Source organism: Dipteris shenzhenensis, chromosome 8 (assembly GCF_047967505.1).
Source record: "Dipteris shenzhenensis isolate YYH24624 ecotype China chromosome 8, Dip_SZ_1.0, whole genome shotgun sequence".
Taxonomy (NCBI): Eukaryota; Viridiplantae; Streptophyta; class Polypodiopsida; order Gleicheniales; family Dipteridaceae; genus Dipteris; species Dipteris shenzhenensis.
This window is the reverse complement of record NC_141603.1, coordinates 44,991,914-45,064,002: the sequence shown is the minus strand read 5'-3', so window position 1 is coordinate 45,064,002 and position 72,089 is coordinate 44,991,914. Positions and strand designations below refer to the sequence as shown.

General features: G+C 42.8%; 1 pseudogene; it reads right to left on the bottom strand.

Annotated features, from left to right (window-relative positions):
* Positions 1 to 22,443: 22,443 nt before the first annotated feature.
* LOC147899563 (wall-associated receptor kinase-like 14 pseudogene) lies at positions 22,444 to 24,688 on the bottom strand (annotated as a pseudogene).
* Positions 24,689 to 72,089: the final 47,401 nt, after the last annotated feature.

Here is a 72,089-nt window from a genome sequence, read left to right as displayed (position 1 = left end):
TTGTAACACAAAGTTGTGTCACAAAGTCGTAACACATTCTCTCTCTTCATGTAGAAGTTGTAACATAAACTTGTAACACAAAGTTGTTACATAAAGTCGTAACATAAAGTTGTGTCTAGAAGTTGTAACACAAAGTTGTAACACAAAGTTGTATCACAAAGTTGTATCACCTTCTCTTTCTTCATAAGTTCATGTTGGCACAGAGTCAACATACTCCCGGATCCATTTTATTACCCGTCCTCGGGTTATGGATTATTTTGATTTCAGAGTTGAGATGCCATGTGCGTAATCCAGTGGCTATTTAGCTTGTGGTATGCGAGTCGTTCCTGCTGTAATTCTTTTGCACCACACAATGTGTAGTTAATAGTCAAGAAACTTATCTTCTCTTAAGGAGGGGTAGATGACTATGAATGTCAGAGGGGATCTCGTTGCTGAGGTTGCGGACGCTGCCATCGAATCTTCTTGGGAAGAGGTTTAGCGGGGGTCTCGTTGTGGAGGATTGGTATAAAAGGATGTTGGTCAAGAAGCTTATCTTCACTTCAGGAGGGTTAGATGTCAGAGGGGATCTCGTTGCTGAGGTTGCGGACACTGCCATCGAATCTTCTTGGGAAGAGGTTTGGCGGGGGTCTCGTTGATGAGGCTGTCATTTCTTGCTATCTTGCATACAGGTTGGATGCGATTGCACCCGTAGCATTGAGCTTGTAGATAATTAGTATGCAAGTTTGATATTTTTGCATATAGGAGACGGCTGTGATGTTTGGCGGGGGTCTCGTTGCGGAGGCTGCAGACTCTGTTGCCAACTCATCTTGAGTTTTGGCATAGCTTTGTGTACTGCGTGTGAGTTCATTGCATGCTTTGAGAGTATGGAATGAAAGTGTGTGATACTATTTTTTATGCAATCTATTATGTGCCTATGCAAAATCATGTGAGTGCATGTGATGTGTCTAACTATATGCTTATTTGTGGGATTTGATAGGGAAACTAAGACTCAAACATCCCGAATGTGCAAAAAATGTGCGTATGCAGTGAGTGTGCGTGTAACAATCTAGTGCAAACTATATGTGCAAAAACGTGCATATGCGAGTGAGTGCTTGTGATACAATCTAATCCTAACTAAGGAAGACTTGGTTTCCCAAATCTTCGTTTTTGTCGGGGATGGCTCGCGTGTTGATGTAGTAGCGCTTCAGTCGGCTCCCGTTTATTGTTGTGTTGAATTGCACTCCATCTAGTGTTTCAAGGAGCACAGCTCCAATGGGATTCATCTTGCGTACTCGGTAGGGTCCTTGACCTAGATATTTCAGTTTTCCCTTGTGTACTTTGGCATTGTATAACAGGACTAAGTCGCCTTCCTTGATGTCTTTAGCTTTTAGATTCCTGTCAAACCATGCCTTTCTTCGACGTTTTTCTGTTGTCATGGCATGATAAGCGACTAGTCTTGTCTCTGTATGCTTTTCCAACTGACAGAGCCTTTCTTTCAAGGACTCATGATCACCCATGCGTTCTTGTATTGCGATGCGCAGACTTGGTATTATAAATTCAAGTGGGACCACGGCTTCAAGGCCGTACACCAATTGAAAAGGTGTGTTCCCTGTGCTGACCTTGAATGTGGTTCTGTATGCCCATAAGGCTGCGTTCAGTTTCTCTGCCCAATCAGAACGCTGCGGTTCTACTACCTTGGTGAGGATATTGCATATGATTTTGTTTGTGGATTCTGCTAATCCATTCCCTTGGGGGTAGTAGGGTGTGCTTTTTCTATGAATGACCATGAAGCCAGACAAGAGTTCTTGGATTACCTCATTGACAAAATGTGTGCCTCTATCCGACACAATTTCTATGGGGCATCCGAATCGGGTGATCACATGTTCGTACAAGAATCTTGCTGTGCTTTTGGCATCTGCCTTTCTGACTGCCTTAGCTTCAGCCCATTTTGTAAAGTAATCAGTGGCCACAATGATGTAGCGTGCCTGTGTTCCTTTTGCTGCTGGATGTATGGGACCCACATAATCAATCCCCCATTTTTCAAATGGCTGTTGTGCAACAATTGTTGTTAGGGGATTGAAGTCTTTGTGTTGTGGTTTAATAGTTCGTTGGCATACATCACAGCCTTTTACATATTCATAGGCATCTGCCCACAGTGTTGGCCACCAGTAGCCTGCGAGGAGAACTTTTCTTGCTGTGGCTTCCCCTTGGAAGTGTCCTCCTGCAATGCCTTCATGAACTTCACTCAGGATTGGCAGGATCTCATGAGGCATTACACATCTTCTTAATATCTGGTCCTTGCCCATCTTGTATAGTTGTCCTGCAATGAGTTGATATGGTGCAGCCTTTAGAATCAATTTTCTTGCATCTACTGCTTTCATGTCAGGGGGTGGTCTTCCTGCCATCAAGTACCCAATGATATCTCCACACCATTCTGGAACAGCATCTATTTGAAATAGTGTGGCATCTGGTAAGTCATCTTCTACGCCAGTGGCTTCTTCTCCTGTCTTGACTCGAGACATGTGATCGGCAATGTAGTGTTGGGCACCTTTGCGGACCACAATTTTGAAGTTGAATTCTTGCAGCAAGAGGAGCCATCTGGTTATTCTTCCGGTGGTACACGGACGGTTCACAAGATATAGCAATGCTTGATGGTCGGTGTAGAAGACAAAATCATTTGCGAGAAGATAGTGCCGAAATTTCTTTACACTATACACCATTGCTAGGGCTTCTCTTTCTGTGGTTGTATAGTTGATCTCTGCATCATTGAGTTGTCGGCTGGCGAAGTATACGGGGTAGTCTTTCTTATGTTCACCCGGTTGACAAAGCACACTCCCAATTGCATACTTGGATCCATCAGTATGAACATGAAAATCAATATCCCAATTGGGAGATAGAAGGATGGGTGCTGTGATTAGGCGCCACTTTAAAAGCTCAAAGGCTTGGTCGCACTCTTCGGTCCATAAGAACTCCACTAATAATTTGTAAAGTGGTCTAGCTATCATGGCATACCGCAATATAAATCTTCTATAATAGCCGGCATGTCCCATAAAGACCTGTACACCTTTGGAATTTGTAGGAGGAGGCAATTCCATGATGATTTTGATTTTGTCCATGTCAGTTGCAATCCCATGTTGAGAGACGATGTGTCCCAAAACAACTCCGTGGGTGACCATGAACTGGCATTTTGTTGGATTTAGGGAGATGCCATACTCCCTGCATTTGATTAATACTTCTTCCAGACATTTGAAGTGGTCCTGTTTGGTTGAATGGATGCACAAATCATCCAAGAACACCTGTAGAAACTTATTCAAAAATGACTTGAAAGCTGTGAACATGACTCGCTGGAATGTGGCCGGGGCATTACAAAGGCCGAATGGCATGACTCTATATGCAAAAATACCCCATTCTGTAGCAAATGCTGTTTTTGATTGGTCTTGAGGAGCAATTTGTACTTGGTTATAGCCACTGAAGCCATCCAAGAAGCTATAAATTTCGGATCCTGCCACCTTTTCCAACACTGTTTCTGTTAAGAGTAGGGGGTAGTGATCCCTAATTGTGGCGGCATTCACATTTTTCAAGTTTACGCATATTCTGAGCTTCTTGTTGCGTTTAGGCACAATGACAATGGGTGAAACCCAATCAGTGTGCTCTATCTCGTAGATGAATCCGGCATCTAGGAGTTTTTCCAGCTCGTCATAAACCATGGTGCCATATTTAGGATTTGTGCGATAAGGTCCACATACCTTAGGGCGAGCACCTTCCCTTATAGGGATCGTGTGAACTGCCACTTCTGGTGAAATTCCTTTCATCTCTTTGTATGACCATGCGAGGCAGTCACGGTATTCCATTAGGAGGTCTTTGAGTTTGATTTCATCTTCTTGACGGAGCTGTTTCCCAATGAAAACCAACTTTTCTTCCTCCCCTTCAAGGGCGAGGTTTATTGTGCGTGTTTTTGCCGGTCCCTCATAGATTGGAGTTTCTCCAATGCTATCGGTTTCTTGAACTTCAGATTCCCTGATTGGTCTTGGCATTGCTATTGGTGCACTTCCACTTGTATAATTCTTAAAGTATTCCGGCACTTCTCGAAGATCGGCCTCTGATGGGGTTGAACTAGCCTGAGATGTGTCATGAGTACTGGATGGCATAGTTGCATTTAGTAATTTGTTAGGCTCTTCTTTCCTTTCTTTTTCTGAAGTCTCTGGATCAAGCTTCATCCGCACATGTGGCTTATATTTCCGAAACTTCTTACGTTGGGAACTGTGGGGTAACTTTTCCACTGGCAAGGTGTTTCCAAGTAAGGGTTCATGTGCTGCACATACTCCTTCCAGTCCTTCAGGGGACCATTCAAGAGGTGGTGGTTTTGACTTTGAGGGGACTGCCTTTGCAAGATACAATTCCACAATCCGTGTTTGGACTCGTTCGAATTCATTGAAGTGCTCGGCCTTGGCTTTTCTGCGATTTCCTCCGGCAGCTTTCTTGCGGGATCTTCTGCTGTTATGCAACTGAGGAGGTTCAACTTTGGGGAGCTCAACTGCCATTAGGGCATGCAGAATGGCTAGGTCATTATCAAAGATTTGATCTTCAATTTCAGCATTCGCAGCCTCTGTTTCAAGGTCCCAAGGAAAATCTGAGTCATCATTGGTATGGGTACCTTCTTCAGGTTCATTATCCCAGTCGAGGTCAGCCATAAAGAAAGGCATCTCTAGATCGATTGGTTCTTCATGTGTCGGTGGAGGATCAACCTGTAGTGTGTTAACATCTATCTGTGAGAAGATGGGGTCTAATGAATGGCAGTTGTCAATGGTTGCCAATGTTTGTATCCAGTTATTGACATTGCTTTGTGAGTCACCTGCTATGGCATGCTGTTGCAAGGGATCTGATTTGCTCGAAATTGTCGTGGAAGATGTGTCATCCAATGCTCTAGGAACAATGGGTTTAATAGCTCCTGTCCCCACATTCACCCTGACTGCAGTGTCTCGATTCTGGATTGTCAATCTATCCGTTCCCCAGTCATGGAGGACTGATGCTTCCCGTAACCAAGGACGTCCCAGTAAGATTTGATAGGATTTTTTGGGGAGATCCAAGATTGTGAATTGAAGGGAAAAGCGGACTCCTGCGATCTTTGTGGACACACCATTCACTATTCCCAAGGGTTTAGCCCGTGAATCATCGGCAAGGCGTATGTTGAAATTAGCCTTTTGCATTGGTGGGAGACCCCATTCTTCGTAAAGCTCCTTTGATAGGACATTGACACCTGCGCCACCATCCACTATGGCTTGGATTTCATTATATGCCTTGTGGATCAAAGGCACAGTGATGTTGCGTATGTCATCTTTCTCACCCATCCGCACAGGGATATCATCAATGTCGTTCATAGGTGGAGAGGGATTTGCGAGTTCAATCCATCCTTTGAAACTCTCCCAGAGATTGGGACAATTTCGTAAGAGGATTCCGATGGGAATGGACACAGGGCAACTCAGGATGCTAGAGAGTGCAGCTCCTTCAAGTTGACGGGGTGGTACATTCTGTTGTGGAGTCTGTTGTTGGAACAAAGGCTCGAGTACAGTATCAATACTTTGTGGGGCCAAGTCATGGAGTGGGTCTTGAGCTTGTTTCTCAGCCTCAAATTGAGCTTGTTCATTTTGGACCCATTGCTGAAGTGCCTGAAAACGAGCCTTCTCCACCTCTGCATTCGGGAATGGAGCTTCTTTTATTCGAGGCTCGGGAGTTGATGTAGATGAACTCGGCTGCTCATTGCTTGGCGGAGGTGGAGGAACTTGTGCTTTCTTTCGCAGAAGTCGCTTCGGTTGGATCGGAATGATAGGGTCCTTCGTAGCCGCTTTCTGTTGGCGTGTAATTACATTGATAGGTTGTGATCTTAGACTTGCCGGTCCCAGACTTTGATGGTCCACCCCAATGATGCCGATGGGGACGTCAGGCTTAACCTCTGTTTGTTCTGGGACCTTATTTTTCATGGGACAATCCATACAGGCATGTCCTATGCCACAATCTCTGCAAAGTGGTTGGAAAGTAGCTGGGCTACCGCGATGAGGGCACTCTGCGATTCTATGATTTTCTCCACAACCGTAACACTTGATTGGTGCTCGAAATGTGTTGGGTCGCACTTGATTTGCATAGACTGGTATTAGACCCTCTGCACCTTCTACATAGTACACTGGGTACTCTGCTTCATACTCAAATAGCGAGTCTACTTCCTCGGCTTGTAATTGATGTATGGGAATTGCCGGAGGAGCTGGATTTGGTGCTCTTGGATACGGTCGTGGATTCGGATTCCTGAGTAGTTGGGGGACTTGTGTCCGAACGGGAACAGGATTTAGTCTCGGAGCTGGGGGCGCTTGTGCAAGTGCCGGTTGCCTGTATACTGGCATGGGTGCCGCTTGGTATTGTGGTGGTCGAGGCGGATTGTTGCGCATGTTGAAGATGCAACTGGTCTCATCATGGCCACCGACGACACAGATATGGCACCACAACCGTGGCGGTGGATTTGCTTGTGCATTGATTCTTGCTCTTAGGACTGGGCATTCATTTGCTGTATGATTTGCCAAGCAGTGTGGGCACCAGACATTTTCTCGCCGTGGGTATGTTTGAGTTGGCGGCTGAGACAAGTGAAGTTTTTGATCCATGGCCTGCATCATATCTTCTTTCAGCTTCAAGGTCATGGCCTCGAGGCGATCTTCATTGGATGTTTCAGCAATGTCCTTTGATTTACCTTTTTTCGAGCGCTTATCTCGTGTATTGGACCTGGCATCATCACTGCTAGTGTCTGAATCTGTCATGCCATCTTCGATGTCAATGGCTGCCGCATGAGCAGCACTGAATGTTTCATAGCTACTTATCTTTTTCATCTCCTTGCGGATTTTCTTTCGTAGACCTGCTATGAACCATGCCGTGAGGTGCTTTGCATCTGGGCGTGGGTCACATTTGGCGATCAATCTCTTCATCTTTCCCAGGTATGTGCCGTACATCTTCCCTCCGGCCTTGTTCGATCTTGCTGAGTTGGAGAGCGGGATCATCTTGTAGCCTTTCCGTTTGAAAGCGACGTTTGAATTCGGTTTGAAGTAGGTCCCATGTGGCACGTTCTTCCACAAGAAGGTCGAGGTACCATTCTGACGCCTCATCAGTTAAGGCCATTGGAAACCAAGCCACCTTAGTTTCATGGGATTGATCACCACCTGCTCGACATGCGGCATCAAAATGTTGGAGGAAGCGAGCAGGGTCTCCCCGACCATTATATTTGGGAAGTTCCAGTTTTCCCAAGGGGCGTCGGCCGTGAATGTTGTGATTTCGTCGATTGAAGAAGTTGTCAGCCTCGGCATCGAGCTCGATGTCCCCATCATGCTCAGGACGACGTCCAGCCATGTTGGGGCGAGGAGGAGTTAAAGAAGTTGTTGAATCTCAGGGGGATTCGGGGTAGATGGATTGGCGGGGGCGGTTGTTGCAGTGGAGTTAGTTGCGGATGGGGCGAGCGTTGGAGTCGAAGTCGTTGCCCGGAACGTAACTGCATGCAGATGGTGCGTGATTTGCCAAGGGGGATCGCTACCCCAGGGGCGGGCGTGGAGGTGGTGTCGTTAGGAGAGTTAGAGTGATGTTAACATGTGTAGGGACCGTCGTGTTAATAATGTGCCTAGATTGTCCTACGTGTGTAGGAAATGTGATGGTGCAGACGGATCGTTAATCGGAGGTCGCGGCGTGAAAATACGAGTGAATTAATGCAAAATGAGGCCACACGGGGGCGCGAACGAACGTGTGCTAGGGATGCCGAAATGGTGTGCAATGGGTTGGAAAAATACCCCGTAACGTGGTGTTTCCGTGTGTGAAATCGGGGTCAAACGGGGTTCAATTTGGGTCCCAACGGATGAGTTTCGAGGGGTTAAAGGAGGGGTAAATTTGGCGTTTGGGGGTCCTAATGGTGGTGTGAATGACTTTAAGTCCAACGGAGGGGTTGAAACCAAGTGACTCTAGTTAGAGTAACTAACCTAGATTCTCCCAGTTACTGTAACTGGGAGGTTAACTAACTGTAGTTAGATACTAACTGTAGTTAGTCTAACCTAACTGAGGGCTTAACTAAACTAACCTAACCTCAAGTACTACTAACCTAACCTAGTAGCTAATCTAAACTGAGGTTAACTATCTAACCTAGGGTTAACTAACCTAACCTAACTGTAGTTAGTACTAACCTAACTGTGGTTAAACTAACCCTAGAGTTAATGTGAGGTTAGGGTAGTTTGGTTAGGTTTAGTTAATTTTTTTTTTTTTTTTTTTGTGGGGGGGGGCTGCCCTCGGCGGCGCCCGCAGAGGGGGGGGGGGGGGGGTTTGACGCGGCGGGGGGAACGGGGGGAGGGCGAGGGGGGTGCGAGGGGGGTTGCGAAGGGGAGGGCGAGGGGGGCGGAGGGGGGTGCAAGGGGGTTTGCGCGGGCGGGGGAGGGCGAGGGGGGGGGGGGGGGGGTTGACGCGGCGGGGGGAACGGGGGAGGGCGAGGGGGGGCGAGGGGGGACGAGGGGGTTTGCGCGGGCGGGGGGCACGGGGGTGGCGGACGGGGGAGCGCAGAGCGGGGGCGGGTTGGGGGCGCGCGGGGCGGCGGCGCTGCGTGCGCCGCCGCGGGGCGGGGGGGAGCGGGGTCGCGTGGGGGTGGCGCCGCGCCGCGGGCCGGTGGGCGGCGCGGGCGGGGCGGTGGGCGGCGCGGGAGGAGGGGCGCGGGACGGGGCGGGGTATTTTGCGGGCGGGGGCGCGGGGCTGCGCCGCCGCAGGGCGGCGAGCGGGGAGAGGGGTTAAGGACGGGCGGGTGAGGGGGCGCCGCCGCTGGCGGGGCGGGCGGGGCGGGTAGCCGGGGGGCGGCGCTGTGTGCGCCGCCGCGGCGGCGGGCGAGGCGGGGCGGGGGAGGCGGCGGCGACTCTGCGGAGCGCCACCGCGGGAACGAGGGGGTGGTGGGATGGGTGGGTGGGGTGGGTGGTAAGGGGGAGGGAGAGAGAGGGGGATGGGGGCGAGGGGGAAAGGGGGAGAGAGAGAGAAGGGGTGGGGGGATGGGGGAACGAGAGGAAGAGGGGGGTGAGGGGGATGGGGGAACGAGAGGAGGAGGGGGGTGAGGGGGGTAAGGGGGAACGAGAGGGGGAGGGGGGTGAGGGGGATGGGGGAACGAGAGGAGGAGGGGGGTGAGGGGGGTAAGGGGAACGAGAGGGGGAGGGGGGTGAGGGGGATGGGGGAACGAGAGGGAGAGGGGGGTTGAGGGGGATGGGGGGTGGGAACGAGAGGAGGAGGAGGGGGAGGGGGGTGAGGGGGATGGGGGAACGAGAGGAGGAGGGGGGTGAGGGGGATGGGGGAACGAGAGGAGGAGGGGGGTGAGGGGGGTAAGGGGGAACGAGAGGGGGAGGGGGGTGAGGGGGATGGGGGAACGAGAGGAGGAGGGGGGTGAGGGGGGTAAGGGGGAACGAGAGGGGGAGGGGGGTGAGGGGGATGGGGGAACGAGAGGGAGAGGGGGGTTGAGGGGGATGGGGGGTGGGGGGAACGAGAGGAAGAGGGGGGTGAGAGAGAGAGAAGGAGGGGGATGGGGGAACGAGAGGAGGAGGGGGGTGAGGGGGGTAAGGGGGAACGAGAGGGGGAGGGGGTGAGGGGGATGGGGGAACGAGAGGGAGAGGGGGGTTGAGGGGGATGGGGGGACGAGGGGGGTAAGGGGGAGAGAGAGAGATTAATGGGTGGGGCGGAATGAGGGGGAGAGTGAGAGAGAGAGGGGGTGGGAGAGAGCAAGGTGAGAGAGGGGGATGGGGGAGGGGGAGGGGAAAGGTGAAGAGGGGAGGCGGAGAGGGGGAGGGGGAAGATGAAGGGGGAGGGGAAGATGGTGGGGGAGGTGAGGGTGGAGGGGGAGGTGGTGGTGGAGAGGGGAGGGGGGAGGTGGTGGGGGAGAGGGGGAGGGGGAGATGGTGGGGGAGAGGGGGAGGCGGAGAGGGGGAGGGGGAAGATGAAGGGGGAGGGGGAGAGGGGAGGTGGTGGTGGGGGAGAGGGGAGGTGGTAGTGGAGGGGGAGTGGGAGAGGGGGAGGGGGGAGGTGGTGGGGGAGATGGAGAGGGGAGGTGGAGAGGGGGAGGTGGAGGGGAGGTGGAGAGGGGGGGTGATGGTGGAGGGGGAGAGGATGATGGAGGGGGAGGGGGAGAGGGGGAGGTGGTGGAGAGGGCGGGATAAAAGAGCAACAACAAAAAACTGAAAGACGGAAATTGAAAAGCAAGGCGAAGTGGTTACCTGACGCTCTCCAAGTCTTTCTCGATAGAACGGGATTGTCGCGGAACAATGGATGGTGGGTGGAAGGCTAGGTCATCGCTGCGAGAAGGGCTCGATGTCACTTACATGGCGAGGATAGGAGTAAGGGGGCGGTCGATGGAGAGGGAGGAGTGTCTTGCGTGGGGCTCGGAAGGAGGAAGAGAATGGAGGCAAAAGTGAAAGATGAAGAATGAGGGGGGGTGGAGTAGGTTTTTATAGGTTTGGATTTTAGGTTTAGGGTTTAGGTTTAGGGTTTAACCCTAAACTCTTCCCGAGCCATAACTTTTTATGGAGAGCTCGGTTTGCCTTTCTGTAAAAAGGTAAAATGATCGTAATTGAAAGCTCTACGCAACCGTATCCACTACCTAGCCTAATTGTACATCATGCGGCTTTTATTTAAGAAATTAAGAAAATCTCTTAAGGTAGTAACCCAAAGTGGATGTTTGGGGTTGATATGTTTGGCTAGATTTGGAAAAATTTTTACTCTCCTTGCCCTTGAGTGGTATGTGCGTGAAAGTTTGAAGTAGTGACTTGTTTTACACCTACCTACGCATGTTTACTCGCTACTTGAGACGCTAGTCTCCCCGGCAGCGGCGCCAAATGTTGGGTCTTTCCTACCGCTTTCGTAGGAAGAGCTGGGTTTCTATGTTGCAGGGTTCCGAGGCTTTTTGTCACCTACAGATATATTGGGATTGTCGTTGTAGTATATGTGTAGCTTAGGACCTCGAGTCGTGTTCCGGTGAGAGACGTAGGCTTAAGTGTGGTGAGTAAACATAATGCAAGCATGTGTAAAAGGCACGTAAACCATTGTTGTTGGGGTAATGAAGGCTTTCGCCTTCATTGGGGGTTGTAGGGTTTAGGAGGAGTTTAAGGGTTCAGAAGGAGGTTCCAGGGTTTAGAAAGAGTTCAGGGTTAGAAAGAGTTCCAGGGTTCAGAAGGAGGTTCCCAGGTTTAGAAGGAGTTCAGGGTTAGGAGGAGGATCCAAGGTTCAGAGTAAAATACATGGTGGAGAACTCGTCTCCCTCGTAGATCATTGAGTTTAAGGGTTTAGGAAAGCATAGGAGTGGGAGAGGAAGAAGGTGCAAGAGCATGGGTGAAGTAAGAGAGAGAGGAGGAAGGAGGAGGAGGGAAGAGGAGGAGGGAGAGGGAGGAGAGAGGAGGAGGAGGAGGAGGAGGAGGAGGAGGAGGGAGGAGGGAGGAGGAGGAGGAGGAGGAGGGGGAGAAGGGAGGAGGAGAGGGAGAGGATGGGTTGCAAGGTTGGAGGAGAGGGGAGAAGGGTTGCAAGGTTAGGACATGCTTTTGGACGTGCAGTGCAAGGAAGCATGGACACTTGAGACGAATGCTTGGAATACCAATGTAGACTCAACACAATGCCCCAAGAGTGTGGGCTTCATTCCATTATGGGGTATTTATACAAGTTGGAGAGCTTCCCTCTCTGCATGTAACACAAAGTCGTATCACAAAGTTGTAACACAAAGTTGTATCACAAAGTTGTAACACAAAGTTGTGTCACAAAGTCGTAACACAAAGTTGTGTCACTTTCTCTCTCTACATGTAGAAGTTGTAACACAAAGTTGTTACACAAAGTTGTAACACAAAGTTGTGTCACAAAGTCGTAACACATTCTCTCTCTTCATGTAGAAGTTGTAACATAAACTTGTAACACAAAGTTGTTACATAAAGTCGTAACATAAAGTTGTGTCTAGAAGTTGTAACACAAAGTTGTAACACAAAGTTGTATCACAAAGTTGTATCACCTTCTCTTTCTTCATAAGTTCATGTTGGCACAGAGTCAACAAAGAGCGGAAGGATTTGCCTTTACCATCAACAAGATTAGAGTTAATGTGCTTGTTTTGAACTAGTAAGAGATAGTGACTTCCAGGATCTATAGGAAGGCTGGTGCCTCTGTTTGGTGCTTTGGGTGAGCAAAAGGAAGATATTGTAGGGAGTACAAAGGCATAATTTAGCTCTACCATTTTTTGCAGTCATGTTTTGGTGCCTCCACGGAGGTAGTTCACTTCAGTTTACAAGATTGGAGGAGCAGATGTTTTGAGACGTGTTGCAAGCAATGGGGAGAAATCCACACATGAGAGTGATACAGTGTGAGTGGAGTGGAGAATGTGGTCACAAGAAGGACAGATGCATTGAAGTCTAGCTACGTGTGATCCGACTTCGAGCCAGAGTGCAGAGAGCTCTAAAAGTGCTTGCCCGTAGGAAAAAGAATGCTCTTCGGATGCAGAGTGAGCTTCTTCAGTAGTTTGTTTGTTTTGTTGCCTTCCAGTTTTGTTGTGGTTGAGGAAGCCAGGGTGTGATAGTTGAAAGATTGTGAGGATGGCACAGGATTTTCCAGAGTTCTGGGGGATGCCGTATGAGAATGCAATAAGATTCCTGGAAAAGATGGAATTTACAACACTTATGAAAGATAGGGCAACCCCTGAGATTTTGTTTCAGATTCTGAATTATTACTTACAAGGAGATGCAAAAGCATGGTTGCAGAATGAAGTTGTTACCTTCAGGGCTGCTCATCCTCAGCAACAAAATCCAGAGTCCACAGTGGTGAGAGCAGCTTTCCTTGTACGGTTTGCACAAGCCAGGAGCCCTACTGAAGTCTGGAAAGAGCTATGCTCAGTGAGACAGGAGGAAGAACAAGATGTGAATCAGTACATAATCCAGTTTGGGAGATTATGGAGTTTGTGGTGCGAAGCTCTTATTCTAGAAGTACCACCTCAAATGATCAAGCGTGATTGTTTCATAGCTAGCCTAAAGCCTATACTCAGATTGAAAGTGGAGCTGAAGAATCTGGATAGTTTTGAAGATGCTGTCAGAGTGGCCAGGGAGAAAGAATGGAAAGTCCAGAGACTAAGGTAGCTTGGCATGCAAGAGGAGCCTAAAACCTTGGTCAGCAGGCTAGAAATGATCACGGCATATGTAGAGAGAGAGCCAGTGTCTGTTCCTGTACAGGATGACTCCCTGAAGAAGGACTTGCATGATGTTGTAGAGCTTATGAAGTCACTCAGTCTAAATTGGATGGAGACTGCAGGAAGAGGAAGAGGTCGAGGTGTGCAAACAACAGGAGAGATGTACAGGCTGGGAGTGAAGGAAATATAGCTGGAACAGGTAGAGGACGGGGATACATGAGCAATGTGAAGTGCTGGAATTGTGGAGAGTGGGGACATATCAGCCCTCACTGTGATAAGCCAGCAAGAGTAGGTGGAGAAGTTTATCCTGTGATGCAGAAGATAAATGATAGGTCAGGAGACTTCAATGTGGAAGTGAAGGATTTGAATCAGCCCTCTACTAGTGGAGTCAAATGGGATGATAAAGGAAAGGGGAAGGCAATCAGCCTGATTAGGGTGGAGACTATTCCGGAGATCATGCCAATAGCAAAGAGAACAAGGAGTGCAATAGGAGAGAATGGACCTTCTGCAAAAAAAGGGAAGCATGTGAGTTTCAGCCCTCAGTCTCCTAAAAAGAAGAGTCGGAGGCCCAGGAAACATTACAAGACTTCAGATTTGCATATGGGTCAAGGACAAGAGGAATACACACTGATGAATGATTTGAAGGGGAGAACAGCTAATATAACTTTTGCACAGTTACTTGGTTTGTGTCCGAAGCTCAAAAGAGAATGGAAGAAGTTGGCTAATCCCAGGAAAAGTAATGAGCAGGAGCCTACGAGAGGAGAGATGGAGATGATGTCTGTAGAAGATCTTCCAGATTTATGCCCTGTAGTGGATGCATGGTGTGGAGGTATGAGTGTTGGAGAGGCATATGTTGATGGCGGTGCACAGATAAGTGTCATGACTCAGGCATGTATGGAGAGGTTGGGGCTAAAATTGAATGCACATTCAAATTTTAGGCTCCGATTGGCAAACCATGCGAAGGTGAAATGTTTGGGTATATGCACGGGAGTAGTAGTGGATGCTTTTGGAGTATCCTGTTGCATTAATTGCCACATTATGCCTGCTGGTTTGGGAGCATACCCATTGATTTTGGGTAGACCTTGGCTCAGACAGGTAGGAGCAATACAAAACTGGAAGATGGGTACAATTACAGTGCATAATAAGAAGGGAAAGGCCAAGAAATTTGATATGAGCAACAGACAGGAAATAGAAGAAGAACCAGAAGAAACAAGCATGGAGGAGGAGTCAGACAGTGAGATTGAAGAAGAAGGTACTACATCTGAGGAGGAGGGGCAAGTATCATTTCTGTTGAAGGAGTCTGATGCATATGAGTTGCAGGCAGCAGAGGTACAAGAAGCTAAGGACGAGAGTAAGCTTGAAGATATGGATAATTTGATGCAACCCCCACCTTCCCAGACAGAAAGAGAAGAGATATTACTATCCATGCTGAATTTCAGTCTAGAAGAAGTGGAAAAGGAGGAGTATATGAGAGTCATTCATTAGTATCCAAAGCTGTTTATAACCTCACATGAAGAGATCATGTGTTTCAGATGTGAGCCAATGCACATTGAGCTAAAAGAAGGTAGCAGGCCTGTTTTTTAGAAGTTGAGGAGGACACATAGAGAGCTTTTTCCCGTGCTGAGAGAGGAGTTGAATAAGTTGCTCAAGGCTGGGCTGATATATCCAGTGGAGCATTCAGATTGGGGTAGTCCACCAGTGGTAATCCTTCCTAAGCACATAGGAGGATGGAGAGTATGTATTGACTACAAGCCTCTCAATGCGGTAACTAAAAGCAATCATTATCCTCTTCCTTTTATTGATGATATATTGGATAGAGTGGCAGGGTATGAGAAATACAGTGTGTGTGATGGATACTCTGGATACTTCCAGATTTTAATTGCCGAAGAGGATCAAATCAAAACTACATTCATCACACCCTGGGGTTGCTTTTGTTACAAAGTAGTGCCATTTGGATTGAAGAATGCACCGGCATGGTATCAGGAGAATACTGATGAAGTGTTAGCTCCTTTCATTGATAAATTTGTGAGAGCATTTCTAGATGATATATGTGTGTACAGTTCCAAGAGAGAGCATGCATGGAGGCTGGATCAAGTGTTCCACAGAATGGATGAAGTAGGAGGGCAATTCAACCCACTGAAATGTCATTTGGGATGCTCCAAAGTGAAATTATTGGGACATATAGTATCCCAAAATGGCATTGAACCTGATGCAGAGAAGGTGAGAGCCCTTATCTTACTTCTAGCTTCCTCTACATCAAAACAGTTGCAGACTTTTGTGTAGAAAGTGAAGTATATGACCACATTCATACATTTAGTCTCTCAGCTGTTGTATCCTTTGCAACAAGCTATGAAAGAAGAACCTCTGCAATGGAGTGAGGATTGTGAAGCAGTGTTCAATAGAGTGAAGGAAGTGTTGGGAGAGATTGCTTGTGTGAAAGCTCTAGATTTCTCTCAGACCTTTTATGTGAACCCTTCATTTGGACCTGATGCTGTGGGAGCCATTTTATTGCAAAAAGGGGAGGAGTCCCAGTATATGAGGCCTGTGTATTATGCTAGCAGAGTCAAAACAGAAGCAGAGAGGAGATATATGGAGGCAGAGCTGATTCTGTCAAGCTTGGTGTATGCTTGCAGGAAGTTCAGGGCATATCTGATCTCAAAGCCATTTGTGATTTTGACTTGCTACCCTTTATTGCCTCAACTTGTTAATAATTCAACACTTTCTTGAAGCATGATGAAATGGTTAGTTGAGCTACAAGAATATACTTTCTCATTTTTGGTGGAGAGCACTTCCAGAGCCACACTGGCAGATCTGTTAACATACAAAGGGGGCCCCATTTTGGTAAAGGAAGTAGAGAAAAAGATAGATAAAGAGGAGCATGCTATCATTCCAGGAGCATCTATCTTGCATTTTGATGGCTCATACAGGAAGAGTTTACATCAAGCTAATGGAGGATATGTGATTACTGATTCAGACAGCAAGTTGATTCAGAAGGAGGGAGTCCATCTGGAAGCCGGAAGTAATAATGAGGCGGAGTATGCAGCATTATATGAGGGGTTGCTGGCTGCACTTAAGGCTGAAGATTTAGAAGATAATGATCAAGGGAGATTCTCTACTTATTGTAAAGCAGGTTCTAGGAGGTTGGCAAGCAAGAAACCCGAGGTTGAGAGGGTATCTAGCCAAAGTAAAAAGGTTGCTTCAACAATTTACAACATGGAATATCTAGCATGTGCGAAGGGAGGATAATCAAATGGCACATGAATTGGCTCAGGAGATGAGTGACCAAGATCCAATGATAGTAAAGCTTGAAGATCCACTGTACAGAGGGAGAGAAATCCTGGCTCAAATAGTGGATTTCTTACTTACTGGACATCTACCTCGGGAGCTTAAGAAGAATCAGAAATAGGGCAGATAGTATATGATGATTGATGATGAGCTTTACATGAGAGGAGCTGATCAAATCTTGAGAAGAGTGCCCTGGAGAGAAGAAATATATTATATACTATCATTTAGTCATGAAGGAGCTTGTGGAGGACACTATGCTTTTAAGATTACACTGCAGAAAATACTTCTAGAGGGTTATGTGTGGCCTTCAATACGGAAGGATGTGCAGCATTGGTGCAGATCCTGCCATGAATGTCAGAGGATGGGAAAAAGAATTCTTAAAATGGAGCCAAGAAATATTATGCTGGTTTATGATATCTTTGAAAGATGGGGGATAGATGCAGTTGGTCCTCTACCCAGAACTGCTAGAGGGAAATGTTATATGCTAACTGTAGTGGAGTATTTATCAAAATGGGCAGAGGTGAAGGCAGTGAAGAGAGTGGATAGCAAAGGGGTTGCTGATTTTATATATGAACGCATATGCTGCAGATTTGGGATTCCCCTGGAGTTACTTTCAGATAATGGTCCTGGATTCAGAGGAGAAGTGACAGATTACTTATGTAGCAAGCTGAATATAAATCGTAAGTACATTACCCCATACTACCCTCAGTGCAATGGGTTGAATGAGAATTTTAATGGGGATTTCAAATTGATGATGACTAAGATGACTGGGAGCCACACCAAAAACTGGGATTTGGAGATAAATAGAGTTTTGTGGGCATACAGGGTAGTGGTGAAGCATAGCACTCAATTCTCTCCATTTCATCTGGTATATGGGAAAGAAGCAATTCTGCCATTGGATGTAGAGATACCAGCTTTGAAATTTTTAGTTGAAGGATATGAGCCTGTAGACACCTATAGGGAGAGATTACTAGCACTACAGGTAATGCAGTTAGATAGGGATTTGGCTTTTGAGCATTATGCCCGAGTGCAATTGCAAAGGCAAGAATTGGAAAATGTAAAAATCAAGAAAAAAGAAATTGAAGATGGAGACTTGGTTCTCAAATACAATAGCAAACTGGATAGTACATTTCATACTGCATTTCAAACAAAGTGGGAAGGTCCATACAGAGTGAAGAAGAAATTTGAAAATGGAACTTATCAATTGACTGATTTAGATGGTAAAAAACATAAGAAGAGAGTCAATGGTGTCCGGTTGTAGAGATACTTTACACGGTTGATGGTAGCACTGAAAGAAGAAGATCATGAAGATAATGAGCAGTGGCAGAATCAGTGGAAGTCAGTGCAAAGTGAAGAAGAAGAAAATTTGTATCTGTCATCTCTTTTTGGCTCACTGCTAGACATGAATGTCACAGCAGAAGGAAGGGGTTGCTAGAGATGTGTGGACAAAAATGTAAATATGTTTTTTACTTGTTGCATGTTGATGGGTAGGTGCATAGCTATGTATATAGCTAGTTGGTGGTGGCATTGAGTTCTGGACACTCCCAAAAGGACTCTACACTGATGTACAGGGATTTCTGGGAGATGATGAAATGCAATGTGGTTGTACCAGACTTCCAGAGCAAGGGTGTCCAGTGTGTGGTCAAGTGAAATGTTTTCGGGGTTATGTAAGTCAAGTCATGAAGGGTTTTTTTTATATTTTCCTGAGTCAATGTGTACTTGGATGCTACCCATGTCAAGGGGCTTTTTATTTGTGTGTAAGGGGGCGCATGCAAGTTTTAATGTGCATGCTAATGTGTGTGGAATTGTGTGACTAAAGGTCCAAAATGTGCATTTAACGTGATTTGGGGGAAATGTCTTGAGAGTGGTAAAATGTCACTGATGAGGTGGCAAATTAGGATGAGGTGGCTGGACTGATTGGGAAGGCATCGTGCTCATGCATGTGGCTACGTGATAGAAGAGGGAAGCTTCTGGTCGATGAGTAAGCATGGTACGTGGAGCTTGGGCTTGCAGATAAGGGACAAGTGGCAGGAGAGAATGGGGGGAGAAGGGGCTGCGAAGAGCGTACGGGCTAGTTGGAGGCCATTGCGATGGTGGGAGGCTCGTAGGGTGAAGAGGAGAGAGTAGCTGAAGGAGCACAACTGTTAGCTGGTTGAAGGGCTACACTGTAGGAGGGGTTTTCCGTAGATGAAAGAGGGTGTGTGGGCATAAGCGAAGGGCTGAGCGCCTATGAAGAAAAAGGCCTACGTACGTGATGGTCGGGTGTAAGTTTTCGACCGCAGGAACTTTGAGTATATGAGTTTTGAGAACAAACGTAGCCTTGCATCGGATGGCATGCATTGATTGAAGGCTGGAAAGAACCGTACGAGCTGGTATGGAATTTGAAGCGTGGGCTTTGTACGGACTACAGTACGAGGTTGTACGGGGTGTAATTGCTGATTGGTACGGGCTGGTAGTACGGTGCCTTGATTGCAGGCTGTACGGGCACGTGCGGGTCATTAAATATGTCTTCTATGAGCTATACGGAGGATGGTCATCAATAAATGCAGGCTGTATGGACTACTGTGCATGGTTGTACGGGGTGTAAATACCTATTGTCATACGTATGATTGTACGGCTGCTTGTATGGTGAACGTACCTGCAGGTTTACAGATGATTGTACCCGCTAGTTCTTCATTTGGACAATTTGTGGGCATGAGGGGCATAGGCTGGCCGTTGCCTCAAGTTGTGTACTCATGGTTGGGTAGTGTTAAATTCTAATAACCTGGGAGTGAGCAAAGCAATGATTACAGAAGAATGCACACAGAGGTTATACTTGGGGGTCTTGCTGGCCATTGAGCAGTGGGCTGTGGGTTCATAGTATTTTGAGGCTGACTGTTTTTTCTGAGTTTTTTTGGGGAAGTTCACTTCTGAGTTCAATCTGTTTCGGGCTGTGTAGTCTTTCCCCTCTTTCAAAGAGTCTGTGTGTGTGTTAGTCAGATTGTGTGGGAGATAGATTTGTTATTTGTGTACTCTGGATATCTGCTCTGGAACTTGGTCCATCTATTAGAAGGCTAGAATTTGGAGCAAATCTTCATGTTGAAATCTTGTATTGAAAAGTGCATAAGCATATCTGGCCTGTGTTGGCTTATATGAGAGAGGAAGAGCGGAAGGATTTGCCTTTACCATCAACAAGATTAGAGTTAGATGATGTGCTTGTTTTGAACTAGTAAGAGATAGTGACTTCCAAGATCTATAGGAAGTCTGGTGTCTCTGTTTGGTGCTTTGGGTGAGCAGAAGGAAGATATTGTAGGGAGTACAAAGGCATAGTTTAGCTCTACCATTTTTTGCAGCATCGTGTAGGCATGGGACCACATACGTCTGAATACACCAAATCAAGCTTTTCAAACTTTTTCTTTCCCCTTCTTTTATGGGCTGATTTAGTCTGCTTCCCATAGAGACAGTGCTCACAAAATTCAAAATCAGAGAAACTCAAATGCGGTACATAACCCAAATGGCATAAGAGTTTCATTCCATTGTGGCTCATGTGCCCCAACTTACAATGCCACAAAGAAGTACTTTGCTGCTTGGTTATTGCAACAACATGATTAAACACTACACTCAATGTTCCGTGCCCTGGATTTGCTACGAGACTTCCCTCTTTCTTGGGACTTCCCCCTGAACTATGATCTGCTGCCCCTTTGCACATTTAAGGCTGCATCCTGCTTGTTGCCATCCATAGACTTCCGTCTAATCTCCTTGGCCAACAAGCTACCCACAACATCATCAAATTTCAGTACTCCACCAGGTGCAGAGTTACTGACAGCTGTACGGAAGGTATCCCATGAGGATGGCAATGAACATAAGAGAAATATTGCCTTAGTCTCCACATCAAAATTCATCTTCTGAGCCTGAAGCTCACTGAAAATAATATTGAATTCATTCAAGTGAGAAGCAATGGAGACCCCTTCCTTCATTTGCAGCTCAAACAAACTCTTCATGAGGTAAACTTTATTAGAGGCAGTTTTCTTCTCATAAGTGGCACACAATTTCTTCCACAAATCTTCCGTAGTCTACTCATTTACTACTATGAAATAAACTGACTCTGCAAGATGAAGTCTAATAGTAGACTTCGCTAATGCATCCAACTCATTCCAATCAACCTCAGACATATCTGCAGGCTTAACTTCAATACCTGCCAAGGGTTTAATCTGCTTCTTTTGAATAAGCACATCCCTTATTTGTTCTTTCCACAAAGAAAAGTTTGTCCCATCAAACTTTTTAATGCTGAAAAACTACTTTTTAGACGTGGAAGAGGATGCCATGATGCAAATGAAGCAAAATCCCAAATGCTAGTGCCTTTAAGAGAGAATCACACCAAATACCAGGTGCACCTAAATGTGTATGCCACAATAGAGTGAAATATCACCAAAACTCAAAGCTCAAAGCATCAAAAGATGCATCTGACTCATATGCATATACTATCCATCCATATGAGCAAATCTGGCCCAAAAGAAAATGCTAACTGTAATGGCAATCCAAAATGCCAATAAGTGCCAAATGGCTCAAGCATAAACACCATCCATGGGAATATGCATTACCAATATCTCATCCAAGAGAGCATAACACTATCAGTGCATCACCTGCAATGTGTCAAAGCTATCCCTTAGCATAAAATAGCATCCATGTGCAAAGCGTTCATAAAAAATAGCATCCCACAAGGCAATCTGGGCCTATCAGCGCATCCAATAAGGATAGCAATGCATCCAAATGGCCTATAAATCATCCACTGCAACCCAATGCACACCACGAATGAGCGTACATGGCTCAAACTGCAACCAGAGTGATCTGCATAAGGTATGCTCAAGAAATCATGGTCCCACGGCAATGACCGCTACTGAAAATAGAACCTGAGATGCCTCAAAACATGGATGCCATTACATAATCGGACTCAGCAAGAAAATCTGCAAATATCTCTCTTCTGTCGGAACTCCAAAATCCCAACCGATGAGTGAGAAATGGGAGTCAACACTTATCCACTGCCATGTGGCATAAATCTAAGGTTTCAAAACCTTAGAATGAAAAATGCATAAGAGAGAGATGAAATCCAATACACAGAGATCTATAACTCTGAAAATACTCCACCGAATCGTGCAAGAACTGATAGGTAGGGGTTTTTAGGTGTCCGGAACGCAATGGGATAGACGGTTTTGGAAACCGTGCTCCCAATCACTGGGTCCAACACACAGATTGAAAAACGTTTTTGGAAATAGAACTGTTTGTAAACTCCACCGGAGTGCGAATGATGAGCAACATAGAAGTTTTAGGACCTTCCGAGCCCACTGGAACTGACAGATCTGCAAATGGTTGCTCCAAACTTGAGTTCCAACACCCGTGCAGAAAAACGTAGAAACTGACACAGTGAGTCAGAAATCCAATGAAATGATCCCAGATTCAAGAATAAAGGTGTTTCGAAGCTCCTGAAGTGAAATGGATACCAAAAGCAAGCAATAGTTGCCTCTACAAGTCAATACGGAGTCTTTGTCGTCGAACGGAACAGGGAAAAGCTTAAAAAATGACTTTTTCTTTGAAAACACTTAACAGGCTCTCAAAACCACTTCGCAAAACCAAAGTGACTTTTCCAAAGGTTCCTCCAAGGTCTTTGCACACTCGGATGCAAGTAAGGTCACTCACAAAGCTTCCCACAGAGCTTCTCCTTCTTCCCACAGAGCTGTTGAGCTTCTAGGCATTCACGCACGCTCAGCTAGATCACCCGACCTCTGATACCAGTTGAGAGTGCTCTCAATGGAAGCAAGAACGAAAGAGGGAGAGAGAGAAACAAAGAGCCACACAAGTTTTGGTGGGTGCAGAACACCCTAATCTTCTTTTTCATTCATTTATATATGTGTTTGAGTATTGTACATAACCGGGGTAAAGGCAGAGTGACCTTTAACCCCCACATCTCCCCCCCCCCCGTCTTACTCTCTTGCTCTCCTAAGTGTGTGTGTGTCTTATCTCCATCTCTCTTCCATACAAATCACCCCTTCATTCTCGGAGGCTGGTTCTGTGGTCAATATTCCATGTGCAACAAATAGTGAAGGTCCCTCATTTTCTTCTGGACTTGCTGCACCATAGCAGTTGGAGTTTGCATGCTGTATGCAGATTGAGCTACGTAATTGGATACGATACAGTTCATCAGCAATCTCTCTCATAGAAGGCCTGCTATGGCCTTGGATTGATAAGCAGCTGAGGGCCATCTCGGCCACACGATCAACGGCGCTCGTTTCTTCTGTAGTCATGGAAGCTGTGAGATGAGCGTCTATGAGTTCAGAGAACTCTCCTGTCCTCACCTTTCCTTTGCACAGTAAAGATTGATTGCTGCCCAGTGCCACAGGCGACAAAGAAGTTATTAGCTCGAGTAGCACCATGCCGAAGCTGTAGACATCGCTCTTGTCACTGAGGCGGAAAGTCTCAAAGTATTCAGGATCCAAGTACCCAAACGTGCCCAACACTGTCGTGAAGACGTGGGTCTCATCCGGTGCCCTTAGTCTTGACGCACCGAAATCGGCAATTTTTGGGGTGAAGTCGTGGTCCAGGAGGATATTAGAAGATTTTATATCTCTGTGGATGATCGGTGGAGACGCAGCAGAATGTAGATACGCTAAGGCATCTGCAGTTTGACGTGCGATTCGTAAGCGGGTTTCCCAGCTCAGGTTGTTACCGAATTTGCCTCGTAGATGATCCGATAGCGTTCCATTCGGAATGTACTCATAGATGAGGAGGGGGACTGGTGCCTCGAGACAGCAACCGAGCAGCTGAACAATGTTTCGATGTCTGATGTTGGAACAGAGAATGATTTCGTTGACGAATTGATCAGCTTCCGCAGGTTGCTGCGGGCGGTTAGATTTCTTGATTGCCACAACTAAGCCATCCGTGAGGATTCCCTTGTACACGGTACCATAGCCACCACTTCCCAGTTTCATTGTCTCCGAAAACTTTTGAGAAGCCTTTTCTAGTTCACGTTCTCCGAAGAGTTTGGGCGTTACTTGCCCTTGGATGCCCGGTAGAAGCTCTTGCAATCTGTGACCACCGTGCAATCTGAAGTACCTTCGCCTCCTACGTCTCGCTGCTCGAGAGTTGAGCAAGCATAAAAGCAACAAGAAGACGATCGCCACGAAGACGGCTGGCCCGATCAACAGGAGCACAGCTGAGAAGGTGAAAACAAAATGTAAGAGATGTGTGCCAGGAAAAGCTTCTTGGAAAGACATGCCCAGCAACAGATCCACAAAAGAAGGATGGGAAATCACATTCGAAAACAACCAAGGTTATATTCGTCGACGGCCGCGGGGTACACCCAATTCCGTTGGTAAATCCATCTCCGTAGTATCCTCTAGAGCAAACGCAGGTATACATGTGGAAACCTTGAATTTCTGTGCAGTCGGCATGTTTGGCACAGTATGTGTTCTTTAGAGTCGAGCACTTATGAGATGTACTTTCAAACACGATGCCCCAGATGATGTCCAGACCATATGAATTACTTGCAAAATCCGTGCTATATGGATCGTATATCGTGGCCACTCCGCATCCTTCCGAATCCCCTGCTGCAGCCGCTTCTAGATATATTTGTGTTAATCCTGCTGGAAGCGAAGAGAAGCAACAGGGGGAGCTCGCGATCGGTGTATCAGCGTAAAAGACATCTCCGAGGCAAATATCATCAGAGCAACCTGCCTGACAAGAAAATGAATAGCTAGGGCCACTGCGTAGGCTACTCGAGCGGCTGCAATTGCCGTAGGCACGGCATCCCATTACCACAAAATAATTTCTATCGGATATTGCGAAGGGCGCTGTTCTGTTGGTGAGAGTGAAAGATGGAGTAGAGGGAGAATTGCTTGTAGCGTTGCAGCTCTGAGGATGGGCTCTGACAGTTGAGGAGTTGATGGTGAAGCTATTGAAACGAAAACTTAGAATCTGAAAGCGGCCAGAGTCAGTGAGGAGGAAGGGGGTGGAGGAGTTGCAGAGGATGCGATAGCCGGGAAGGCCACAGGAGGGATCGAGGTCGATAATCCAGAAGGGGAAGGGGATGAAAATGCCACCACAGAAGGGCCTGTTTGAGCAGGAGGAGGTCTGTGGTAGTGTAGGAGGAGGAGCATGGACTGTAGAAGCGTGGAGGAGGAGGATCATCTCAAATGCAAGAAAACTCGAGACTGACCTTGTGTAATAAGCCATAATTCTTGGGTATGAAACAGTGGATACGATAGAAAACTTAGTGCACTCTATTTAAAGGGGAGCAAGGCACAACCATGTAACAAGATGAATGCTCATAAAGCATTCAAAAGGCCTGCTCAAATGCTTAGATTGGAAGAGAGAGAGAGAGAGGGGACTTCAATGTGCATGAAGGAGAAGAGGGGGGGAGAGAGAGAGAGGGGGAGGGGGGGGGCTTGCCTTGAAATAGACAAGAGAGAGAAAGAGGGAAGAATAGTTGGAAATAAAATCAATCATAAAAAACAAAAAACAGACAAGTGGACCAATCAACAATTCACAATAGAAACTTAAAAAATTTCAGAATTTTGCCTATCTCCAAAGCTGAAGCCTTCACTAACAAAAAAAGAATAAGGCCTACCCACAGCACGGCAGGCCAAAAAGTCACGTAACACACAAAGTCTTTCCATAGTCAAGATGGAACTCCAAAAAGTCATGTAACACACAAAGTCTTTTCGCAATCAAGACGGAACTCAAGACTATCTTTTTGGAATAATCCATAACTCTTGGGTGCACTAACTTTGCTATCCTATGTACTATTTCAAAATCTATTTGAAGGTGAGCAAGGCCAACAACCAATAGCCATGTAAAAAAAGGTCACGAGATCTTAACACAAAAAGTCTTGCCGTGGTCAACATGGAGCGAGAATAGTTGCAATCGGCATGCTTTGTGTGTTACATGACTTTTTGGAGTTTCGTCTTGACTACGGAAAGACTTTGTGTGTTACGTGACTTTTTGGCCTGCCCTGTTGTGGGTAGGCGCCCTGTTGTGGGTAGGCCTTATTCTTTTTTTGTTAGTGAAGGCTTCAGCTTTGGAGATAAGCAAAATTCTAAATTTTTTAAAGTTTTTATTGTGAATTGTTGATTGGTCCACTTGTCTGTTTTTTGTTTTTTATGATTGAATTTATCTCCAGCTATTCCTCCCTCTTTCTCTCTCTTATCTATTTCAAGGCAAGCCCCCCCCCTCCCCCTCTCTCTCTCTCCCCCCTCTACTCCTTCACGCACATTGAAGTCCCCTCTCTCTCTCCCTCTCTTCCAAGCTAAGCATTTGAGCAGGCAAGGTCAGTCTTATGGCTTTTGCTTTTTATAGCAAGAGCAAACTCCCCATGGTTAGAGAGTTACAGTTCTCGAGATTTCAATATATAAACAAAAATCATTACATTTTCACCACTTCCGACTTGTTGGCCCAATGATAAGTCTCCCTTATGTGAAGGGGGAGGTCTTGGGTTCAAATCCTACTCTTTAATAAAAAGAGAGGAGAGGAGAAGAGAAAGAGAAGAGAGAGGGGGGGCACGGGATCTGCTGTTACAGTTTTGCAGAAACTCAGAAAACTGTCCGCGACCAGAAGACGTAGCAGCCCTGAAAACTGTCGCATGGGTGAAACAGTAGACGCGCGGAGCGAGAAAACTGTCCGCGACCAGAAGACGCAACAGCCCAGAAAACTGTTGCGTGGGTGAACGCAGTAGACATGCGAAGTGGAAAAACTGTCCGTGACCAGAAGACGCAGCAGCCCGGAAAACTATCACGTGGGTGAACACAATAGACGTGCGAATCGAATGCATGCGCAGTAGCTTAGAAGGACCACAAATGGTACAGTTTTGCAGATGCGACTGGTACGAGCAGAAGATTTGCCACTAGCCGTGGAGATTTCGATCCAAGCAGCCACACCATTTCTATTAGCCGGAAAAGAAATCAAGACCAGAGGCTAGAGGCTAAGCATGGCGACGCTCGAGGGCCATAGGGGAAAGGAGATCGTGAGGGCGAACCATTATCATGGGCGGGATCGTTATCATGGGCGGGAAAAAGGAATTAGAAGGGGAGGGAATGAAGAGAGAAACTATGACACAAGGGGAAAGGGAGAGGGGGGAGAGAAGCATGTACATGATTAGAGGAGCAATGTAAAGATGAAGACATCAAGGGAAGAGGACCATACTTTATTTGAAAGAAAGGATGAGAGGGAAATATCAAAGTACTAGCTAGGTGGCTTTACAAGAATGAGCCCCCCTCATCAAGGAATAGCCCCCTCCTTTTATAGCCAAAAGAGGGGGTCTCTCCCAATTAATGTATCCTCCCACATGCATGGTGTGTGTGGAAAAGTCTCCCATGTGGGCTAGGCGGTTACACACTCTCAATTGTGTGCGACAACCCTTTGCCTCGATTTTTCACATAAATCAAGCCCCATATCTCAAGTCTATGATACTCCCTTGGTCTCTTCCCAATTTTATAATATGTTCAAACCTCTAGGAGGACAAGTGGAGGGTTGGCACAAGGAATCTTGCCACCTCATCCTACTTTTCCCATTATTTAACTTGCTCTCTTGGATCTTCTATACTTCCCCCACATGGGCCTATCCCATATGGAGGGAATAACTCAATATAATATCCATCTCCACCTATTTTATATTACTTTGACCATGGACTTTGAACCATATCTCACTAAATGCAACCTAGGTGGAGGGGTGGCACATGGAGGAGCCATGCCACCTTGCATTTTATAATATTACTATCATGAATTATGTACAACACACCTTATGGGTCCTCTTACGTGGAAGGGTGGCACATGCTCATGCCCTGCCACCTCAACCCTAGGCCCTATGCACACTATATTTTATTATACTATTGTCACATATACAAACACACACACATATTAATGCCTTTTTTCTTAGACAATTTTATCCATAACAGCACATGACTGGTCATGACAGCACATGACTGGTCGAGGGTTGTGTGCCCCTTGATAGGATCCGAAAAGACCGAACTCAAGACTGTCTTTTTGGAATAATCCATAACTCTTGGGTGCACTAACTTTGCTATCCTATGTACTATTTCAGAATCTATTTGAAGGTGAGCAAGGCCAACAACCAATAGCCATGTAAAAAAAGGTCATGAGATCTTAACACAAAAGTCTTGCCGTGGTCAACATGGAGTGAGAATAGTTGCAATCAACATGCTTATCTTCCAAGAAAATTTCAGTCATCATCCTATCAAGGGGCACACAGCCCTCGACCAATCATGTGCTCATCGAAATCAATGAAGAAGGGAGCAAAGAAGCGAGCAAGGATGCGGAGAACTTAGATTAGTTGTAGAAGTAGTGCTAGCTACTCTTTTTTGTACTTGAAGCCATTGGCTTGGCTTCGTGTCTCTCTTGTATATACACTCCTCTTATTTTTTATACTTGAAGCCATAGGACGTGGCTTGGGTTCATGCTAGCGCTATATGTACATACAAGCACTTTTTAGGCTATGAATTAATATACACTCCTATTATTTTTTTGGCTTTCAATTTCCTTGTGCAACATTCTATCAATGAATGCCTTATGAGCTAAATGTTTTGGAGTTGTAATGTTTTATTTGGAATTGTAATCATCGGCTATAGACGTGCTTGGAATCGTGCTAATTGAAATGCGGTTGGCTGTAAGAATTGCATTGCACAATGTGGAAATGGGATTCTTGTAACCACATATCATACACAACATACATAGCATTTTGTTCAACCACATAAAATTCTGCTTTTATTTAAAAAAAAAGATTTTGTAGAGTGTCTATAAGCATGTCTATGTACGCATCTTTTTGTTTTTTTTTAATTTCTATAGAGTGTCGAAAAGCACATCTATAGGCACATCTGTCTATTATATAGATGCACCTATAGACACGGGTCTATAGATGCGCAAATAGACGCACCCATAAGTTTTCTTTTAAGTTAAGGAAACGCATCTATGTGTGCATCTGTGGGTGCTTTGTGTTGTTGTGTTATACATAAGCACTAGTCATTCAATCCTTATGTACATGATCGTCTGAGAGTGCTACTTGCATACAAAGGAAACAACTAAATATGACCACAAATCAATATGAAAACCTTTTATCCAACTGATCGAAAAGCCTCATTTGATCGAGATTACCAATCCCATCTCATCCTCCATTGATGCAATGGTTATGACCATAGTACATGTAGTTTACCACCAAAGCATTTGGAGATCCCTTGATTGCAATGGTCATGGCTAGATTTTACATGCAGCTGATGACCAAAGAGGGTACATACCTCTGCTTGATAATTCAACATTTTGATTAAATCTAATAAGCTAATATTCATTTATTTGTTGGTGCAGTATAGTTATCTCACGATTTGGTAGAGTCGTACAAAACCGTGTGTATATGTTGGATTCCCTCCTTTCTCCTATACTTAGCGATAGCAGAAAGACAATAGCCGATGTTTGTAAATTGCCTTTACATTTACATGGCGTGGGAGTCCTATTTATGGCATACCGGCCAGTGTATCGATGCACCAGTTAGGAACCAGTTGGAGCCAATCCCAGATAAAAATCACTACTGGGGCATTTTAAAATGCCCTAGGGATAATTTAAAATTATTCAAAACATTGTAATACAACGTTTTAAAACTAACATTTTAATACCATCACAAATCCCTGAGCTTATTGAACAAGAAAGGGAAAGCACTATATATGTAAGTCCATGCAAACGAACGTTACGCGGATCAAAAGCTACAATTGCCATGTTAGTCCTCGTGATCTATGTAATGTTCATGCATTTGCTAGTTGTATTAAATTTTTCTTTTGTGTGATTATGTTCAATGGGTTTTTCCAATTTGAAATTCTTTGGTGGTTTGATGTAGTCCAGTGTCCAATTTGGTTCTATTGCTTCATGTAAAGGGAATTATTTTCGTAGACTATGTTAGTGGTAAGGAAGTAAATCCAAATCACTGCTTATCGTTGGTCTGCGGTTTTGAAAATACTATTAGCACCAATGACAATCCCGTCTTGAATATCTACTTGGCTTGCACATATTTCACCTATCATTCCTTTCTTCAATGCTAATATTTCATGTAGTTCTACTATTGCTTGTGTATTTGTGGGTGCTTTGATTTATTTATTGTATGTTTTATATAATTGCATGGAGGATGTGGGGGATTCTATAGTTTCTATAATATATATTTGTTGTTTCTTTGTTTTTGTGCATTGGTGAAGAATAGATGTGTTAATTCAAAATTTGAGTTTGGCTTCCTATGGTTCATGTACTTCAAGTCTTCATTTGTGTGCTAGCCAATTTCTATTTAGGACTTCTATGAATTCATTATCTTTTTGTCACTTTTTTTTTTGTAGATCATAGCAATGAACTTCATTTTGCTAATATGATAAGTGTCATTGGGTGTATTGTTGTTTTGAATATCCACTTGTCTCTTAAAGGACTTGCTTGGTAGAGGGCACCACAAAAAATGACATTCAAACCACTGAATGCTTTTGTATGATTATGCTTAATTGATCATAGTCAGTGTGAATTAAGTGTAACATCTTCTGGCCAATAAGTTATGCTTCATCAAAGACAACCAAATTTAGGTTCTTATACACTACAATGAGCTTTTCTAGCTTCTCACCTGCTAGATTCATTGGTGTTGGGGTGAGTAGTGGGAGGTGCAGAGCTACGTAAGTTGTGATGCTTATTTGTGGGGGGTGAACTACTAAGAAACCCTAGGTATGACGTGCTTTCATGGGGTATTTAAGAAACCCCTCAACTAAAATGTTTTCTCCAATTAAAGCAGCCCTCTTTACTTATGAACTAATGGATATTTTTTCTAAATTTGAATTAAAAACCTCATTTGTATTGTAATCCTGTTAAATTTTTTCCCAAAATGGGAAATAATTCCTCTCCTTTTGAATGCACTTGGTACACTAAGTTATTTGGAGGTGACCCCCCCCCCAAGAAAGCAACTTTTCTTGTGTAGTCCATAAGCAAAGTTGTTAGGCTATTGGCATCGCTATCAATTGCCTGTGCATATTGTTGAATGGGTCCTTAGACTATGATGTAGAGGAAAAATCTTCTACCTATGCCTACACCACCAATTAAGAAGAGATGGATGGATTTTTTAGGTTTCCTAATCTGTTTTTTAACATTACATCGTCATGTATTTGTCACTGTTGGTTGTTCAAACTTTTGAGTTCATCATGATAATCTACAGTAGGCATAAATTTATAGGTCATGTGCATTGAATGATTGTTATTGCCTTTAATTGATTTGTATTGAGATGCATATATAGCCAAGAAAATGTTGTCTAAGGGATTGTCGTGCTTGTAATATTTTGTGTGATGTCCTCAAAGAAGGCGTTGGTGTCATGATCAGGCAAAGTTTGTAATGTTGCCTTTCTATCTCCTTGGAAGTTTGTATTAATAAAGTCATTGTATGGACAAGTTTGCAAGTGGCAATGATAAAGCAATGTGTGTTGCTTGTTGTGAGCTTAGATCTTGAGTATTTATCCTTGTGTTGGCACCAAGTCATCGAAGGACATGATGTGCCACATTCGAAGTCATGTAGGCACACTCTGATTTTTTGCCTAGGATGCCTTATTTCCATGATGTCTTTTTGCATTCAAACCAAACCCCTCAAGAATAGCTTGAACTTGGCTAGAAGAAAGGTACACTGGTGCAGTCGCTATGAACAAAAATAGACTTCTCTACTAGAAAACGAAGACCTTGAGGAGAAACATGACAACCAACTCAAGAAAGTCAATCATGAAAAAAATACAATCTAATTAACGATGGATCCTCACAAATGGTGGTGATTTCTAAGAACAATCGGTTTCGACAAAAAAAATGATGGGATTAGGAATAGATCTAGCTAGCCCTTCTCTATTTGTAGGTAAGATGGGATTAGGAATAGATTATAGGTAGCCCTTCTCTAGTTGTAGGTGGCACAGGTTTTGGAAAGATAAAACCGGACTAGATTTCTAGGAAAGTACAGTAGATCTATCGGCCAATGAGGAAATTGTGAGTGTTGAATGGTGTTTGCCATGGTAGTGGTGAATGGAACAATGACACCCTATAGATGATTGGTCTGCTAGTATTGAAGCAGAGATGATGTGTGATCAATTGCATGTGGAGAAAAACATATAGAAGTAGGTGGAGCAGATAGATAAGAGCACCACCTTGACAAATGTTGCTCTAAAAATCATGGCCTTCGAATGGTACCATGCACAAATGTAGTGGCAGATGTCGACTTCCAATAAAGAAAAAATTGTGAAAATCTAAGAGTGACGATGATTGGAGAGGAGCTCCATCCAAAAAAACTTCAAAAAAACTCTTCTTTTGCTCCAATGTCAGATTTTCCTAGTCTTCCTCGATCTCCCTCTTTCGATACCTCACCCTTGGCTAGTTCAATCACAACCCTTATGGATGTTCAAGCTCAGAATCCATTCAACGCTCTTGATCTTTGAAACAAGTAGCTTTTTCTTATCGAGCCTTCTCCTTCCAATCCAAATCCAAGTTGTTGATCGTTAGTTTCTCAAAGTTGCATTTGCTTAGTACGTTGATCCTCTTTGTTGTACTTACAATGGTAATGCAACTCTCAAGCATGGAGAGTAGGACCTTTTTTAATCCTTTCCGTTATGTACCATCTCTGATCAATGACTCTCAGTAGCAATCGGTGCCAGGAACTGCCATAGTGCAAGGCCACCAATGTTTGTTTTAGTTAGGTCTATTTTGGAGAATGCATATTCTCTATACATGCAACTTTCTACTCTTCGCTAAGGTCGAGGATTAATGCTAGCTAGTATGACCTCCCTCATCTTGATTGTAGTTGTGACATCATTTCTCGTCGTAGTATCTTGAACTTAAAATTATTCCATGAACCTATAGTGGATATGACAACCCATGCAATAAGTTTGAATCAAACCTAAGAATGGCCATCATAACGTTGTTATTGACCTCATTTGAAGCTCTAGAGAGAATTGAAATCTCCTCTCCCCCAAATTCAAGATACTGAGGTCTATGTTGAATCATAACCCTAACATTAAAAGAGCTTCCCAATTCTTCCAATGAAGCCATGTTTGTAGAGTTGAGGTCTTCTGTCCTCTTTGACTCTTTGACAGCATTCATTTCACAATCAATGATTACTCGAATGGTACATGTTATAAATGCATAGAGATGCAAATCCGTATATGTTGAAAGTGTGGTGTCATTTTGTATCTCAAAAATTTGACCAAGTACCAAAAAGCAATTGTAGCCCACCCTCCATCCACAATTATAGATGTGGCTATTCTCTTGATGTGATACCTGACATGTTATATACTCTATTTGTTGTGCCAAGTCACATTGCCACATTACTATGTCGATAGCACCTACTAACTTTCGAGCTGATCTGCACATCAAAACATATAACAACAGTGAATATGTGCATTGCATATCAATCTACATGTCAAGAAGTGACAACAAGTGTAGTCTATACTTACTCTAACACATTGCCATGGACGGATGTCATGGAGTTGGCAAAGAAGCACTTCTTCAGAAGGATGTCCATGACTACCAGACTCCAATGTGAGCTGCATTATCAATAAAGAATAATTACTGTGTTTGAGACAATTCTAGCAATGCAATAGAAAAAACAAGTAGGGTTTGATGCTTACTTCTCATAATATGCTGTAAAAATAACTCGTATGTCATTCATAGGAACGTGCTTCAACCACTTGCAAACATCCTTTATGGTTTCTTCTTTGTTGCTAAGCACTTCCGAAATACAAGGATAGAGCATATATGAAACACTTTGTATATTTTGCGGAAAATTTGCTATAACATTACTATATTTAAAAAAAAAGTATTAGCTTCTTGGGTTTAATCAAAATAAGCAAAGTATAAAGCCAAGGAAAAGGCTGCATCAAACTTGAGGATGGTTGTAATGACTTTGACATTAACCTCATTCTTAGGATTCAAGAGGATTGAAATCTCTTCTTCACCAAATTCAAAAAAATGAGGTTGTTGTCGAATTAACAACATAGCGATGAATGAACTTCCAATCTGCTCCAATAGATACATATTTTCATGACTCATCTTATTGAGAGAGTAGTCTACATCGTATTCTTCTTCACTTGCTATGTCCTCCACATCCTCCTTCTGCCATAAAAATATAAAAAAGTTATGCGATGTACACATCCCAAATAAAGGCTTAAACAAGCAGGTAAGGTTTCATACATGCTTTCATTAGAGTGAGTCTCTCCTGCACTTGGAGCAAAAATTTAAAAAGGTTTCATACATGCTTTCATTAGAGTGAGTCTCTCCTCCTCTTGGAGGAAAAATTTAAAAAGTTATGAGATTTACACATCCCAAATAAAAATAATGGTTTAAATAATCATAGAAGTATAAAGATAGCATGCTTTCATTAGACTCAGTCTCTTCTCCTCTTGGAGGAAAATATAAAAAAGTTATGAGATTTACACATCCCAAATAAAGGCTTGAACAAGCATACAAGTATAAAGATAAGGTTTTATCAATGGTAGTAATTAGACGCTGAATACTCTTAGCCCAAAATGCTAGCAGATCGGCTTCTGTATATGATTCCATTTTGACTGGTAACTCCAAATCAAAAATCTCTCTAAGAAACAACACGCAGTTGTAGGCAACTCTCCACCCACAGCTATGTCCATCTTTTTGCTCCACTGGCAGACGTCTTTTGAATTCTACTTGATCTTGTTGCTTCGTGGTTGTTCTGACACCAGATACTAGCCGATATGCAGCACTGTCCATCATGACATATTAAATATATTAATATGTCATGATCATAAGATACAAAATAAGAAAGTATCAAAAATATTAAGAGAATAATTACCTTGGGGAGTTGGCATGATAGCCTTCTATTGAATTCACAAACCATAAACGGTTGAGTTCAAGCTCCCAGAAGATCAGACTCCAATGTGAGCTACACGACCAGAATAAAAATGATTATTGTTTTACACAAACTTGCCAAAGAAATAGTAAAAATAAGGTTAGAGTTGATACTTACGCCTCATGATAAGGCATTAAGATGACTCACACCCCATCTAAATTCAAAGGGCTTAACCAGGTACAAACATCTTCTATAGGCTTTTGAGGAGAGCTAAGAATAGAAGAAAGGAGAGCATCGAGCATGTAGACACGATGCTGCACTGCACTAGGAAGCTGAGAAATAACTACACTGCACCAAGAAATAAACAAACATTAGCTCATAGAATTGATTTGCATTCTGCACTAGGAAACTGATATATAACTACACTGTGAATAAATAAACAAATGTTAGCTCATTGAAGTAGCAACAAATAAACAAACGTTACCTGAGAATGGCCAAGATAACATTGTCATTAACCTCTTTTAAAGGATTGGAGAGGATTGAAACCTCCTCTCTACCAAAGCTTAAATACTGAGGTTCTCGTTTCAAAACGATCCTAACTTCAAATGAGCTCTCCATTTTATCCAATGCAGCTAAATTTGATTCTTCAATCAAATTTAGAGGTGGTTGCATTGTTGAAGTAGAAGGGAGTGCCTCCGTATTGACTTCATCCATTTCTTCTCCCTCTATTGCCTGTAAACAAATATGAGAGATTAGATTCATTATCTTTAAATTTAAATCTTATTTAAAAAATTGTATTTAGTTTAGAAATAGAGATTTCATACCGCTAAGTATTGTCGTAGTGGCCTTTTTTCATAACCTTGTGAGCCATAATTATCAAAGAAGGCATCATCATGTTTGTCTTCATCCACCAATCTCTCTGTGAACGGGTCATGTAAGTCCATCTTCATCATCATCAACTAGGACATTATGATCTTCAAGGTAATCATCCATGTCATCGGTGTCCTTGTGGTCTATCTCTTTTTCATAGCCTGTGGTTAGATCTGCTTGAAGCTGGAAATAAGCCATGAAATGCTTATTTTCAATAATATTTGTGGAGTTGCCTTTTCTGAGGAGATCCTCAAATAAATATCCCATCCTGCACAAGGTGACCTCCCAACCTACCGGTAGCAAATTCTCCATCATGGTAAGCAAGAGACTCCCACTTTTTGCAGGACTTCCATAGTTGTTTTTTTGATAATGTATGGACCTGGGAATATCTTGCTCTTCTAGCATCAATCTCAAATTATTTGAATTCCCTCTTATGTTCTTTTGTAAGGAGTGATCAGGGTTGGGACTCCGCATACACAAAAAGAATGATTTAAGAGATTGAATTGCTATGCCACATTCTCTCTTGCCTCTCTTTGCTGCATAAACACCACTATAGATCTTCAAATCTGATGAATATGCTCGCTCTAGAGTAACCTGCATGGCTTCTTTGTCTTTTTTATCAACAAAAATGACAATGTTGCAAATTGCCACTTTGCTAATGGTGGTATATACTATTCTATCAATAAAGTTATGGATATCATCGCTAGAAACTTCATTGATAAAGAATAGTTGTGGCTTATCCCATGCTGACTCATTCTTGAAGAAGTCATCTTCTGAGACTCCCCTGAAGTTCACAAAAGCTTTCCAGACTCTGCCGTAACCTCTACATTGAATTGAAAGCTTTGTTGCATATCTGTTGGCATCCTTATCTCGTTGATTAATCTTTCCACATATGCAACCACCTGTTGTGGGATTTCTTTTCTCATATAAGAGGTTACTAATTCCGACCCATCTTCATCCTTTTTAATCCACCTGTTTGCCCATAGCTTTACCTTGGGTGTTGACAAAGAAGCTATATGCTTCACCACATTATAGTCAATGTTACAATGAGTAAGTGGAATTTGTTTCTCTGACAGCAAATACTTAATGGCACTATGCACTGCATCACACCTCAGCTGTACATTGATGCATTCTTCCATGCAGTGGTCTTTGTCTTTTTTTCCAAAAAACCATTCTTTCTTTAAAATTTTTTGTGCTGCCATGGATGCATACTTATCAGGTAAGTACTTTATAGGGCTCCACATCCTTGCCGTCAACTCCTTCTTATCCATTACCTTTGACTTGCCGGAGATGAACAAAGGAGCTTCATAGGTCAGCTGTCCACGCTCACAAGCAATGCACGTTTTAAGCATCTCATTGAACATTTCAACAGGACAAAATATGATAGAAGTGTAGTCGGCATATCTATCCCTCACCACCATGAGGCTTGTCATACTTTCTTCTCACTCTTGAGTTCCCCTAGGCACAATTGCACTCAAAGGAGTATAGGAGTTTGTGAGTGTGTCGGCGTCTGCTTTTGTGACCTTTCGCTTCAAATCAGGATTTGGAGAACCAAATGTTGTCCATATAACCCTTGCCTTCTATAAGACCTCTGATGTTGAGGATATCTTACGCTTTCCATGGACATAATGATTAAGTCTTTCGGACTCAATCAAATACTTGATATCATGCTTGAATATACAGATTGTTGCAGGATAATAATGGAATGAACTTATCTTTGAAAATTGTTCTGGAGTGAGTCTTTTGCCCTCCTTTGCTTCCCTTGCGATCTGATTACAAGCATAAGCCCAATGTTGACCATCAATGGGCTAGAATCTGCAATGAAGGAGGAATTCCTTCTTTACTTCCTTTAGCATATTCTCACCTTGTGCCTCTTCGCCTTGTTCATGTGGAATATTTTTAAGAGTGTCTTTAAAGAATTGACTAAAGGTTTCCTCAAAATGTGTAGGCCCTGTAAATGTTATTTGATCCTGAAAACTATTTTTGGTTGGACATTAAAACATTATTGGGCGCAAGACCACATTGCTTGCCACAGGTTTCTTACCATCTCTCAAAGCCTCGTATATTTGCATTGCATAGGATATATCAAGGCTTTGGCTATTAGTAAAGAGAGCTGCAGCTTCCACATCTTTGGCATTCACAAACCACATCCTTTGACCCCAGATATATCCCACATCATCATCTGTAACTGCTTCATTAAGACGCAGATTAAGATTTTTGATTGATGTGAGTTCATCCTGATCATCTTCAGCCTCGGGTTCTGAGTCTTCTTCATCTTTCTCTTTTTTTAACCATTTTTCATCCACATTATCTTTCTCTATAGTGCGACGATGTCTTTTTTTACTGCTTAGAACCGTGGCTCTTGCAGTACTAGCCTTTTGCATTTCACGTCGTGGTTTGCTAGCAAGGGATTCTAGCATAACTGCAGTGGATCGACCTTGATCTTCTTCAATTTTTTTAAATTCCCGTGCACTCAAGGCTTGTTTTTCATCATCCTTAGTTACATCCACCATTTCTGGCTCTAGAAGTTTGCACTCATGTTCTACACATTTGTGACAGTGTGCCTGTTCTTCTTGTTCCTGCATCGAAGTTTGAGCTTTTTGATCTCCTTCATGTGAAGATCCTTGAATATGAGGAGCATATTCTGCATCCTGAAAGTATTCAAACATTATCTTTGCATGCATCCTTTTTGCCACCACACTAGGAAATTGCTCCCAAGTATATGAAAGAGTCTCCAATGCACTTTACAGCTCTGGAAACTTTGATGGTTGAGGAGGAGGCATCACAAAGGTCTTTGAGTCTCTCCTTGACACAATAAAATGAATACCGCCAACTTCAGGATTTGAACTCTTTGTTAAAATATCCACAAAGGTGTCTTTTTGCTATATTATTATGCCTACCACAAGGCTTGAAGTCATATCTTTTTTGAAGAATGTAGCATCCCATGGATCTTCAACACCATTGAACTCCCTTTTTGACATAAGTAGAAAGAGTCTCTTTTCCTTTTGATGAAGAAACCAAGCTCTTCTGCCCATGTGATATCGAGTCCACCTACAAAAGCCATTGGGGCTATATTCCTTTCCTTTGAAATTCAGAATGACATCAGAAACCCATTCTTTGATCTCAGAGTCATTTAGGATAGCCATCACATTAGCTGATTGCTCCATAATCCTACAAGAAAAGATAATGAAGAATTTAGATACATACAAGTAAAGTACAATATACAACCCTTGATACAATAAATGTGGGAAATAGCCCAAAAGGCTTTACAAGGCTTCATATGGCAATAAATGTGGGAAATAGCCTAAAAGGCTTTACAAGGCTTAAATATTTGTACAAATGTAAAAAAATTAGCCAATAAAGCTTTACAAGTAATATAAAATGTCGTCTAGTGATAAAGCTTCAATCTTCGTGAAGACATGTAATCTATCCATCCATTGATTTGCCCTCTAGTCATAAAGCTTCAATCTTCGTGATGACATGTAATCTGTCCATCCATTGATATCTGTGCACTGATACCCAACTGATGCAATCTATCCACTCAAAACTGTTCCACTGATATCCACTTATGCAGCCCATGTTAGAACATGAAGTCAAGTTGAGTGTTCTAGTGTGTACTAGGAACTAGTATTTGTGTGAGAGTGCCACGTGTCATATTGGGAATTATCCCATATACACTAGGTACTTTAGTTTGTGTGTGCACTCTATAAGAGTGTTGTACTTCCTTGTGTCAAATCAGAGGAGTCTACATCTACATCAAGCTTTCCATCATGTGAGTACTTTGGTTATCTTTGCTTTGCTCTAGCATTTTCATTATGTCTTTCCATTCCATTCTTGCACCTTCATGTGGTAGCAGAGCCATGTTCTCTCCTCCTTTCCCCTTCTCCTAGCTCAGCCTAGAGGATGAGGGCGGCCAGAAAAGGAAGTTGCCCTCTTCCTCTATGATGGAGCTCCCCTTCCCTTAACTCCTTCATGTGGAGCTGGAACTTCCCTTCGATCTTCAACATGAGTTGCCCACCATCTCCGTCTACTTCTGCCCACCATCTTCCTGAAGTTGCCCGCCATCATCTTGCCATGTTCTTCTCCTAATTGTAGCCCACAATCTACTCCAATATTTAGCGCACCATTTCATCCTTCTTTGCCTTGCCATTTCCAGCTGCATTCTACCTGCCATTCTGCACATTATTCTTGCCATGTTTTGCCCCAAATCTGCGTCACATTCAGCTCCAAAAACAGCGCCACATTATGCTCAAAATCTGCACCATTTTCTTCTCATTCTGCCTGCCATAAACTGCCTCAGATCCATGCCATTCTCTACTGAATTTATGCACCACATCTTGCTGAAATTTGTGCGCCATGTCTTGCTCAAAATCTGCCCCAAATTGTGCTGATTATGTTCGTTGTCTTCCCATGAATCTGCCCGCCATTTTCAGTTCATTGTCTGCGTGCATGGGAGTTGCATATTGCTGATCTTCACTTCGAGTTTGGGGTACTTTCCAGCTTGATCATGATGAATACTCACGTTGCCATTGAAAAGTTCAATGGCCAAGGATTCCACACCTGGCAAATGAAGATCAAGTTCCACTTGATGAAGTACAATCTGTGGAATCTGGTCAAGGGAACTTCTTCATCAAATGAGAGGGAAAAGGAACCTCAACGTCTCGAGCAAGCATTAGCAATCATTGCATTGGGTCTTGGAGACAATTATCTGCATCACATTGCCAATCTTGAAGATCCTGCTGAAGCTTTTGGGCTGTGCTTGACCACTTATTTGGTGCAAGTAGCAAGCATTCTAAGCTGTCACTCAAGATTGAGTTCTTTGAGTTAGAGCTGACATCTGGAGCACCTCTTGATGCTCACATCAACAAAATGAGAAGTCTCATGAACCAGTTGGCTTCAGTTGATTCACCGGTGACAGAAGATGATTCTATGGCAGTGCTTCTCAAAAGCATGCCAAAAGAATACGACAACCTAGTAACCACGCTGAAATATGGTCCTAATCCTTCATTTGAAGGAATCATAAGTGCATTGCAGGAAGAGGAAAGGAAGAAAGAGAAACAGAAGGATGAGGGAGAACTAGCTTTGGCAACCAAGTTCAAAAGGATGAATTTTAAAGCTTGTAGACATTGTGGCAAAAACAATCATGATGAGAAAGATTGTTTTCGCATCAAGCCATGTGGGATTTGTGGCAAGAATGGCCACTTTGAAAATAATTGTTTCTCAAAGAAAAATCCAGCAAATATGGTGGAGGACACAAGTGATGAAAAAGCATATATGGTAGATGATAAAGATTTTTGTTTCTAAGGTTCCCTGCCTGGATCATGTTTCCAAAAAGGATTTTGTAAACTTGTTGCAACCGCTATGAGTATGCAAAGGTATCTTGTCTTATATGTTTGAACCTCTCAGAAGTATCTATTATGTTTGTGTGTTTATCCTGGTATATCCCATATTATGTACCTACCCAAGGATGTCCAACTTGCATGAGAGACTAGAGCCGTGGATTTATCCTTGACCAGAGACCCTGGCATGAGAGACCATGAGCCTATGATTTATCCTTGCAGTATGAGGCATTTCCTTGAGGGGGGATTTGTTGGGAATATCAAGGAACTACATCTTTTATGAACTCATGCTATCACTCACCTTTCCTTCATGGGGGGGTGTTAGAACATGAAGTCAAGTTGAGTGTTCTAGTGTGTACTAGGAACTAGTATTTGTGTGAGAGTGCCACGTGTCATATTGGGAACTATCCCATATACACTAGGTACTTTAGTTTGTGTGTGCACTCTATAAGAGTGTTGTACTTCCTTGAGTCTACATCTACATCATGCTTTCCATCATGTGAGTACTTTAGTTATCTTTGCTTTGCTCTAGCATTTTCATTATGTCTTTCCATTCCATTCTTGCACCTTCAGCCCACATGATATCCACTTATGCATCCCACTGATACTCGTTAAATAGTGAATGGTCAGGATGGTCAGGTTTATTACAAGGCGCTAAATATGACAATAAATGTAAAAAATAGCATAGAAGGCTTTACAAGGGTTTTTATGACAATAAAGGAGCTTAAATATTTATACAAATGCAATAAAAATAACCAATAATCATCAAGCTCCAATATGTCCCATGACATGTAATCTGTCCACTGATATATGTAATCTATCCACTGATATCTGCTCATGCAATCTGCCCACTGATAAACTTCTTGGTAAATGGTAAAAGGTCTTATTTAATAGCATGTTATGAGTGTTAAACCGCATGTGAGTGAAGGGACTAACAATGATTAGGAACTAGTTAGAAAAATTTGAGCATGGCTTCGATTGGCAACTTGGAGAATTGTCTCTCCTCTAAGGCAATCTAATCTATGCTTAACTATGCTAAACCAACCGTCGAAGTGAAGAATTCTCTCTCTAGTTCCTCTCTCTTCAAATTTTAAAAAAAATTCTAGAAAAAGAATCAATCAAAAAAATTTGCAAGTACCTGGAAAAAGTTTGTAAGTTTGCTCTTTCTTGCTTTCTTGCTCTTCCTTCCTTGCTCTCTTGATTGTCCTTGCTTTCTTGCTTCAATGAATGAAATGAGGGGAGAATGAATGAAGAAGGAAGACTATATATAAGAAAAAGTAGGTTTTCCTCCTCCTCTCCTATTGGCTTTCCATTCCTCCCCTCTCTCCTATTGGCTTTTCATTTATCCCCTCTCCCATTGGCTCCCATTACTCCCCCTCTCCCATTGGACCCCCATCCCTCATCCCAATCTTCCATTAGCCCTCCCCCCATCCATTCATTTCTTCTTCCTCCCCATTGCCACCACTCCCATCCCACATTTCCACCACGTCCCATACTCCTTCCATTTCCCAAAATCCCATATTTCCCCATCTCACCCTCCTCTTTTTCATCCCCTATTAACTCCCTCACTCATTTCACTTTCTTATTATCCTACTCTCCTAATACCTTCCCCTCTCCCATTCCATTCTTCCCTCCCCACTCTCACTTCCACTTCCCATTACTCACTTTCCATTTGAAAACTATTAATATATTATTATACTATTTTTTATATTTATTATCATACACCCTTATTACTTCCCTCTCCCATTCCACTCCTCCCTCCTCACTCCCACTTCCACTTCCCATTACTCACTTGCTATACACATTTGCAAACTATTAATATATTATTATATGATTTTTTATACTATTTGCAAACTTACATGTGGGCAAAATCACAGGTATCAAAGCGATCCTATTGTGGTCATATAACAATTGTGCTTTTATTCAAGGGCATATTTATCCTCATCAACAAGCTTATTTGCTCAAGGTATGAAGTGCATAATTTGTGCACTAGGTGTTTACTTTGTATCAAAATTGTTTGCCACAAACACACACATATACACATACCGAGAATTTTCTAATATTATTGCATCTACATTTCTCCGATGGGCACAAAACTTTGTACATGCCTCAACCTAGGTCTTATTGACTTGCATACAAAGTGGTGCACCCATCTCATAAGTACTTGTTCGGATAACACACCTCCAAATGTATTTTATGACGATTGTGCATAACACTAGGAACAAAATGGTGTATCATGTGAGATCGACTATCCAAAGCATATCCAATGGACACAAGACTTTACACATTCCTCAACCTAGGCAGTATTGACTTGTGTGCAAAGTGGCATCCCCATCCGATAAGTACTTGTTTGAAAAATACACCTACGATCGTGTTTTTTGACCGTTGTACATGACACCAAGGCCAAAAATAGTATTTAATACTCAATCTACCATGTAAAGCATATCCGATGGGCACAATACTTTGCACGTGCCTCAAAAGCGGTGGTATGGTATTCCATACGAAGTGGAACGCCCATTCAATAAGTACTTTTTAGAATATCACACCTAGGACCATGTTTTTTATTAGTTGTTGTCCATGACACTAAGGCAAAAATGCTGATTTATGCTTAATCAACAATGCAACGCATATGCGATCATCACACTACTTTGCACACATCTCAACCTAGGTATTATTGACTTACATGCAAAGTGGCGTTCCCATCCCATAAGTACTTAGTCGAATAACACATCTAGGACTGCGTTTTCTGACGATTGTGCATGACACTAAGGCCAAAACAGTGTTTGCTTGTTCGACAATGCAAAGCATATCCGATGGGCACAATAATACATACCTAGCAGCGTGTTTTTTTACGGATGTGCATGACACTAGAGCAAAAATAGTATTTAATGCTCGATCGACCATGCAAAGGATATCCGATGGGCACAACACTTTTTGTACACCTCAACCTAGGTGGTATTAAAACGTTCTGAAAGAGGCACACCCATCCAATAAGTACTTGGTCAGATAACACACCTAATGGCGTGTTTTTTTGTGGATGTCCATATCACTAGGCAAAAAATGGTTTATAATGCGTGATCGACCATGCAAAGCATATCCGATGGTGGTAATACTTTGCACGCACCTCAATGTAGTTGAAAGGGACTTGCGTGCAAAGTGGAGCCCCCATCCGATAAGTACTTATTTGAATAACACACCGACGGCCGTGTTTTTTGACGGTTGTACATGACACCAAGGCCAAAAACGGTGTATAATGGGTGATCGACCATGTAAATCATATCCGATGGTGACAATACTTTGCACACACCTCAACATAGTTGAAACAAACTTGCATGCAAAGTGGAGCCCCCATCCGATAAGTACTTGTTTAAATAACACACTTAGGACCGTGTTTTTCATGGTTGTGCATGACACTAAGGCAAAAACGGTGTTTTACGCTTGATCGATAATGCAAAGCATATCCGATGGGCACAATACTTTGCACACACCTTCAACTAGGTAGAATTGACTTACATGCAAAGTGGCATTCCCATCGCATAAGTGCTTGATCGGATGACATACCTAGCAGCGTGTTTTTTTACGGATGTGCATGACACGAGCAAAAATAGTATTTAATGCTCGATCGACCATGCAAAGGATATCCGATGGGCACAACACTTTTCGTACACCTCAACCTAGGTGGTATTGAAATGTTCTCAATGAGGCACACCCATCCGATAAGTACTTGGTTAGATAACACACCTAATGGCGTGTTTTTTTACGGATGTGCATATCATTAGGGAAAAATGGTGTATAATGCATGATCAAGCATGCAAATCATATCCGATGGTGACAATACTTTGCACACATCTCAACCTAGTTGAAACGGACTTGTGTGCAAACTGGAGCCTCCATCCGATAAGTACTTGTGCAAAGCATATCCGATGGGCACAATACTTTGAACACACCTTCAACTAGGTAGAATCGACTTACATGCAAAGTGGCACGCCCATCCCATAAGTGCTTGATCGGATAACATACCTAGCAGCGTGTTTTTTTACACATGTGCATGACACTAGAGCAAAAATAGTATTTAATGCTCGATCGACCGTGCAAAGGATATCCGATGGGCACAACACTTTTCGTACACCTCAACCTAGGTGGTATTGAAATGTTCTCAAAGAGGCACACCCATCCGATAAGTACTTGGTCAGATAACACACCTAAGGGCGTGTTTTTTTGCGGATGTGCATATCACTAGGGAAAAAATGGTGTATAATGCATGATCGACCATGCAAAGCATATCTGATGGTGACAATACTTTGCATGCCCTGCAACATAGTTGAAACGGACTTGCGTGCAAACTGGAGCCCTCATCCGATAAGTACTTGTTTGAATAACACACCTAGGACCGTGTTTTTTCATGGTTGTGCATGACACTAAGGCAAAAACGTTGTTTTATGCTTGATCGACAATGCAAAGCATATCTAATGAGCACAATACTTTGGACACACCTTCAACCAGGTGGAATTGACTTACATGCAAAGTGACATTCCCATCGTATAAGTACTTGATCGGATAACACACTTAGCAGCGTGTTTTTTTACGGATGTGTATGACACTAAGACAAAAATGGTATTTAATGCTCGATTGACCATGCAAAGCATATCCGATGGGCATAACACTTTTCCCACACCTTAACCTAGGTGGTATTGAAATGTTCTCAAAGAGGCACACCCATCCGATAAGTACTTGGTCAGATAACACACCTAACGGCGTGTTTTTTTGCGGATGTGCATATCACTAGGGAAAAAATGGTGTATAATGGGTGATCGACCATGCAAAGCATATCCGATGGTGACAATACTTTGCACTCATCTCAACCTAGTTGAAACGGACTTGCGTGCAAACTGGAGCCCCCATCCGATAAGTACTAGTTTGAGAGACACACCTAGGACCATGTTTTTTCATGGTTGTGCATGACACTAAGGCAAAAACGGTGTTTGATGCTTGATCGACAATGCAAAGCATATTCGATGGGCACAATAATTTGCACACACCTTCGACTAGGTGGAATCGACTTACATGCAAAGTGGCACGCCCATGCCATAAGTGCTTGATCGGATAACATACCTAGCAGCATGTCTTTTTACGGATGTGTATGACACTAGAGCAAAAATAGTATTTAATGCTCGATCGACCATGCAAAGGATATTCGATGGGCACAAAACTTTTCATACACCTCAACCTCAGTGGTATTGAAATGTTCTCAAAGAGGCACACCCATCTGATAAGTACTTGGTCAGATAACACACCTAAGGGCGTGTTTTTTTGCGGATGTCCATATCACTAGGGAAAAAATGGTGTACAATGCGTGATCGACCATGCAAAGCATATCTGATGGTGACAATACTTTGCGCGCACCTCAACCTAGTTGAAACGGACTTGTGTGCATAGTGGAGCTGCCATCCGATAAGTACTTGTTTAATTAACACACTTAGGACCGTGTTTTTTCATGGTTGTGCATGTAACTAAGGCAAAAATGGTATTTTATGCTTGATCGACAATGCAAAGCATATCCGATGGGCACGATACTTTGCACACACCTTCAACTAGGTGGAATTAACTTACATGCAAAGTGGCATTCCCATCGCATAAGTGCTTGATCGGATAACACACCTAGCAGCGTGTTTTTTTATGGATGTGCATGACACTAAGGCAAAAATGGTATTTAATGCTCGATCGACCATGCAAAGCATATCCAATGGGCATAATACTTTTCCTATACCTCAACCTAGGTGGTATGAATGTTTTCAAAGAGGCACACCCATCCGATAAGTATTGGGTCAGATAAGATACCTAAGGGCATGTTTTTTTGCGGATGTGCATACCACTAGGGAAAAACGGTGTATAATGCGTGATCGACCATGCAAATCATATCCGATGGTGACAATAATTTGCACACACCTCAACCTAGATGAAACAGACTTGTGTGAAAACTGGAGCCCCCATCCGATGAGTACTAGTTTGAATAACACACCTAGGACCGTGTTTTTTCATGGTTGTGCATGATACTAAGGCAAAAACGGTGTTTTATGCTTGATCGACAATGCAAAGCATATCCTATGGGCACAATAATTTGAACATGCCTTCAACTAGGTAGAATCGACTTACATGCAAAGTGGCACACCCATCCCATAAGTGCTTGATCGGATAACATACCTAGCAGCGTGTTTTTTTACACGTGCATGACACAAAGGATATCCGATGGACACAACACTTTTCGTACACCTCAACCTAGGTGGTATTGAAATGTTCTAAAAGAGGCACACCCATCCGATAAGTACTTGGTCAGATAACACACCTAAGGGTGTGTTTTTTTGCGGATGTGCATATCACTAGGGAAAAAATGGTGTATAATGCGTGATCGACCATGCAAAGCATATCTGATGGTGACAATACTTTGCATGCCCTACAACATAGTTGAAACGGACTTGCGTACAAACTAAAGCCGTCATCGGATAAATACTTGTTTGAATAACACACCTAGGACCGTGTTTTTTCATGGTTGTGCATGACACTAAGGCAAAAACGTTGTTTTATGCTTGATCGACAATGCAAAGCATATCCAATGAGCACAATACTTTGGACACACCTTCAACCAGGTGGAATTGACTTACATGCAAAGTGGCATTCCCATCGTATAAGTACTTGATCGGATAACACACTTAGCAGCGTGTTTTTTTATGGATGTGTATGACACTAAGGCAAAAATGGTATTTAATGCTCGATCGGCCATGCAAAGCATATCCGATGGGCACAACACTTTTTGCACACCTTAACCTAGGTGGTATTGAAATGTTCTAAAAGAGGCACACCCATCTGATAAGTACTTGGTCCGATAACACACCTAAGGGCGTGTTTTTTTGCAGATGTGCATATCACTAGGGAAAAAATGGTGTATAATGCGTGATCGAATATGCAAAGCATACCCGATGGTGACAATACTTTGCACTCATCTCAACCTAGTTGAAACGGACTTGCGTGCAAACTGGAGCCCCCATCCGATAAGTACTAGTTTGAATAACGCACCTAGGACCGTGTTTTTTCATGGTTGTGCATGACACTAAGGCAACAACGGTGTTTGATGCTTGATTGACAATACAAAGCATATTCAATGGGCACAATAATTTGCACACACCTTCAACTAGGTGGAATCGACTTACATCCAAAGTGGCACGCCCATCCCATAAGTGCTTGATCGGATAACATACCTAGCAGCATGTCTTTTTACGGATGTGCATGACACTAGAGCAAAAATAGTATTTAATGCTCGATCGACCATGCAAAGGATATTCAATGGGCATAAAACTTTTCATACACCTCAAACTCGGTGGTATTGAAATGTTCTCAAAGAGGCACACCGATCTGATAAGTACTTGGTCAGATAACACACCTAAGGGTGTGTTTTTGTGCGGATGTCCATATCACTAGGGAAAAAATGGTGTACAATGCGTGATCGACCATGCAAAGCATATACGATGGTGACAATACTTTGCGCGCACCTCAACCTAGTTGAAACGGACTTGTGTGCATAGTGGAGCCCCCATCCGATAAGTACTTGTTTAATTAACACACTTAGGACCGTGTTTTTTCATGGTTGTGCATGTAACTAAGGCAAAAATGGTATTTTATGCTTGATCGACAATGCAAAGCATATCCGATGGGCACGATACTTTGCACACACCTTCAACTAGGTGGAATTAACTTACATGCAAAGTGGCATTCTTATCGCATAAGTGCTTGATCGGATAACACACCTAGCAGCGTGTTTTTTTATGGATGTGCATGACACTAAGGCAAAAATGGTATTTAATGCTCGATCGATCATGCAAAGCATATCCAATGGGCATAATACTTTTCCTATACCTCAACCTAGGTGGTATGAATGTTTTCAAAGAGGCACACCCATCCGATAAGTACTTGGTCAGATAAGATACCTAAGGGCGTGTTTTTTTGCGGGATGTGCATACCACTAGGGAAAAAACGGTGTATAATGCGTGATCGACCATGCAAATCATATCCGATGGTGACAATACTTTGCATACACCTCAACCTAGATGAAACAGACTTGTGTGCAAATTCGAGACCCCATCCGATGAGTACTAGTTTGAATAACACACCTAGGACCGTGTTTTTTCATGATTGTGCATGACACTAAGGCAAAAACGGTGTTTTATGCTTGATCAACAATGCAAAGCATATCCGATGGGCACAATACTTTGCACACACCTTCAACTAGGTGGCATCAACTTACATGCCAAGTGGCATTCCCATCCCATAAGTGCTTGATCGGATAACATACCTAGCAGCGTGTTTTTTTACGAATGTGCATGACACTAGAGCAAAAATAGTATTTAATGCTCGATCGACCATGCAAAGGGTATCCGATGGGCACAAAACTTTTTGCACGTTTAAACCTAGGTGGTATTGAATGTTCTCAAAGAGGTACACCCATCCGATAAGTACTTGGTCAGATAACACACCTAAGGGCGTGTTTTTTTGCGGATGTCCATATGACTAGGGAAAAAATGGTGTACAATGCATGATCGACAATGCAAAGCATATCCGATGGTGACAATACTTTGCACGCACGTCAACCTAGTTGAAACGGACTTGTGTGCAAAGTGGAGCCCCCATCCGATAAGTACTTGTTTAATTAACACACTTAGGACCATGTTTTTTCATGGTTGTGCATGTAACTAAGGCAAAAACGGTATTTTATGCTTGATCGACAATGCAAAGCATATCCGATGGGCATGACACTTTGCACACACCTTCAACTAGGTGGAATTGACTTACATGCAAAGTGGCATTCCCATCGCATAAGTGCTTGATCGGATAACACACCTAGTAGCGTGTTTTTTTACGGATGTGCATGACACTAAGGCAAAAATTGTATTTAATGCTCGATCGACCATGCAAAGCATATCCGATGGGCACAATACTTTTCCTATACCTCAACCTAGGTGGTATTGAAATGTTCTCAAAGAGGCACACCCATCCGATAAGTACTTGGTCAGATAACATACCTAAGGGCATGTTTTTTTGCGGATGTGCATACCACTAGGGAAAAAACGGTGTATAATGCGTGATCGACCATGCAAATCATATCCGATGGTGACAATACTTTGCACACACCTTAACATAGTTGAGACGGACTTGTGTGCAAAGTGGAGCCCCCATTCGATAAGTACTTGTTTGAATAACACACCTAGGACCGTGTTTTTTCATGGTTGTGCATGACAATGCAAAGCATACTTTGCACACACCTTCAACTAGGTGGAATTGACTTACATGCAAAGTGGCATGCCCATCCCATAAGTGCTTGATCGGATAACATACCTAGCAGCGTGTTTTTTTACGGATGTGCATGACACTAGAGTAAAAATAGTATTTAATGCTCGATCGACCATGCAAAGGATATCCGATGGGCACAACAGTTTCGTACACCTCAACCTAGGTGGTATTGAAATGTTCTTAATGAGGGACACACATCCGATAAGTACTTGGTCAGATAACACACCTAATGGCGTGTTTTTTTGTGGATGTCCATATCACAAGGGAAAAAATGGTGTATAATGCATGATCGACCATGCAAAGCATATCCGATGGTGACAATACTTTGCACGCACCTCAACGTAGTTGAAACGGACTTGTGTGCAAAGTGGAGCCCCGATCCGATAAGTACTTATTTGAATAACACACCTATGGCCGTGTTTTTATATGGTTGTGCATGACACAAAGGCAAAACGGTGTTTTATGCTTGATCGACAATACAAAGCATATCCGATGGGCACAATACTTTGCACACACCTTCAACTAGGTGGAATTGACTTACATGTAGAGTGGCATTCCCATCGCATAAGTACTTGATCGGATAACACACCTAGCAGCGTGTATTTTTACGAATGTGCATGACACTAAGGTAAAAATGCTATTTAATGCTCAATCGACCATGCAAAGCATATCCGATGGGCACAATAATTTTCCTAAACCTTAACCTAGGTGGTATTGAAATTTTCTCAAAGAGGCACACCCATCCGATAAGTACTTGATGAGATAACATACCTAAGGGCATGTTTTTTTGTGGATGTGCATATCACTACGGGAAAAACGTTATATAATGCGTAATCGACCATGCATAGCATATCCGATGGTGACAATACTTTGCATGCATCTCAACCTAGTTGAAACAGACTTGCGTGCAAACTAGAGCCCCCATCCGATAAGTACTTGTTTGATTAACACACTTAGGACCGTGTTTTTATATGGTTGTGCATGACACTAAGGCAAAAACAGTATTTTATGCTTGATCGACAATGCAAAGCATATCCGATGGGCACAATACTTTGCACACAGCTTCAACCAGGTGGAATTGACTTACATGCAAAGTGGCATTCCCATCGCATAAGTACTTGATCGGATAACACACCTAGCAGCGTGTTTTTTTTACGGATGTGCATGACACGAGCAAAAATAGTATTTAATGCTTGATTGACAATGCAAAGCATATCCGATGGGCGCAACAATTTTTGTACACCTCAACCTAGGTGGTATTGAAATGTTCTCAAAGAGGCACACCCATCCGATAAGTACTTGGTCAGATAACACACCTAAGGGCGTGTTTTTTTGCGAATGTGCATATCACTAGGGAAAAAATGGCGTATGATGCGTGAGCGACCATGCAAAGCATATCCGATGGTGACAATACTTTGCACGCATCTCAACCTAGTTGAAATGAACTTGCGTGAAAAGTGGAGCCCCCATCCAATAAGTACTTGTTTGATTAACACACTTAGGACCTTGTTCTTTCACGGTTATGCATGACACTAAGGCAAAAACGGTGTTTTATGCTTGATCGACAATGCAAAGCATATCCGATGGGCACAATACTTTGTACACACCCTCAACTAGGTGGAATTGACTTACATTCAAAGTGGCACATGCATCCCATTAGTGCTTGATTGGATAACATACCTAGTAGGCTCATGTTTTTTTACGGATGTGCATGACACTAGAGCAAAAATAGTATTTAATGCTCGATCGACCATGCAAAGGATAACTTGGCATGTCCATCTGATGAGTATTTGATCGGATAACTTCTCCCACCAATAAATTAAGTACTAATTAAAAATTTTAATAAATGAGTAGATTATTAAAAAGAGACTAATATTTATGTAATTGTTGCTACTGCAGCTTGCTTGCGAAGGACTCTCACAAAGGAGATGGCTATAGATTTTGTTCTAGGGATGGATGTGATTTTATGTAGCAAAAGAGAAGTAGTTGCATTTGCTACAATCCATGATAGTGATCCCAATTCAGTTTGCCACTTTCGAAGACTTGGCGAAGATAAGGTGGCAGTTACTGTATCAAAGATTCTTAGCGCACATGTTGAGCTAAAGTATAAATGTGGAGATATGGAAACGCTTGGAGATGTTATGCCCTACAATACATCCAACAAATCATTTATAGCATGGGACAAAGATGAGACTTATGCAACAGACATTATCAAGAATACAAAGTGCACCACCTTGGATTTTACTATAGGGGACATTTTACAAATGAGATCATTTGCAAATAAGACTGTAGCAGAAGGTGAAGTATTGGGATTTGAACAAGTGGAGCAATGGTCATTTGCACAGATGAGGATTCTAAAAGTCACTGATGATGGTATGGTTGATAACATAACATCCTTATGTGATCCCTACTATGAGGTAGGCAAGAATATGAGATGGAGCATGCAATTTTCAAACATGAGAAAGAGGCACGTGGTTTTCAATGATAAAGACAACGTATACTACAATATCAAAGGACCTAAAAAGTGTGCCCATGTGCCAGGCTCTATCACATCAATGTGGATGATTTCAATATACTCAATTATAGAAGTGACATCTTATCTGGAGTGGATGAGTTCATTGGTTTTGAGAAACAAAATGATTTTAGAAGTGAAGCCTTATCTGGGGTGGATGAATTCTTGGCACAGTGAGAAGGGCAAAGGTTTCAATAGCGATGTCTTGTCAAGTGTGGATGAGTTCATGCATATTAACAAACCTGGTGTCAATCAAGCTTGTGGATTTGTGAAAGCCATGCAAGATGTCCCAATGAGTGATGTTCTCTCAGGAGTGGAAGAGTTTCAAGGTTCTCAATACTCTCGTAGAATATTGAATTCATTGAATGGTCCTAAGAGTATGTTAAAAACGAGGATGAGATCAATAGAGGATTATTCAATATTTAACTTTGATTGTGATATGGACAAGGATGCAACGACCAATCATGGATGCTTGGTTACAAACAAATGTGAGGAGAAGAAGTGCATAAATACAGATAACAACGTGCACGAGGAACGAAAACGGTCATACATATGCATGAAGAGAAAGCGAATCCAGGCAGATCCACAAAAGCAACCAAAGAGGAAGAGAGTAATGAAGGAGGAGAACATGTTAAATGCATTGGGATATCTATGTTGCAAGCGAAGATGTATGCGCTTCATTGATCTTGCAGACATCAGGGAATGTAGAGGACATGTGTGGCAAAGAAGAGGAAGCGAAAGAAATGAATACCTTCTCACAAGTCTCTCTTGCTTTCTTCAGAATGGAATGACGCTATGTGTCTCGGCCTCATACAAGTTGAGGAGCTCCTATTCCACCTCAAGACTCCACATGTCAAACCATGGCAGATTTGCCATGTCAAAAATTTTATTATGTTTTAGCATCTTCATTGTCTTTGCCAGCAAGCTCGATTGGGAATGAAAGTCTTGGATAGACTCAATTTGGGTACATCCCATAATCAACCAAGCTTGCAATGACTTATCATCTGGAGTTGTGCTAAGTTGATTGATCAAATCTCGCTATTTTAGCACAAACTCTCGGATAGACTCGTGTTCTTTCTACTTCAGGTCATTGAGCTTAGTATGAACATCTTCTTCATTGATCTCTTGTTTGAACCTCTTGAGAAAAGCCTCTCAAATATTTGCTACCACTCCTCTAAATAACCAATAGGAAATTGATTGAACCATTGTTGAGCTATCTAATTGTATGTACATGGGATTGATATGGCACACCCATAAGAAACTCTTGAAGTGATTGCTCTGTGATTGTAAGGGTCTTCATCTTCAGTCCCCTTGAAATCCTACAATTTGACTTTAATTGAAGTGGCTAGTTTGACATTGACATTAGCCAACTCTGGTTCTTTTGGTGCCTCATTGGCACTGTCATCATGGTCATGGTGACATTTCTCTATGTGGACGTGCTCATGGTGATGTCCCCTAGTAGGTGAAGGATTTGATGCTCCGACACTTCTTAGCTAATGGGTTCCCTCAGGACAAGGCACTCTACAAGGATAGGGCCAGGAAATTAATCAAGGATGCATCCCCATATCAATTAATAGCCGGACAACTTTATCGGATGGGGAAAGATGGAATGATGCATCAATGTGTTTGAGAAGATGAATTCATGAACATTCTAGATGAAGCTCGTTCAGGTGTTGCAGGCAGTCAATTCGTGGGAGAGCTTATGGCCCAGCGTAAGGTATTGCAAGCTGGCTCATGGTGGCCAATACTCTTCACAGATACAGCCAAATTCATCAAGCACTATGATCCTTGCCAATGAGTCTCCATACCTCATAATTAGGATTATATGCCTTGAACTAGAGTTCTCACAAACCAACCCTTTGAGAAGTGGGGCTTCAACTTTGTAGGTCCAATTAGTCTAGCCGCAAAAGGGACCCAGGCCCATTACCATGGATTATTTCACCAAGTGGGCAGAGGCCAAAGCCACACAGAAGGCAGATGCGAGAAGAACATGATGAGTGAGCTCCTCATTGTGCATCGAAAGTCCACACCCTAATACCCTTGAGTGAATGGCCACAGGCCGAAAGCTCAAAGAAGATCTTGTGCCACACAATGATGTGCATGGTTGAGGCCAATTGGAATGACTGGGAGCACAAACTCACTGCGGCACTATGGGTATATTGAATGGCATATAAGGTCACTACAAACGACATGCCCTTTAGCTTAGCATTTGGGGTAGAGGCAGTAATGCCGATGGAGTTCATTGTTCCAAGCCTCAAAGCCGTTGTTAAAGAACGGATATCAGATGAGGCAATCCCTGAATGATTAATCGAGGTTGAAAATCTTGATGAAATGAGGTTGAGGGTGGCCTATGGCATAAAATTTGAGAAGCTATGACGTAAAAAATGGTTCGATCGCAATCGTCAAAACAAGGATCTAAAGGAAGATGATCTTGTGCTGTTAGATAGCGTAAGAAACACCAAATGTAAGATAAAATATCAAGGAATGGGTCTATATCGGGTTGTAGAAACCACACCCCAAGGGTAATCCAGAATTGCGACCCTTGTTGGTATCAAAATGGATGGTTATAGTAATGGTAGCAAGCTTAAACACTACTACGGCCCAGTGACATGGCCCAGTGACACTTTAGATGTTACAAGCCATCCACTGGGAAAAGGAACTCAAAAAAGAAGTCACTTGAATGAAGTGGCAAGTGATAGAAGAAGCTAGGGTGTGTCAAGCCAAAGCAAAAAATTTAGGGCTCATAACAATTTGCAAAGCATTCGCTCTGGAAGGGTTAAACCCCATGGAAGATCTTACCATTGCCCTAGCAAGATTGCAAGTGGATTTTTAGTTATGCAGGGAGAGCATATACTCAGCCAAAGCCTTCATTGATCCTGGTGCTAGCCATAACTTGATTTCATATGAGATGTTTACCCGACTCGTGACATTCAAGGTAACTCTTGAACCTATGCCTATCATGGTACATGTAGTAAATGGCAAAATCTTGCCCGCTATAGACTGTGCCAAAATTCCTTTATCAGTTAATAACCATTGCATGGCTAGTAGATTCTATGTTATGCTAGTAGGTGCTATGGATGAACATATTATCTGTGGAAGTACATGGTGTTGGGTAGTTAACTGCTGAATTGATTAGCGAGAACATAGAACAACTCTAACCAATGATGGCCCCACCTCGATCATCACAATCAATGATGGGACCTCTAGTCTAGCATTTCTTATAGTACAAAAGGTTCCTCATCCACTACAATCACCAGTCTAAAAGTAATTGTAGCTATAGCTATGAAGGGTAATGAATCTACTACAGCTGCACCGAGTACACACAAAGGCAAGAACTCCCACTAGCTTTTGAAGGATACAACCTCTAAGACTATGCAAAGCTAGAGTAAGTATGCAACTTTGCCTCCCCTCCCTTGTCATACATTTACCAAGGTTCAAGATGCATGTCCATGGAAAGCCGATTCTTGAAGACGCAAGCCGACAAAAGGGAAATGAAGGCACCACTCTAGGTGGATCCCCAAGAAATTGCTGGAGGCTCAATGATATCAATCGTTCTCTTGGAATATATGATCAATTTGCTGTTCTTTCTGATTCTCGGTTGAAAATGGCTAAAACAAATGTGCTCTGGCTTTCTTGGGACCCTGTACTAGAGTGGTTGTCTGCTTTCAGTTTCTCAATTGCACCTCCCACTATAGTCACTCATATTTGGGAGTCATATTGGCTTTTTGCTCTCAAGTAACGTTTCGACTGGTTGCTTCTTAAAATTTCAGGAAAATTTCACAAGTGGCGGGATAAATGGTTGTCCTTACTAGGCCACGCCATGATTCTAAAGCACTTGCTTCTACCAACTATGGTCTTTGTGTGCGGTGATGCCTTTTTCTGACTCATGTCTTGCACAGCTAGATCGATTCGCGAGGGATTTTATGTGGCATGATCATTGGCATGCCTTCTCGCATGCACTCCTAAAAGTCTTGGGGGACTTGGTTTGCCTTCTGTAGTTACTCAATGTCATCGTTCATGTTGTAAGTGGATTCTTCATATACATTCCGATCAACCGTGGGCTATTTTAGTCAGACGCCTAATGCAATCTAGTGGGGTTCTTGGTTTTACAAGTCATTTGTAGGAAATTCTTCTCTACCGATTCCAAGTCAAAATTTCATGATCCAATTTTCTTACCGCTCTAACCTCTGTATGGAAGCAAGGCCTGTGTAACTATTTTGGGAAGGGTGCTACTAGGCTTGGGGGTGACTGATACATGTCTTTCAATCTATGGTTTGATTCCCGTTCCTTACTAGTGTTACCCTGATGACGGTCAGTCCTAATCTCTCCAAGAGACTTTATTGGTGGGGATGGGCCACTTGGCAAGATTTATGGGCTGATACGACCCATAATTGGCTCTCGATGGATACAATAATGCAACGTTTTCATCTTTCTAATCGGGAGACGAATTTTATTCTGTCATTCTTTGCTATTGTCCGTGACGATTGGCCAACTAGCACAATGTATCTACATCCTACTGATCTTCGATTTTGGGTGGACAATCGTGGCAAGCAACTAAGTTGGTTCAAGTTGCATGACTTCCCCTTGCAGCTTGATGGTTGTCTGGCTCAAGACCTATGTTTTTCATGGTGGGCTTTTGCACCAAGAGACTCTGCAGTGATTTGGCAGATGCACCTTCGACAAGTTTGGACCTCTACGTACTCCCAAACTTTGAATTTTCTCTTGTGGCATCTTTTGACTGTAAAGTTCCCCACTAGAGAGCACTTGGCAAAGTGTCGGGCTGCTGTTGAGTCACATTATCATCTTTTTTGAAGCTGCCTCTTCGTTCGGTCGCTTTGGAAATTCACGGTTCAATGGTTACAACTTAGGAATGTTTCTTTGAAAGTTCGTTGGTGGAAGAATGCTTTGCTCGAGGATCGAGGGAACATGAATGATTTGCAGATTCGGCTGTGGAATCTCATTCGTACAATTATCATTAGGAATATTTGGAGGGTGAGAAATGCTGTTGTGTTTGATCACAAACCTATCCCTAGGTCTTGGTCTTTAGATTCGGTCCATGAATTGAATGGTGTTCTAGTCTAAAATGGTAGGAAAGTTTCAGATTTCACTTTACTTTTTTGACCAGCTAGGGTCTTTGGGTTCAAGGTTGCATTCAACCCATTTTTGGCCTTGCAAGGGTCCTAAGGGATGACTTGGTTAGTGAGTTGCTAATCAGGGCCATAGTTTTGAAGTTAGTTCATTTGGTCAATTTGACCTTGTAAATTATGGTTAGTATGAGGCTTAAATGTGGGTTAGTAGAAGTTTAAGGGCTTCTAACGTGTTTAGGGTTTAAGGTTTTTGTTTGCTTGTGGAGGTCCTAAATGTTTTTTTGTCTTTTGTTAGGTATCTCTCTCTAAAGATGGAGGCTCTCTTTGTCTCTTGTATGACACCACATTTATATTACTTTCCAAAATAGGCACTCGTTTCCACTTTTATTTAATGGTCCATCCACCACACACACACACACATACACACACACACACACACACACACACACACACACACACACACAGACACACACACCTTTTCACCTCTTTTCTCTCCTCTCTTTCACTCATGTACCTTTCCCGATATTCCTTCACCTTCACTAGCTTTTTCTCTTTTCCTTTCCTTCCAATTTACACGTATCGTTTCCTTTCATAAGTTATTCAAAATATTTATTGAGCTACTTACACTTGGACTTATAATGACACTCCAAAAGGCAGGGCCATAGTGGGATCCCTACCTTGTTTAATGTAAGCAAGTGGTGACTACCCTAAGCCCATGCTAGGAAGGTTTATCCCTTATAAATATAAATGTTATTGAGTGGTAAGTCTAGTACACGAAGGATATGCCTCTTGATACTTGCTGGTCCAACTTGTATTATAACTTGTGATAATTTCTTTGAATAATGAATACTTGTTGTGTGATTTCATTGTTTTTTGTGAGTGTGTAGTTGATGGTGTTACGTTTAGCATGTCTATGGTGAACTCTCCTAGTTATTGCATTGTTTTTATGGGTCTTTGGGAGCATTTGATGAATGTAAGGTGTGAATGGTTTGTAGTTTTGTTGATGGTGGTTTGTAAATGTGTGTATTATACGTTTTTGGCGAGGAAAAAAAGGGATATATTTAATAATAATAAAAAAGGTTAAAAAAGAAATTAAAGTGCAATCTAAATAGAACTACGCTCCATATAAGGCAAGGCTAAATATGTCCTCAACTCGGGAAGGGTTCCGGTCGATTTAGCTTGCATATGCCCCTGATTCTCATAACTCGAGGCTTGACTGATTGCAATCTGAAACCTCTCATTTGCCTGATCTATCTCTGGATGTACTCCAAAGTTTGATGGAAAGACACATAAAGCTCCTGTGAGTCCCTGAAGGTATAGGTTTGGCCCGAGTTTCCGAGTTTCCGACCGTCACGGTGACCTCATTCGTCGCTCCCATCCTGAAGCATGTTAGCATTCGTGTTAGATATCAGAGACATCACCGATCAATTCAAGGACTACGTGCGCTCTGCAGCTTTGAGACAAGGACTGGATGAGGTTACCCTCACCGCTCTTATTGAATCCACCTGTCCGCAAAATGAAGGAAAAACTATTGATTTAAATGAAAAGGAAACATACTTTGAACGTCTTCTAGAAGACTGCGTGTCCTGAGACGTTAAGGTAGATCCAATGCAAGGCTTAGCTTCCTCGGCCGTTTAGTATCAAACATGTGAAGGGTAAAGCCGACGGCGTTGGATTGCCCAAGTATGTTTGAGTATCTATTTGCAGATTGGGCAGTTCTGGAAGTTGATCGCTAGAAGTTGTTCCCTAAGTTTTCTCTATGTTCTGGATTGACAGGCAAAATTAACAAGTTCTCTGATTATGCCCAAAGTGTTGCAACGGTCATCTTTCACAAATGCAGCCATCGAAACTGTACGTAAGTTGAACATGTTGATCATGACCTCTTCTTTGATTTTACTCTTACGAAATGAGAATAGTTTTTGGCCTGCCCTGAGGGTAGGCTTTAGTGGAGTTATCGTCTTGCTATTTTTATCCCTTGAAATCCTCCATCTTTTTCTCTCTCTGCCCCCCTCCCGCCCCCCCTCTCTCTCTCTCTCTCACACACACACACACACACACACACAGAGCTTTCCACCCTCTTTTGCACGGTGCGCATCCAATTCATCTTCTTTTTCCCTATTTTGGATCTTGGGCAGGCCTCATGAATCATTTTCATCATTCATCTTGTTCCATTGATGGGCTGTTAACTATAGCACTTCCTGAAGCGGAGTTCTTAGTCAAACTTGAGTAAACTCAAACTAGGATATTATGAAGAGGCTTGCATCTATTGGCTGTGGACTATGGACTATGCTTTAGCAATTATCTGCATGCAAGCCTATGATGTTGCTGGATCTTTATTTTAGATGCTTTTATTTTAGTGGTACTTTGTCCATCAAGATATTTAGTTAGGCGACGTATATATCACAAATTCTTCCCCAAGCGTAGATTTCTTAGTTAAACTTAAACTAGGATATTTGAGCTGTGACGATACTTTTGGCAAGTATTAGTATGCCGTATCTATGATGTGTCAAAGGTAATAGGGCAGCATCCACCTCACCACCCCCAAGCAGAATGATGATTCCCATTGATCACACTGGCTCTCAGATGAGTTAGATCTGACTACCATGCTGGACTGCTCTGGTACAAAATTGGTAGACAGCCAGGTAACTGACCTGCCTACAGCCTAAGTGCCTCATCAAACTGATTACACAATGATGGACAAGGGCTCCTATTTGCAGGTCTCTCCCTCCATGCAGGATGGTCGCCTAGGGCTCTAGTAACATACAAGTTAGGGTCGGCCATCTGGTCAGCCATCTAAGGCTGCAAGTTGGCCCACTTTGGTGGGATTGGAGACCCTTGATAGGTTCGGCCTATGACAGACAGCCTGGTGAGGCTAGATCGAGGGGCAGACTAGCCCTTCCTCTATTGCTAGGCCATCCTCTCAACCCACCTATGCTAATGAAGCCTCTACACCTTTGTCAGGTCTTTTGGCAGGCCAAACCCTGCCCTACAAATACTACATGTTGTGGCTGGGTTCCAGATCTGCCCTTGTGGCAGCCTTGTGTGCTGCCCACATGGCAGTATGGATGGTGCCCATGTAGCAGCCAAACTATGGTCCTTTGATGGATGTACATGTGGCTGTCTTATAACCCTAATAAGATTGCAGGTGAAGCCCCTTTGTCCTCCTAATGGCATTGGCCTGATACTTTTAATGCCTGCTCGTAGTGACCAAATGTGGGTCCATGTCCACTCATGTTGTAATAAATGCTCCATCTGCTCCTTAAGAAGAGCACTTAGGAACACATCAAAGGGCATGCCGTACACATGCATGTCTTGCTCCTCTAGGTAGACTACTTGATAAGGTGGCATAGAACCTCCACGTGCTCCAACCGATAATGGAACAATAGGTCCTCTGGAAACTGCTTGGCTACGCCTTTAACCACAATGAGCTTAATTGGATCACAGGCTAATGATGTTTCTCTGGAATTTGATGAAGACGTCTCTGGATGGCCCTCAACTCCAGCAAGAAACCCTGTTCTCTTCTAAACCATCTGGCCAGTTGGCTTCTCAATCCCCAGCCCAAGTGTAGTATCCACTGGATGTGGCACTGCCATCTTCAATTATGAATTTTCCAAAATTCAATGAGATGCACAAGTACCGTTCATGTGTCCATCCATTGAGGCAGAATTTTTTTCAAGCAGATAGATTTACCATTGAGCTATCCCTCTTAATCTAGGAACAGCCTGGATCTTGACAAGGACTAAACACTATGTGCCTGTGTCAGCCCATCCACCTTTTGGCATAGTCCACACATTCTGTCCAAAGACTATGCATAGAGATGTGGCTGCTCGCTTTGCATCTATACCCTCCACCAAGAATCCATGCAAATACTCTTGAAATTTCACCTGCTATCTTCGGATCCAAGCTCCTTCTGAGATCTCCTCAAGAATGAACCCAAAGTCATCAAGGTCACCATAGCATCTTGAGCGTCCACCTGGCAGCAAGTTGGTCCTTGAGTACTTTAAGCTTGGTGAGAATCATGCACCGACTTCCCCTTTTCCATCCTCATGTTAAACAATTGTTTCTGAGTTGTTAGTCTCATACATGTCCTTTTTTCATCAAGGCTTTGAAGGACGTCTTCACAAGTGTAATTTGGGAAATCATCGAGTCTACCATTGTCACAATAGTCATAGCCAAAGCTGGGGCCTCCTTGTCCTCCCAGTCTCTGTGAAGCCCAAGGATGTCACAGATCTAGTGACAGAATTAGTAACATTGGCAGATCTAGTAGTAGTGCAAGATTGGTCCTAAGAGACATGGAGGCACTCTCCATGATAATTGACACCATTGAAGATGCAGTCATACACCACTTCCAGTTTATGTATAAGGTTGGATAAGGCTGCAGAGGCTTGGAAGATCTTTATGGAACAAATAACTTGTTATGCATCCTTTCCCTCCACAATCAACTATTCACCATGAGGATGGCGGATGGGGACCCATCCATGACCATCTCACCAAGGCGAAGATTGTGAGGGGCCAACTGGCAGCAATTGGTCACAAAGTGGACATGAGTCAGTTAGCCATGCTTGTGCTGGGATCACTTCCCAGGAGCTTTAAGGGTTTCGTGACAATGGTATAGTAGGACAACGGTCTTCTTCGATCATGTTTGAGGAGCTTGGACCTCTATTGTTGTAGAAGGCAGCTTGAGAGAAGTAGTATGATGGAGATGGCGGTGAGAAGGCCTTCCTTGTGAAAGGGAAAGGTAGCAAGTGTAAGCCAAAGGCAAGCCCAAGGATGGCAATGATTCGATGGGGAGCAAGTTGGATGATAGAGAGGACAAGACGAAGAAGAGAGAATTTTTCTACTGTGACATATCACCATGAAAAAGAAAGCAGATCAAGAAGAGGAAGGCGACAAGCCCAAGGAAGCGTCAAAGCTAGATTCAATGAATGTTGCGAGGGAGGAGCTCTTTCTAGTCATAAAGCATCTCATGCAGTGAGTGAAGATAGTGATGGCTGGTATGCTAATATTGGCTCTTCGAATCACATGTCCCATAAGAAGCGCTGGTCTAAGGCATTGCAGCTTGCACTTCTGCACTCGTCGATCGCTGTTGGGGATAACAGGAAGTGCTCAGTCAAAGGGATTGGGAGTATTCCATTTACCAGAGACTCAAGTGAGGAAAAGGTTCTTTCAAACATTCTTTGTGTTTTTAGAGGATGAGTTTGGGGATGTTCTGGACTCATCCAGGTATATGTTCTTTAGGTTACCTGATCTATGCAAGAATCTGCTTTTTGGTTTTTAGATTACGAAGAGCAGGATGAAAGCAGAATTGGATGGCAGAGATGTCTTGATCTGGTCACAGAATATGGGAAAGATCATGGCATGAGGAATAGAGGAATAGGGGTTGTACAAGATCATGGTATTGCTCGCCCACGTGGATGCTACTTCAAAATTGTGGCATGAGAATTTTGGGCACGTCAGCTACGGGACTCTTAGCTTCCTGGGGGCTTCTATCTCCAGCTCTATAGCTCTCTTCCATTGCTCCTGAGAGAGTGCTTTTTGCACCAAAGATGGTGCTTTGTCTCTAATGATTCGAGACATCAAAGAATAGTTTACGTGAAGAGGGGTAGCCTCCAAAACTCTCCTTGCCACACTGTGACCTGCGTGGACCTTCCGCTTCTTGAGCCACGAAGAAGGAATATCAGTCACTCTAGAGTCCCGAAGGGTCTCGATCAGCCACTTGGGTACCTTCTGAGAACTTGAACCCTCCCCTGCCTCCTGAGGGGGTATCTCATAAGAGAAAATGACTTGCTGTAATATCAGAAAAGGGGTTTATTTTACAGCAAAAGTCAAGTGTTGTAGAGTTGGTGGTACTTACCATACTCCCGCTTTGCTTGTGTCAAAAAACCACTTCAAATGACCTCTTCTTCCTTCTCTTTTAGGCTTTTCTTCTTGTATTTCTGCTGTAAATTGGTGCGCTCCATTTGGGCTACTTATTTTGAGTGGATTGGAGCTCTAGATACCGTTATAGGGGTGGATCACCTCCTTAAAATCTTGTTCCGATCCAACTTTTCGTTGGAAAGAATGGGGGGTGGTTTAAGGGTTTTAAGGGTCTATTCGCACAGCGGGAAGTCACCCCGTTAGGAGACCCCGTTCCCCATCCAAAGACCAAAAAAATCAGAGAAAGCCCTTGCCTCAGGGGTTCCAAATTCCAGCCTTTCCCGAAATTTGGATGCCCGAAACCCCTACTTTCCTGAGTTTAGCGGACCCCACCCTTCGCACAGGCAGCCTTGCTTTCTTGTATTCAGCAGATCCCGGCCTTGGCACAGGTTTCGGCCAAGGGCCTGTTTCGCACGGAGTCCTTCAGGGTTCCGTGTGCTTCTTCGTGCGAGGGTTTCACCTGCACTGCCTTCTGTCCTGCTCTCCACGCACGTGTCTTCATGCGGCACTCTCCTGCTATGCCTTCCGTTTAGTCTCCTCTGTACGCCACCTTCTCGTACGGCGTCCTTTCATGCACGCTGTGTTGGCTACTGTCCGGCACGCTTGCACCCTCCCTTCAGTCCTCCTTCTCTTCCCGTCTCGGTAGTGGATCGTCGCTACTCTAATACCAAATGTGAAGAAACCAGCCTTCTCGAGAATGCAAATGTGTGCAATGCATGCAGAATTTGAATGCCAATTAGCCCTCCAATCCGGAAGAGCGTCCTTGTGAGAGTACTTGTTTCTATTTTGACCTACATGTAAGGTGGGAAAGGATGAATGCAAGGTGAATAGAGATTGCTATGTGAGAGTCACAATGAAAGGGTGATACCCTTTCATTAATGTCCCTTGAGATCACTCAAGCTCCATCTTCCCCTTTACACCTACCCTTATCCTATGACCCATGCATCTACCCCCCATCTACCATTCAATGCACCTTAATGCAACCTTCCCTTCCTATTGCCCCTAGGACCTAAACACGTGTGTGCATATCTTTATTAACAAAATAAGTATTACATGTTGAAATTTGATGCCGTTTGAAGCAGCGGCTCTAGCTCGACTAGTCCTATCTACTCAGATGATCCACCGCCATAGCAAATCGGTCGGTGTCCATGATAAATACAAATACATGTTACACCATTGGCATATAATATATAATAATGTTTTAATGTCTACTAATCACGGATTAGTGATTTCTCGTCATGACAGGCTACCTAAGATCTTAATAAATGCAGGCTCTTGCCAAGCATCTCGACCTAAGATAGAAAAAATAAATTGCATCCATGTGCCCTCTACAGTTGTAGGCATGGCTAAGAAGGAAGCTCTTCCTAGCTCTCCCTCCTCTAACTCCATATTTTTAAAATCCCTTCCATGAGTCTGCATCTGATAGAAAATCGTCCAAGAGGAGTACCTCTACTGCATAAACATTGAGGATTCCAAGCTGGATACCCCCAAGCCGCGTGCCTATCACTGTGTGGCCACCAATCAACTCTCCTTGATAAAAGACCGTTGAGACTAAGGCCTAATCGATAGAAATGTAAATCCTCTTACTCCAGGCCTGATATCTGTAGCTAAGGACATATGCTCCTGAAGCATCAAAACACCAATTGAATATCTAGCAAGGTCTTGTCTATTGTATATGTTGTGTTCTTTTGTCTTGTCTATCTAAAATTCTCTCTGGTCCATGTGGTAAAGACGCCGGTTCAATGAGTTCACCTAGGACTTCATTCCCAATGAGATTATCATCTTCTCCTAACTTTCTTTTTAGCCTACTAACATGACAAATTGGATGTACTCTACATCCCTCAGGTAAGGCTAATTTGTGTGCAAGTTCTTCAATTCTCTTAAGTATTATGAATGGTCCACAATACCTAGGAGACAACTTTGGACATTTACCTGTCTTAGATATTTTGAAGATTCAAGTACCTTAAGGTCGACTTTCTCATTTACTTCAAACTCCAACCTTCTATGGTGAGGGTTCGTATAACTTCATGCTCTATCTTGCGCTCTTCTTATGCTATCTTTAGCTAACTTAAGCATTTGATTCATATCTTCAAGAAGTATTTGGCCGCTTGAACCTTCTCTTTTTCGAGTCCCACTACCATTGGGGCTCTTGGTTGAAATCCATACTTCATCGTGAATGGACTAAAACCTGCAGCTGAATGTTTGGCACTGTTATATGCAAATTCTAATATGGGCAAATACTATTCCCAATTAGTTTGCCGTTTACTTACATATGCTTGAAGCATATCCTCAATGATCTGATTGACCCTTTTAGTTTGACCATCACTACGTGGATGATCCGCGGTGCTGATATTCAACGAAGTTTTCAAACTCATAAACACAACCCTCCAAAAATGGTTGTTAAATTTGCTCTCCCGGTCAGTAACGATATCGGCTGGTAGCCCATACAATTTATAGATATGCTCGACAAATAGCCTAGCTAATTCCAGAGTTTTAACATCTTCTTTGACAGGAATAAAATGACCCATCGTGGTCAACTGATCAACAATTACCCACACAGAGTTGTGTCCCCTCTGTGTTCTAGGTAAACCCACAATAAAATCCATGGAAATTTCCCATTTGCCAAATGAAATCTCCAATGGGTGTAGGAGACTTCCTACCTTAAGGCGTTCAGCCTTATTGACCTGGCATTTTTGGCACTTCAATACATAGTCTTGGACGTCCTTACCTATGCCAGGCCAAAAGAATTGCCTTTTCAAAAGCGCATGTCCTTTGAATTCCCGGGTGTCCAGCACTCAGACTATCATGACACTCAAAAAGAATTTGGTGCCTAATGTCATTATTATTCGGGACACATACTCTACCCTTGTATAGCAGTTAGCCATCCTTTGCGACGTCCACACCGACAGACTTTCTGACACTTTCCACTTGTCTTTAAAAAAAAAATCTTCATATTTAGCATCGGTATCAATGTTAAAAAGTGGCCTGTGTCTTGTGGTGAGGGTCATAGATGTGAATAGAAACAAGTATAATTATGACTAAAATCTCATTATGGATACAAATGTTAACTTAGAAACTATAAAACAAACAATGGAATTCGAGTTCACATCACCATCACAAAACAATACATCCACCAATGAGAGATATGACATATCACTTGACATGCCATCTCTTCAAAGGAAAAAATCCAATAAATTTTATAATCCCTATTAAAAAACATATCCTCTTGTAAAATGAAGAATACTTTCAAAAAATAAGATCTCTCAACAACCAAGAGCAAAGCTCAATAACCCTTCTGTATGTGTCTTTTCTGTAACACCATAAGAAAATAAAACCCCTTCTATTGAACTCACGTGCTATCTTACATATTATGTGGTGAACTCCCTAGGGAGAAAAGGGACTTATTTGATGATGTGATGCTTTGTAAACACGTGCTGCCTGCAGTGCAATCCACCTATTTTTCACAAGGGGTGCAGGTATTGGCAAGACATATCTTCTCATGTTGATTGTCCAATGCTTATTGCGATCAATGTAACCACAATACAATCTGCTCTCCACGTTCCTATACATAGCAAAGACGTGAGACAAGCTAGATGCGCTTTCTTAACTTAACTAGGATGTGCAACTAAACGGGTTTGATGAAATCTCACTAGTAGGCGAAAGGACAATGGACTTTGCTGCCTTGTGTATTGCATCTCTATTTAGCACAACCACTATGATTTCTTTGGGGAAGTTGACATCATCACATGTGATGATTTCTACCAAGAAAAACCAGCTAAAGATTCATGGGCCTTCAAAATAGAAGAGGGTGCACTACAACTCATGGCACAGTCATGTTGGAAGGAAAAACCAAAGTGCTACAAGCTTTAGACAACAATGCACTAGCAAGACGATACTTTCATACAACAACTACTCTTTCAAGAAATGTGAACACACCATTGGTCAACTCAACTACATAAATGATATGTGCTTACATCAACCACCTTAGGATCACACCTTCTCACACCTATTCTACAAATGAGTTGGAGGGAACTTTGTATGACTTCAAAGCAATAGACCACTTCTCCCATGCAATAAAAAAGAATGCCAAAATGTTATAGGATACAAGGGTGGCTCAAAGGTGACAAGTGACCTTCACACCACATTTCAGATCAAAGAAGGTATGGTAGTAGAGCTCTGATCTGTGGCAACATAAAATAGCAAGATGATTTGGTGAATGGTATGGATGGAATTTTGAAAGGGTTGTCAAATGACAATAATGAAGACATTGTATAAATCTCATATAAATTTGGTTCGATAACCAAAATATTGGAATGAAAACAAGAAGGGAACATGTACGTGCATATACACAAGGTATTCACCCTAGTTGGCCACAAAAAAAGTTATAATAAGACCTTTAAAAAATTGCACCCTTACACATCCACAATTCCCAATACAAGCAGTAGCCAGACGAACAATACAGAGGACTCAAGGCTTGACTATAGACAGGCTTGCATTCTCACCAAAAGGAGTGCGTGGACATGGCCTAACATACACAGCATTATCTCTCGTAAAGCAAATATAAAATCTCTACCTCCTTCAACCACCTGCCATGGAGAACTTTGCAATTGATAAAGATGTCAAAAATGACATGGAGAGACTACAAACATCCTCCAAATGGGAAACCCTAGACAACATAGCAAGGAAAAAAAAACACAAACAAAAAATATTGATTCAATCACTAAACACTAGATCACTAACAAAGTACAAGGACAATATACAACAAACAAATAATTTGATGGTTGCAGACATAAATTTCCTTCAAGAAACAAGAACAAGGTCTCCTGAAAAATACATAGAGACTCGTCTTTCACATCAATCAAAAGCTTTGTCAACGTGGGGACTCGCACTCTAGTGTGGTAATTAATAAAAATCATGGATCGCATTACATATAACATCAAGGAATCAAAATAACATCAACCCATATCCAAAAAGACAACCAAGAATACACAATTCTAAGCATATATCACCGACCATCACACAAACACAACATGTTCATTAAACATCTTCAAACAATAATATCAAAATTAAACATTCAGCATAGTAGCCTGATCATAGTTGGTGACTTCAACATAGACATGTCCTCCCAAACTCCTCCATCTACATATCTCAACAAAGTGATGTCTACCATTTAACCTACACTTGTAGTTTTGTGAGCCCATGACAATATATGGATCACATCTGGACAAACATACCCCCAACATACACCATTGTTAGGCCCTAGATATGCATACTAGATAGACCACTCTATCACTTACGTGTACATATAAGTACATAGCATCATAAAAGATAGCACGGCCATGTAGTTTGCCACCTTGTTTTAATTAAAAAACCTCACCTTCACTCTAGCCTCAGTCGGTCCCTATTGAGGGGCAAACTGTTCTAGGACCAGGAGCCTTGGCTGATGATTGAACACCCACCCACACCTCACTCACACACACAATCAAGCCACCAAGACAATACCCTAGCCGTTGTGGTTGCTTTTATAGTTAGATACTAAAGGACATATGAAATTGTGATGGTGTAACTTGGGAGATGGGAACTTGAACTCCAAACTGGCATGTGGTCTCTCATCTTTTTTTCCCATTTTTTTCCCATAGAACCATTGAGCTCTTGAAATGAATTGTTTTGTGGTGGATAAATAGCTCATAAATAGACATCGTGAAGAATTTGAGGGCTCAAAGTAACATAAAATCCACATTTCACTAAATATGATTATTTTTAATATGGAGAATCTATTTTTCCCATAGAAACCCTTTTCCCACCATGTCATTAGGACTTAAGCCAACCTAATAACTATGGGTAAGAAGATTTTGAGTTTCTGTGATGGTAATCAATGTGCTAGTCGATAGCTAAACTAAATATTAGTTCACTGCTAGTAGGCTACAGGGTTCATTCCTAGAGTTTCTTTTTTGTTTGCTAATCTACTTCCTTTGTTTGCAAACCTCAGTGTGAAGATATACTCCTATTTGAATTGTTGTGATGGTTGGTTGAATGGTAGAGAATTGCAATAGAAAATGATTCTCAAAAGAGGGAGTGATGCCATGCAAGATGTGCTTATGGAGGATCCACAAATGAGTTATTATGGTGCATTGCAAAGGACAAGGTAAGTGTCAAATGAGCACTTTGTAAGAAAGGGACATCATGTTGCTCAAGATTTGGGAATGGTTCGAGAATTGAGTTTGACCGTGAGATGGGGCTAAAGTGAGGCCAATCTTTGTCGAAGCAAGTTGTAGTGTTGATCATTAAAATGGAGTGTCTCTTCTAGGCAAATGGCCTTCAAATAGGGGCTTCATTTTTTAGGACTTTGGTCAATGAAAGAAATATGTTTGTTTTAACATGTGATTCATTCATGTTTATCTACATGTAGTCTAGCATGGATTGGTAAACTGTGGTTGGTATGCTGATTACTAGAATGAAGTTCCTTTTATCAAAGAATGTTGGCGAGGGTGTTGGACGGATATGTCTTTTTTTGGATGTTGATGTTGAAGTCTCCAATGATGATTGCTAGCTTGCTGTTGTCTATTTATCACTAATGTGTTTCTAGCATCGTGACAAATTTGTTGATGTTTGTTTTAGGTGACTTGTATATTCCAATGGTATGTATAGTTTCAAACGTTTCATTTATGAAGATAGAACCTATAATCTCTATTTCTTTGTGTGCTACTATTGTGCTTTTGATCAAGTGTTTTGTTTCTCGATAAAGAAGCCAAAATCCATAGCCACCATAGGAATTTGTGTTGCCCAAGCCAAGGAGGATGGCTTGGGCTATTTGTATGTTTGTTGTCTCTTGCAAGCATAAAATTTCAACAACCATTATGTTATCGCTTGCCAATATGTGTCCATTTTTAGTATTGAGTGACTCGATTATTATGTGAGTTCTTTGTGCATCGCTATTTGTCGTCGAAGGCATTCCCATCTTGCCATTGTTTTTAGGGATCTTATACACTGGTTTCAACTTTGATATGTTTATTTTCTGGCTTATTCTAGGATTTTTTAGTACGTTTTTTAAAAGAAAAGAATGTGTTTTTCAAATTCAAAACTCTTGTGGACGTTCAAAATGCAAAATTTGCATTTTTAATAACAGGTCAATGTACACCGGTTGACCGGCTAAATACCACTTGGTGTATCATAACACCGACCGGTATTTTCTTGAATATACTGCATGGTGTAGAAAAACACTGATCGGTGAAAAAAACACCGACTGGTGTCAAATACACCGATCAATGAAACCCTACACCGGCCACTATATTGGGGATTACATCGATCAGTGTAGTGCTACACCGGTTGGTGTGTACTGACAAGACATGCGGCATGCATGTGTTGGTAAAAAAACATCGGTCAGCGTGGAGACATACCGACCGGTGTGTTGAGTTGGGTTCTATAAAATGGTAGCTTCGCGGCATTTTTTTTCACCTTCCACCAAAATTCACCACTGATTTTCGTTGTTTTCTGCATTCCTGCTATTTTTCGCTGCTTGCTACCTTCTCCTTCAAGCTTCTGGTGAGCTTCTAGCCTTACTATTGTTTTCAGTTAGGGCCGGGTGATGGCTCGCTTCGGCCCGATGGATTCACCTTGCCTCAGCTAAGAGAAAAGAGAGAGAAATATGTGATATGTTTATGCTTGCTTGCTTATGTGTGTGTGGTTGTATGATGTGTATCACTTGGGGCCGGATGATGACTCGCTTCAGCCAATTGGATTCATCTCGCCTCGAGTGATGTTCTAGTAGTATCATGATTAAGGTTGAGTAATGGCTCGCTTCGACCGACTGGATTCACCTCGCCCCAATTGCTGGATTCACCTAACCCCAATTGAGAGAGGGCAAGAGAGAGAGGAATATGTGTGATGCTTATTTATGCTTGCTTATATGTGTTTGCATGTATGATGTCTATCACTTGGAGTCGGATGATGACTCGCTTCAGCCGGTTGGATTCATCTCGCCTCGAGTGACATTCTATTAGGTACTATCATGATGAAGGCCAGGTGATGGCTCGCTTCGATCACCTAGATTCACCTCACTTTGGTCTACTATCATCTATTCATATATATTGTATGTAGATGTCAATAGAGCCGGTTATTATTCAGATGATAGCTCGCTTTGGCAGACTGGATTCATCTCGATGACGACCTTCCCAACGAGCTCAAGATTTGTGATCACAGAATGTTGATCTAGATCATCTTGGTTCATTACATCGTGATTGTTGTTATATGTTTTCTTGTTTCATCTTTTATAGCCTATCATTCCTTCGATAGCCTGATAGGGTAATTTCTTGGAGAAATTGGTACGAGGCGCGCTATTGCTTGTAGGCTCCACGTTACAATTATCTATTACATTGCATTAATTAGAGAAAGGAGTTGCTCTTGCTGCTAAGTTGGAGAAGCCTTGTTGGAAACTCATGTTAGCATGTGTGCATAGATCTCAATTTTATTTCTTAATTTTTTCGCTTTTGTTTTTGTAATGATTGTTGAGTGTTAACATAATGCATTATGATTGGGCCTAGATGTGTGAATTACTTAATTGATATGCATTGGTTTTCAAATGTAGACGTCATTGTGGTAGCAAAACCTCATGAGTGCTTACGTAATGATTGTTGTGTGAATTAGATCTATACCTTTGCTTTCCTCATGGCAGGCACCCCTTCAAAGAGAAAGAGAGACACATGGAGAACCGAGTTGCAACACCTTGTCTGTACGGTG